General features: G+C 42.0%; 1 protein-coding gene and 1 pseudogene across 1 annotated transcript; both read left to right on the top strand.

The window, feature by feature from the left end:
- The first annotated feature begins 8177 nt into the window (after positions 1-8177).
- On the top strand, positions 8178-10240 carry LOC139584026 (muscarinic acetylcholine receptor M2-like; annotated as a pseudogene).
- Positions 10241-33695: 23455 nt separating this feature from the next.
- Positions 33696-50214, top strand: LOC139584518 (ammonium transporter Rh type C 1-like). The gene is made up of 11 exons (XM_071416480.1): positions 33696-33965; positions 42964-43156; positions 45212-45362; positions 46631-46778; positions 46871-47037; positions 47188-47325; positions 47526-47662; positions 47924-48048; positions 48317-48390; positions 48802-48869; positions 49559-50214. Exons 1-11 carry the CDS (start codon positions 33743-33745, stop codon positions 49596-49598), a joined length of 1464 nt encoding a protein of 487 aa, XP_071272581.1. The 5' UTR covers positions 33696-33742; the 3' UTR covers positions 49599-50214.
- The last annotated feature ends 14331 nt before the right edge of the window (positions 50215-64545 follow it).

The following is a 64545-nucleotide window of genomic DNA, read 5'->3' as shown; positions in this document are numbered from 1 at the left end:
CCTCATAATGACAAAGCAAAAACAGGTTTTTATAAATATTAACACATTTATAAAAATTGAAAACTGAAATATTACATTTACATAATTATTCAGACCCTTTACTGAGTACTTTGTTGAAGCACTTTTGGCAGTGATCACAGCATCGAGTCTTCTTGGGTGTGACGCTACAAGCTTGGCACACATGTATTCGGGGAGTTTCTCCCATTCTTCTCTGCAGACACTCTCAAGCTCTGTCAGGTTGGATGGGGAGCGTCGCAGCTCAGCTATTTTCAGATCTCTCCAGAGATGTTCGATCGGGTTCAAGTCCGGGCTCTGGCTGGGCCACTCAAGGACATTCAGAGACTTGTCCTGAAGCCACTCCTGCATTGTCTTGGCTGTGTGCTCAGGGTCGTTGTCCTGTTGGAAGGTGAACCGTTGCCCCAGTCTGAGGTATTGAGTGCTCTGGAGCAGGTTTTCATCAAGGATCTTTCTGTACTTTGCTCAGTTCATCTTTCCCTCAAGCCTGACTAGTTTCCCAGTCCCGGCCGCTGAAGAACACCCCCACAGCATGATGCTGCCACCACCATGCTTCACCGTAGGCATGGATCCAGGTTTCCTCCAGATGTGACGCTTGGCATTCAGGCCAAAGAGTTTAATCTTGGTTTCATCAGAGGTTCTCCCATCTCCACAGAGAAACTCTGGAGCTCTGTCAGAGTGACCATCGGGTTCTTGGTCACCTCCCTGACCAAGGCCCTTCTCCCCAATTGCTCAGTTTGGCCGGGCGGCCAGCTCTAGGAAGACTCTTGGTGGTTCCAAAATTCTTCCATTTAAGAATGATGGAGGCCACTGTGTTCCTGGGGATGTTCAATGCTGCAGACATTTTTTGGTACCCTTCCACAGATCTGTGCCTCGACATAATCCTGTCTCTGAGCTCTACAGACAATTCCTTCGACTTCATGGCATGGTTTATGCTCTGACATCCACTGTCAACTGTTGGAGCTTATATAGACAGGTTTGTGCCTTTCCAAATCATGTCCAATCAATTGAATTTACCACAGTTGGACTCCAACCAAGTTGTAGAAACATCTCAAGGATGATCAATGGAAACAGGATGCACCTGAGCTCAATTTCAAGTCTCATAGCAAAGGGTCTGAATACTTATGTAAATAAGGTATTTTTGTTTTGAATTTTTAATACATTTGCAAAAATAATCTAAAATCACCTTTCACTTTGTATTTATGGGGTATTGTGTGTAGATTGACGAGGGGGAAAAAATATTTGTATCCATTTTAGAATAAAGTTGTAACGTATCAAAATGTGGAAAAAGTCAAGGGCTCTGAATACTTTCCAAATGCACTGTACATGTACATTATTATTGCATAATGTTAACAATTTTTCTGACGTTGGTCTGACCCCTATCCCCACCCTTCATAGATGAAGGTGTTTGCCACTCAGGCAGCTAATTTATCCTTTGCTTAGCCCTGCCCCATAATTTTGGGCAACCAATTGCAGCGCTCCAATTGGATAGTGAATGTCGTCGAGTCCGACACCTCGGCCAGGCTCATGTTTAAATCACATGGACGCCAATGAGGGCTATGGCAAAAATGGAGACTTTTCTTCCAAAAAAGTACTGTTTAAACGGCTAATTCAAAATCAAATCAAATCAAATTCTATTTGTCACATGCGCCGACTACAACAGACCGTACAGTGAAATGCTTACTTACGAGCCCCTAATCAGTAATGCAGTTTCAGAAAAATATGGATAAGAATAAGAGATAAAAGTAAGAAGTAATTAAAGAGCAGCAGTAAAATAACAATAGCGAGATTATATACGGGGGTACCGATACAGAGTCAATGTGCGGGGGCACCGGTTAGTTGAGGTAGTATGTACATGTAGGTAGAGTTATTGAAGTGACTATGCATAGATGACAACAGAGAGTAGCAGGGGTGTAAAGAGGGGGTGGGGGAAGGGGGAGGCACTGCAAATAGTCTGGGTAGCCATTTGACTAGATGTTCAGGAGTCTTATGGCTTTGGGGTAGAAGCTGTTTAGAAGCATCTTGGACCTAGACTTGGCGCTCCGGTACCGCTTGTAGTGCGGTAGCAGAGAGAACAGCCTATGACTAGGGTGGCTGGAGTCTTTGACAATTTTTAGGGCTTTCCTCTGACACCGCCAGGTATAGAGGTCCTGGATGGCAGGAAGCTTGGACCCGGTGATGTACTGGGCCGTTCGTACCTCCCTCTGTAGTGCCTTGTGGTCGGAGGCCGAGCAGTTGCCATACCAGGCAGTGATGCAACCAGTCAGGATGCTCTCGATGGTGCAGCTGTAGAACCTTTTGAGGATCTGATGACCCATGCCAAATCTTTTCAGTCTCCTGAGGGGGAATAGGTTCTGTCGCGCCCTCTTCACGACTGTCTTGGTGTGCTTGGACCATGTTAGTTTGTTGGTGATATGGACACCAAGGAACTTGACGCTCTCAACCTGCTCAACTACAGCCCCGTCAATGATAATGGGGGCGTGCTCGGTCCTCCTTTTCCTGTAGTCCACAATCATCTCCTTTGTCTTGATCACGTTGTCCTTGCACCACACAGTCAGGTCTCTGACTGAGCAGGAAGGAAGCTTCTGTCAGCTACGATGTTGTCACGTATTATAATGGACTAGCTTATGGGCAATGATACTTACTCTCTCCTGAGGGACTTTCCAATTATTTTTTTATCAGGACAGATCAGGTAATCACATCTCTGTCTGAGTAATGTTTCAGTTGTTGTCACTTAACAGCTATTTCAGTGGTCTTCTTCCATTTTCAAAATGTAGTTGTGGTGTTTGTTTTTGTCATAGGGAAATGCTATACCTGGAAACCAAGGTATGTTATTTTTTACTGTCAGACAAAAGAAGGAGAGTGTTGGGGTTAGTGCACTCAGTCAGCTAGAGATTAGCCAAGACTGGATCAGAGAGAACTTAGGGTCTCTCTCTCTCTCAACCCCTGAATGCTCAGCTATGAAAAACCATCTGACATTTACTCCTGAGGTGTTGAACTGCTGCGATGTCTATAACTCTGCGCTACGGATCCCTTTTACGGGATCATTTTCATAAACAACCGCTGAATTGCAGGGCGCAAGATATTATAAAAAATATTTATAATCATGCAATCACAAGTGAAATATACCAAAACACAGCTTAGCTTGTTGTTAACCGCTCACGAGTCACCAACCCTGATCCGGTAGCACCCTCCAACTCACCCCACTGATTAGCACAGCTAGCATAGCGTCACAAGTAACTTGTAGCATCTAAATATCATTAAATCACAAGTCCAAGACACCGGATGAAAGATACAGGTCTTGTGAATAAAGCCACCATTTCAGATTTTTAAAATGTTTTACAGGGAAGACAGAATATGTAAATCTATTAGCTAACCACGTTAGCGAAGGACACGATATTTTTACCAGGCAGATTCGGCTAGGCGCCCACGTCCAGTTCACATGCACAACAGATATGATATAACATCGTAAATTGGGTCTTACTATGGCTGATCTTTCATCAGAATGTTGATCAAAGTGTCCTTTGTCAAGATGAGTCGTTGGTTCCGTTCAGAATTCTTCCTTGCCCACTCCATTTAGCACAGGTACCGGTCGAGTGGCACGAATTTCTCAAACGTAAATACAATCCGACAACGGTACATCGCAAAACTCCCGGAAAAATTCAAATAATCTGATTAAACTATATTGAAAAAACATACATTACGATGATATGGTCACATGTATCAAACAAAATTCGACACGGAGATAGTTTGCATACATAACGCCAGCAAAACAGTACACCAACGCAGCTCAAATTCGAGCATTCAGAAAAACCGGAAGTTGTCGGTCACGCCAAAGAAATGGGTCCTATTTCACGTCAGTCCCAGATAAACAAAGAATTTCTCCTCTGACGTCCTCTTGACAACCAGAGGAAGGCGAATGAGGTGTGTTACTGGTCATAGGGGGCACGACCATATATAGGCAGAGCTTTGAAGCCAGCATAACACATCTTAATTTTATGTTCTTGGTCATGGAAAGTGCTGTGGAATGACTTCTGTATCACTCAGAGACAAAATTGAAACGCTTTTAGAAACTAGGGATTGTTTTCTTTCCAATGGTATTATTTATATGCATATAGTAAGAGCAATAATTGAATAAGAGGCAGTTTAATCTGTAGAGCAAATTATGCTAATGCGAAAATATTACCCCCTGTATTCTCACCTATCATGTCAGATTTTGAAAATATGCTTTACAGCGAAAGAAATCCAAGCTTTTGTGAGTGTATCAATCAATGCTAGAACAGCTAGCCCCAAATTAGCATGGTCACGAAAGTCAGAAAAGCAATAAAATGAATCGCTTACCTTTGAAAATCTTTGGATGTTTGCACTCACGAGACTCCCAGTTATACAATAAATGTTCTGTTTGTTCGATAAATATTACTTTTATAACAAAAAATGTTATGTTCAGAAAACCAAAGCCTCGTTCCGTTCGACGAAAATTCCAAAAAGTATCCGTAATGGTCGTAGAAACATGTCAAATGTTTTTTATAATCAATCCTCAGGTTGTTTTTAACAAACATAATCGATAATAATTCAACCGGACCGTAACCTATTCAATAAGAGAGAAAAAGAAAATGGAGAGCTACCCCTCTTGCGCGCAGGAACTAATCAGAGGACACCTGACTAGTTTTGAAAAATCTCGCTCATTTTTCAAAATAAAAGCCTGAAACTATGTTTAAAGCCTGGTCACAGCCTGAGGAAGCCATTGGAAAAGGAATCTGGTTGATACCCCTTTAAATGGAAGAAAGACGGGCCAGGAAACACAGATTAAATTTTTTTTAAAATCACCTCCTGCGTTAGATTTTCTCAGGTTTTAGCCTGCAGAATCAGTTTTGTTGTACTCACAGGCAATATTTTGACTGTTTTGGAAACTTTGGAGTGTTTTCTATCCTAATCTGTAAATTATATGCATATTCTACGATCTGGACCTGAGAAATAGTCAGTTTACCTTGGGAACGTTATTTTAAAAAATTCAAAAAATCTGACCCCTAGCGTCTATAACCACCGTGGTTATTATTTGACACTGCTGGTCATCTACAGTATGAACATTTGAAGAGGACTGGCCACCCCTCGGAGCCTGGTTCCTCTCTAGGTTTCTTCCTAGATTCCTATCTTTGTAAGGAATTTTTCCTAGCCCCTGTGCTTCTGCATTGCTTACTCTTTGGGGTTTTAGGCTGGGTATCTGTATAAGACTTTGTGACAACTGATTTGATACATTCACCTCTGACGGTAAATAATGTACTTACATTCAATAATATTGCTCTGATTTGTCATCCTGAGGGTCCCAGAGATAAAATGTCCCATAGTTCTGTTTCATAAAATCAATTTTTATATTTAAATGTAGGAACTGGGTTCTACAGTTTGAAGCCCTGCTGTTTCTGGCTCCACACCCACCACGCCCGACCATCTAGATGTGTGAAAGTTAGTGTACAAGCCAATGATCCATCATGTATGACATTCCTGAGAGTGTGTAAACTTAAATTTTGTATTGCCATATTTTTTGTATGTTCTCTATAGTTATGTACTTGAAAATGTATCAATTGACCAATTTGGCACATTTGGGCAGACTTGATACAAAATATTGTCCAGTGTTGCAATGCTTCACTGGATCAATCTGAAACTTTGCACACACACAAAATCTAAATTGCGCCTAAACTGCAATATTATATTATGGCCTTTCTCTTGCATTTCAAAGATGATGAAACATTTCTTTTTATAGAAAATGCATGTTTTTTGTTTGTATTGTTTTTTTTACCAGATCCAGTTAGTTTTGGGTATGTCATTTTAGGTGAAAATTTAAAAAAAGGGTCTGATCCTTAAGAGGTTTTAACCCACTGTTACCCGGGTGCCGTGGATGTCGATTAAGGCAGCCCTCCACACCTCTCTGTTTCAGAAGGGTTAGGTTAAATGTGGAAGATACATTTCAGTTTGACAACTGACTAGGTATCACCCTTTTCCTAGGATGGAGGGGCAGATAGCCTACACACACATACTGGCAAAGATTTTCTGCAGGCAGACACTGGAATACGTTTCTGAATGACAGATGGAGGGCTTTGCATAGGTGCTTTGTTGTGTTTTTTTGTAGAACTGGAGAGAAAAAAATCCCGGAATGTAAAATAACATTATTAACCGGTTCCCATGCTTTTAAAATAGCAGTTCTGTTCCGGGACAGTATAGATAACTTTTATTCTCAGTTTTTATTCTTCTTTCAAAAAAAAGTATTTATTTTCTGGTTTTCAGTTCTGTTCCCTGAACCAGTTCCAACCTCTGCAGACAGAAGATTTGGTTCTGGGTTCCAAGTTTTGCCTGAGTCAAATTCCAATTTTACCTCAGAAACAATTCTGTGTTGAGGGCCAGGAAAGTGTTGAGGAAATGACTTCTACATGCCTATTGTCACGTTCTGACCTTAGTTTATTTTTTATGTCTTTGTGTTAGGTTGGTCAGGGCGTGAGTTGGGGTGGGCAGTCTATGTTCTTTTTTCTAGGTTGTTTGTTTTCTATGTGTTTGGCCTGGTGTGGTTCCCAGTCAGAGGCAGCTGTTTATCGTTGTCTCTGATTGGGAGCCATATTTAGGTAGCCTGTTTTCCATTGTGTGTTGTGGGTGGTTATTTTCCGTTTCAGTGTTTGCACCATACGGGACTGTTTCGGTTGTTTGTTTGTACTTTTGTTATTTTGTTCAGTCTTCTGTTGATTTATTAAATATCTCATTATGGACACTTACCACGCTGCACATTGGTCCGATCCTTGCTACTCCTCCTCAGACGAAGAGGAAATTCGTTACACCTATAGGATTAAGGGAAACAACTTGAAATTCTTAACTTGGCTTTAATACCCAGATTAGCTTTCTGCTTAAATGTCACCTTGTATGTTTCCAGGCAAACCAGGAAATGGAAACGATCTCTCTTAGAGGTGAGGATGACCTAATTATGTGTTGACACTTGACCTGTCAGGTCACATCCTATCCTAGTGAGTACATTCATGTCACCAAAGAGCCAGGAGGGTAAAAATACAGATAAAAATGCATTCATTGTCACGCCCTGATCTGTTTCACCTGTCCTTGTGATTGTCTCCACCCCTTCCAGGTGTCGCTTATTTTTCCTTGTGTATTTATCCCTGTGTGTCCTGTCTCTTTTGCCAGTTCGCCTTGTATGTTCAAGACAACCAGTGTGTTTTTTCCTGTGCTCCTGCTTTTTCTATTCTCTTTACTTGTCCTCCTGGTTTTGACCTTTGCCTGTTTTTCTCGACTCCATTCCCGCCTGCCTGACCATTCTGCCTGCCCTGACCTCGAGCTTGCGTGCCATTTTGTACCTCTGGAACTCTGAACTGGTTTTGACCTTTTGCCTGTCTTGTGTAGCTTGTTAATAAACATCTTGGACCTCCTGTGTCTGCATCTGGGTCTCGCCTTGTGCCCTTATATTCATAGCAAAGATGAGCCAAATACAGTACAAGTAGGCCATGGTATTGCAGAAGAGCATTAAAGTGATAGTTCACCTAAATTACAAAATGTATTTCTATATGTTTCCAAATCATCCCAACATGACTGAAATTGATTGTGTAGCTCGATGAAGTTACTTAAAGATTGAATCCTTATTTGGTGAAACTGCCAATTCTGTTTGGGATACAAAACAATAATCCTTCATACCTGTCCTAAAATGTCTAGGGTGATACTGCATATTGATTTGGGTAAATAGGACACTACTCTGTGTATTTCTAAACCCTGCAGCTATGGGAAAGGACCTGTATTTGCTCATCTAACCATTTTTTCCCACCTGAGTTAAGGAACACTGACTCACACAAACACACACCTGCTCTCTCCACTACCAGTCAGGAAGCTGGTGTTGTAAACTACAAAGGAACCGAGTACAGTATCATAAGGATTGTGAGGAATACAGAGAAAATGTGCACACACACACTGAAAGAGATGCACTCATGCTTTGACTTAATACATTTAGGGATACATTTTGGTTTCCTGGTCCAAGATTACGCCTTGTCCCGGACTAAAAAGAATGCTTAATGGAGAATCTCTTATGAAAAACATATTTCATCTTTGTCATTTCCAGGTGTATCATAATGTTCTGAGACTGGCAGAAGCATAATTGAAAATAAAAACCAAGACCAGACAATATGGAGATGCTCAACTTCACCAATTACTCCAACCTCAGCTCAGACAATGGAAGCAGTAGTCTCTTCTCTGGGAGTCCCTATAAGACGTTAGGGATTGTCCTCATCATCCTGGGGGCTGGGTCACTCAGTCTCGTCACCGTCATTGGCAACATCCTGGTTATGCTCTCCATAAAGGTTTGGAATAAAGATCCATCACTTAATTGTTTTCATTATTTATATGTGTATGATACAGGTTGTCTCTCCAATAGTTGAAAATGTCACCTTTTGATATTACAAAAACAGGAGGCAAATAGCCAATATCCATTACAACAAAAAAACTGGAAACCTGTTATTCTTTAGTGTTGTGATGCAAAGATATTGGCAAAACGCATGCCACATTTTAGGGTCAGGAGTTATTCCTGACCATGTGACCTGACCAGGAAAATCTGGGCTTTAGTCATAGCCTTGGTCAGATCGTACGGTCAGGAAAAACTCCTGGGTCTACACATATTATTGTATTATTTGACAGTACTCTATGTTCTAATATTCTCATGTACAGTATGCTCTTTCATGAAAGTCAGTGGGAACCTCCAGACTGTCAACACCTATTTCCTGTTCAGCCTGGCCTGTGCTGACCTCATCATTGGCCTGTGCTCCATGAACCTCTACACCATCTACATCGGGATTGGACACTGGCCCTTAGGCCCGGTTGTGTGCGACCTGTGGTTGGCCATTGATTACGTGTTCAGCAACGGCAGTGTTATGAACCTCCTCAACATCAGCTTCGACCGCTACTTCTGCATCACCAAGCCTCTCAACTATCCGGTGCGGAACCTTTATGGCAGGGATGATGATCGTAGTGACCTGGGTGATGTCCTTCTCCAAAGTGACAATGACGTTCAACACGGCCATCGCTGCTTTCTACCTGCCCGTGGCCATCAGGATCGGACTCTACTGGCGCATCTCCAGGTGCCATGAGGATGGGTGCAGGGCTGAGCCCAATGACTGCACTGTGACTGGGGAGTAGGAGGAGGAGGGTGGGGATGAAGAGTACAATGGCAGGAGGCCCTGCAGAGGGGAAGGGCCAGACAGAGAAAGCTCTACCACAACAGTCAGTAACCTTGCATCATCATCCAGTCAAAGAGAAGAGCCTGGCCTATCACAGAAGGTGCCAAACAGTGAGGCCAAACCCAGACAGACGTAGTGTTGCTCTCAAAACCAGGTCACAGGCTGTGGCCCCAAACTCTCCTGTATCAGAAGTAACACCCAGCCTGAAGGAGAAACATATACAATCACTCACAGCTACACAGACCACCCCTGCCGCAGAGAAACATAGCCTGGTGACACGGACACTGTTAAAGGTGACTGATATGAAATGTATGAAAATGTATCAACATGAAAAAATGCATGCATCCTGGTTAAACCTCTAACACTTTTCTGTCTCCAGGTGACCAGGAACTCCAAGCAGAGCCCCAAGAGAAAGACTAAGAGGAAGGGCCGTCCGTCCCGGGAGAAGATGACCTGCACCATCATGGCCATCCTGGTGGCGTTCGTGGCCATGTGGATACCCTACAATGTGATGGGGCTCATCAACACCTTCTGCTCCAGCTGAATCCCCAACTCGCTGTGGACCATCGGCTACTGGCTGTGCTATGTCAACCCATCAACCCAGCCTGTTACGCCCTGTGCAACACCACCTTCAAGAACACCTTCAGACAGCTGCTGCTTCGCCAGTACAGGAACATAAGCACAACACAATGAGGTCATGAGGACCAGGTGGTCAGGGTTTAGTGCAGAGAAGCTGCTGTCTTCATTCACTCAGGACTGTATAGTAAATGTCCTGAAAGTACTTATAGCTATCGTTTACATCTATCCAGTCATTTTAGATCTGCACAGGGGGCTGAAGGAGGGCAGAAGAAACACGGAAGATGGAAGAGGGGAGCACTTTTTGTGAATGAAAAACAACTGGTGTATCTATCTAAGGTGGAGTTGGTGGTGGTGGTTTTCTATGATTTGGTTCCAAATTAAAATGCTATGATCATGAAATGTTTGGTTCCAACATTGTGGCCAAACTCTGTTTACATAATGGCTATCTATAGTATGTATTGGGTATGTCTACTCTAAGGTATGTCTCGGGTGTGTCTGGGTGATTCTGTCTTACATCTTGTGATTGATTATTGTCCAGCGCTTGTTTGCTGTTTGTTACACAGGTGCAGTGGCAGACGTTTGTTCAGAGCTGTTTCTGCACTTTTCAGATACTAAAGGTTTGTTGGTAATGTGTTGCTACAGTACTATGACACATGGTTATAGATCTTCCCCTTTGTAAGTATAAATGAGGTTTCTGAGAAAGAACACCAAAAACAGGCTTTCTATGTGTTTGATGCCATTCATTTCGCTCCATTCCAGACATTATCATGATCCGTTCTCCCCTCAGCAGCCTCCACTGCTGTACAAATAGACCTGTAAATACACACTGAACAAAAATAGAAACGCAACATGTGAAGTGTTGGTCCCATGTTTAATGAGTGGAAATAAAAAATCCCAGCAATGTTCCATAACCACTAAAACCTTATTTCTCTAAAATGTGTGCACAAATTTGTTTATATCCCTGTTAGTGAGCATTGCTCCTTTGCCAAGATAATCCATCCAACTGACACGTGTGGCATATCAAGAAGCTGATTAAAACCTGTTTGGGATAGGGGGCAGCATTTTCACTTTTGGATGAATTGGTGCCCAAATTGAAGGGCCTCCTACTCTGTCCCAGATGATAATATATGCATATTATTACTATTGGATAGAAAACACTGAAGTTTCTAAAACTGTTTGAATTATGTCTGTGAGTATAACAGAACTCATATGGCAGGCAAACTTCCAAACAGGAAGTGAGAATTCTGAAAAGGGTCGATGTGAAAGTCATCGCCTATTCAATTCCCTGTAATTTATGGATCTGTTTGCACTTCATACGCCTTCCACTAGATGTCAACAGTCAGTAGAACGTGGAATGAAGCCTCTAGTGTGATGTGGGGCCGGATGGGAGGTGTTTCAGTCACTGGTCTGGCAGATTGCCAGTTCCTGGTCACGCGCGCTAGTCATGGAATGGCAATGTGTGCCATTACTTATACAGACATGAAGAAATGCTCCGGTTGGAACGTTATTGGATATATATGATAACAACATCCTGAAGATTGATTCTCTACCAGTTTATTCGACTTGTAATATAACTTTTTGAAGTTTTCGTCTGACGTTTGCCTTCACTTGCACCAGTGTTTGGACACGTGTACTACACATGCTAGCTAAAGTTGCTAATTTGACATAAGTAATGGACATTATCGAACAAAAAAAACGATTTATTGTGGAAATAGGATTCCTGGCATTGCATTCTGATGAAGATAATCAAAGGTAAGGGAATATTTATGAAGTAATTTCGTATTTCTGTTGACTCCAACATGGCGGAGAAATGTTATTTATATTTGAGCGCCGTCTCAGATTATTGCATGGTGTGCTTTTTACTAAAGTTTTTAAAAAGTCTGACACAGCGGTTGCATTAAGAACCAGTGTATCTTTAATTATATGTAAAACATGTATCTTTCATCAAAGTTTATGATGAGTATTTCTGGTATTTGACGTGGCTCTCTGTAATTACTCCGGATATTTTGGAGGCATTTCTGAACATGGCGCCAATGTAAACCGAGATTTGTGGATATAAATATGCCCATTATCGAACAAAACATAAATGTATTGTGTAACATGATGTAAAACATTTAAAAAATTGGACACGATGGGTAGATTAACAAGATGTTTATCTTTCATTTGCTGTATTGGACTTGTTAATGTGTGAAAGTTACATATTTCAAAAAATAAAAAAATAATTTTGCGCGCTGCCTTTTCAGCGGAATGTTGTGGGTGTTCCGCTAGCGGAACCCCTGGATTAGAAAGGTTAAACAGCATGATCATTACACAGGTGCACCTTGTGCTGGGGACAATGAAAGACCACTTTAAAATGTGCAGTTTTGTCACACAGCACAATGCCACAGATGCCTCAAGTTTTGAAAGGAGTGTGCAATTGGCATGCTGACTGCAGGAATGTCCACCAGAGCTGTTTCCAGAAAATGTGTGTCATGTTAATTTCTTTACCATAAGCCACCTCCGACGTCGTTTTAGAGAATTTGGCAGTACTACCAACTGGCCTCACAACCGCCGACCATGTATAACCACACCAGCCCAGGACCTCCATATCTGGCTCCTTCACCTGTGGGATTGTCTGAGGGGGGAGGAGTATTTCTGTCTGTGCTAAAGCCCTTTTGAAAAACTCATTCTGATTGGCTGGGCCTGGTTCCCCAGTGAGTGGGCCTGGCTACCAAGTAGGTGGGCATATACCCTCCAAGGCCCACCCTTGGCTGCACCCCTGCCCAGTCATATGAAATCCATAGATTAGGGCCTAATACATGTATTTCAATTGACTGATTTCCTAATATATATATATATAAGAACAAAGTTAAGAACAAATTCTTATTTACAATGACGGCCAAACCCAGGCGACGCTGGGCCAATTGTGCGCCGCCCTATGGGACTCCCAATCACGGCCGGATGAACTGTAACTCAGTAAAACCTTTGAAATTGTTGCATGTTGAGTTTATATTTTTGTTCAGTATACATATGTCTGTGAGTGAATGAGTGTGTGCACACCGCGCGTACTCTGCACATGTCTTTCTGTGGTTATGGGGGGATGGGTATACTATATACCAATAATACCACACCTGTCATCCCTGTAAATGTACAACGTAGCCTATTGTGATATAACTCCCTTTGTTCCACATTACCTATTAATGGACTGTCAAATTGTATGGGGGACATCAAGTGTAACACAGCTCTCCAAACACACACAAGCACATCCGCACGCACGCACGCACGCACGCACGCACGCACGCACGCACGCACGCACGCACGCACGCACGCACGCACGCACACACACACACACACACACCCTATGTGTTTTTGTTTATGTACTGTATGGTACTATGATACTGTGGGTGTCAGGATGAGTAGCAGGTTGTGGGAGCGCCAGTGGCTCATGTCTGTTATTCACTGTACTTGAATTCCGATGTCTGAACTCCTACCAGCTCCCCTTGCATGGATTGTTAAGGTGTTAGTGCCCTCTAGAGGTAAAATTGATGGGACACAACAACTTAGTGATACTTGCATGCCAGTTGGCTGTACTTTGAGATTTTGTATGTAATGAAAAGCACTATATAAAATAAATACATTATTATTAGTAATAGATGTACACGATACATAGTGTGAGTATTGTGGTATGGCCCGGGATATACTGCTTTGCTGCCAAAAACAAACGTGACTTCAACGTTGCGCTGTGCGAGCTAGGGGGGAGAACATCAGTATGTTGTGAATGTAGCCAGGGCCAGTGTTAATGTAGCCTATTCTGTCCATAATCATTAATATCAGGTTTACAGCCTAGTGGTTGACATGAGACATTTATTAAAGATGCAGTCTGGGATCTTTAAGCACAATAAATATGTAACATATTGTATGAATAGAATAAGTAACATATCATACGAATTGCAAATACATTTCATACGAAATGGATGACGTAGTACACAATTGGATGACATAGTAGTGTTTTGGCTCATGTGCACCACTTTCAAAACTACTGGCTGAAATTATCCAAAAGTTCTGGAGCATCACTTTAATTTGCTTGGTAAACCCAGGTTTGACTCAGGCTTTCCTATCCTCCAACTTCAGGCTAGATAACATACTTTCTTAAGGGGCATTTCTGATGTAAACAAACAGGAAGCAGGTGGCACTATATGGTGTCAGGACACAGTTTTTTTACGCCACTTCGACTTTGCTAACCCTAACCCTTTTCAACCGCCGTCTCCTAACTTGCTACGTTAATTCTTCTAACCTGCTGCGTACGTTCTCCTAACCTGCTTCAAAAATAGTCACTAACGCTGCATTCATAACAATTGGGAAACTAAAAAATACTACTTGTAAACTGGGAGCAACGAGTTGTGTGTTCAGGGGCTTTGAACTCGTTGAGAACACCGATTGGCTAATGGGAAACAAGCTGCATCAAGCATAAACTAAAAGTACAGCTATCATGCCCACAAACAAATTATTAATAGATTGTTTTTCATAAATAATATTTTGTTGTTGCATTTAACTGCCGAAAATGATGTTATAGTGGTCATTTCCTTAGTAGGTGATGTCAGATTTCATCACGTGGGAGAAGTTGGAGCTCAGAGATGATAGAACAGTTTCCCACTAGTAATTATCAGTTGGAGGGGTGTTCAAGTGGATTTTTTCCAGTCGTATGCTGGTACTTACGAATTTACGAGATGTTATGAACGCAGCATATGTATTTCTCTCTCTCTACTACACTGAACAAAAATGTAACGCAACATGTAACAATTTCAAAGATTTTACTGAGTTACAGTTCATTTAGGGAAATCGGTCAATTGAAATATATTCATTAGGCCCTAATCTATTGATACAGATATGCCTCTGTTGTTCACAGATACAGTACCTCAAAAAAAGAAATAGGGGCGTGGATCAGAAAAACATTCAGTGTCTGGTATGATCACCATTTGCCTCATGCAGCGCAACATCGCCTTCGCATACAGTTGATCAGGCTGTTGATTGTGGCCTGTGGAATGTTGTCCCATTCCTCTTCCCAGTATATCTGTGCATTCAAATCAATAAAATGCAATTGTGTTCGTTGTCCATAGCTTATGCCATACCATAACCCCACAACCCCCATGGGCACTCACAATGTTGAAATCAACACACCGCTTACCCACACAACGCCATACACACTGTCTGCCATCTGCCCGGTACAGTTGAAACCAGGATTAATCTGTGAAGAGCACACTTCTCCAGCATGCCAGTGGCCATCGAAGGTGAGCATTTGCCCCCTGAAGCTGACAATTTGTGCAGAAATTCTTTGGTTGTGAAAACCCATAGTTTCATCAGCTGTCCGGGTGGCTGGCCTCAGACGATCCCGCAGGTGAAGAAGCCGAATGTGGAGGTCCTGGACTGGCGTGGTTACACGTGGTCTGCGGTTGTGAGGCCGGTTGGACGTATTGCCAAATTCTCTAAAATGACGTCAGAGGTGGCTTATGGTGGAGAAATTAACATTCAGTTCTCTGTAAACAGCTCTGGTGGACATTCCTGCAGTCAGCATGCCAATTGCACGCTCCTTCAAAACTTAAGACATCTGTGGCATTGTGCTGTGTGACAAAACTGCACATTTTAAAGTGACCTTTTATTGCCCCCCAGCACAAGGTGCACCTGTGTAATGATCATGCGGTTTAATCAGCTTCTTGATATGCCACACCTGTCAGGTGGATGGATTATCTTGGCAAAAGAGAAATGCTCACTAACAGGGATGTAAACACATTTGTTCACAACATTTTAGAGAAATAAGCTTTTTGTACGTATGGAACATTTCTGGGATATTTTATTTTAGCTCATGAAATATCAAATCAAATTGTATTTGTCATATGCACCGAATACAACAGGTAGACCTTACAGTGAAATGTTTACTTACAAGCCCTTAACCAACAATGCAGTTTTAAGAAAAAAGTGTTAAGAAAGCATTTCCTCAAATAAACTGAAGTAAAAAACTTGAATAAATGCTTATTGGTAAGCCTATTTGGTCGTCATTTTCTCATGTTAACCCTAACATTTCACAAAGCTAAACACAGTGTTGCAAGGCTGCCATTTAGACTGCTGGCTGGCAGCAATAATGTAATTACTTGTGTATGTCAGACCATGAGACATCCTGAAAATTGGTCTTCTCACAAAAATGTCTGTAGCGTCTGAACGGTTTGGCCTACAAACTATTATGACCACTCTATGGAAAGGGTAGACTCTCAGGGAAATGTAGTGTTCTCCGTTTTGCTCTATGACCCCCACATGTGTCACAGGACTTGTTTGAAAGTAACCCATACAAACTAATGGAAGTTTGGAGGTACTGTAGTTTTGTGCTAACAAAAATAAGGTGTTAAATATGTGTCCAAAAAACCCCAAATAGTTCCTGAGCTTTCTTATGTCTCCTAGATATAGGGCAGACAGTAGAAAACCTAATTCCTTATGATAATTTTTTTGCCATTTATGAATGTGTGTTAAGATATTTTATCAAGGTTTAAGATAAATGATTAAATAATTCTACACAGAAACTTAACCATTAGGATTAGAGGTTATGTAGCATGGACATGGGAAGAAAGGAATGTATGTGTGTGTGTCTAAAGAAAACGAAGTGGATCATTAAACTATGTTTGAACCGACTAAGCTATAACTCTGTGGAGATAATGGAAGACAGTAAAAGCCCTCCAGGTTTTCCGTATCTGGGGGGGGGGGGGGGGGACTGGAACTGTCAGCTAAGTGGTAATAAACTGTGGTGAGACTTCAGGAGATAATCCAGATAAAGTGTGTATGTATGTGCGTTAGTAATAGAAGGGATAAAAATAACGGTTTTGTATATGCATGTCAGAGATCTCTCGAGAATAAACGCTATTGATTAATTTGGTGGCTGGTCTTTGTCTATTTTATGCAAATAAGGATCTTACAAATTCTTAGAAACGGACAGAGTGTTTGCTTTGTTATAATTAAATTGGTTAATGAACATATAGGAAACAAATTCCTTCATCAATGTGTTATTCAATGGATTTCTATGGGCTATAGTAGTAAAGGCCAAATTCAATATTTTATCAAATCATTATTAAAAAAAGAATTTTTTATGCTGCTCTGGCCGCGGCCCACCCTCTTTCTCTGCCAGTGATGGCCTTCGTTTCAGCATTCCGCATCTTCTACCATATACCTCTCACGTTCTGCCTCCGCTGGTGGTGCAACTGTTTTTTTGGTTGGCTGCTCTGGCCTCCCAGCTATCTTGCCTGCTCCATCTTCACAGCCTTTGGCTCCTCTCCTCGCCTCAGGTCTCACTGGTGTCATGAACCAGCTCGTAGCCCGTAACAAAGAGGGAAACAACGTGGAGTTATGGAATAACAAAAATACATTTATTAAATAAAGTAAACTATATACAATTAATAATGGTGTGTGTAGTCAGTAGTCAGTAGTCGGTAGTGTAACTGAGTGGATGCATTCATAGACGGTGATAATGAGGGGTGTTGAGAGGTGCCAAAACAAATGAAAACAAAGAAGCCTCAAAATGCCACAACCAAAAATAACAGTGTGTCTGCGTGGAGGGAGTCTCCTTATGTATGGGGGAAAGGTGTATTTATCCCTGGGACACACCCGAGCCCAGGTTTGTCCCATTTCGGTGACGACCCTCCCGACTCCGCCCACCGACATCCTATTAAGGGAAACAAGAGCAAAGAGGAAGAATTCCACAGACAGAGTGGGGTCGTCACACTGGCCCCATGTCCGGTGCTCTGGCAGTGGCTTACCCTCTTTCTCTGCCAGTGTTGACCTCTCTTTCCCTTAGGTCCCGCTGGCCCCGTGACTGCTGTCTCTTCCTCGCTTCACCAGTAGATCCTAAAAGGTATCACTGGCTCACCTTCTCTCTGCCAGTGACAACCTCTCTCCCCACCTCAGGTCCCTCCGGCCCCATCCTTGGCCTTCTCGTACTACAGAGACGTCATCAGCCTGGCCCACCCTTCTCGCTGCTAGAAGTTGGATGACTCCCATTCCATCGTTATGTATCTAGCCGTTCATTTTGGTGGCGCAACAGTCTACGAATGCCATTGCCTGCTTTTGTCTGTCACTGTCTCCAGGCTCCTACAGTGAAATGTCAGCACATACTGGAGCGCTCTCGACAGCTGTACGGTCGTTTCTTGGTCCACAGGTTGTCCATCCCACCCTGCCTGCATCCTGTCTGCCCCGACGCCAGTGGCCCCTGATGCATCCCCACACTGGCTATGCTTGCTGCTCCGCTACATTCCCTTCCTTCCTCTGGACAACGCAGCCTTTGCATCCTCCTCTGTTTTGAGAGAAAGCTGTCATCCCCCCATGCTTCAACGACCTGGTTACTACACGGAACAAAAATATAAATGCAACATGTAAAGTGTTTATCCCATGTTTCATAAGCTGAAATAAAAGATAACAAAAATGTTCCATACGCACAAAAAGCTTATTTCTCTCAAATTTTGTGCACAAATTTGTTTACATCCCTGTAAGTGAGCATTTCTCCTTTGCCAAGATAATCTATCCACCTGACAGGTGTGGCATATCAAGAAGCTGATTAATTAACTAATAACAGTCTAAGCCCTGTCCAAGCCAGGGGAGGGGGAGGGGGGGTTCTACTAAGCTATGTGGAATTGTTTTAAGGTCATACCAAGGATCATTTAGCTTTTTGATTTTGAATTTTTGGACCCCTTGAAGTATACATTTTTAAAATGTAAATTATATTTTCGGCCTTACTGCTATTAGCCCATACAATGACATTGAATAACAGATTCACTACATGGAACAATAGATAGTCGCCCAAAAAAATCTAAAGGAAGTTTGTTCTGAAGTGTCTGTACTATATCAAAGAGATACACTACATGACTAAAAGTATGTGGACACCTGCTCGTCAAACATCTCATTCCAAAATCATTGGCATTAATATGGAGTTGGTCCCCCCTTTGCTGCTATAACAGCCTCCACTCTTCTAGGAAGGCTTTCCACTAGATGTTGGAACATTGCTGCTCGGACTGTCTTCCATTCAGCCACAAGAGCATTAGTGAGGTTGTGCACTGATGTTAGGTGACTAGGCCTGGATCGCAGTCGGCGTTCCAATTCATCCCAAAGGTGTTTGATGGACTTGAGGTCAGGGCTTTGTGCAGGCCAGTCAAGTTCTTCCACACCGATCTCGACAAACCATTCCTGTATATGGACCTCGCTTTGTGCACAGGGGGCATTGTAATGCTGAAACAGGAAAGGGCCTTCCCCAAACTGTTGCCACGAATTTGGAAGCACAGAATAATCTGGAATGTAATTGTATGCTGTATCATTAAGATTTCCCTTAACTGGAAATAAGGGCCCTAGTCCAAAACATGAAAAACAGCCACAGACCATTATTCCTCTTCCACCAAACTTTACAGTTGGCACTGTGCATTGGGACAGGTAGCGTTCTCCTGACATCTGCCAAACCCAGATCCGTCAGTCGGACTGCCAGATGGTGAAGCGTGATTCATCACTCCAGAGAAAGTGTTTCCACTGCTCCAGAGTCCAATGGCGGTGAGCTTTACACCACTCAGTGGCGATTTTAGCATGTGGGGCAAAGAAAACAAAACATTTTTTAAATACATGCCAGCACTACACAACACAATACAACACTAAACAATATATTAATTGCACTATAACGGTGACAAACGGTCCCCACAAAGTGTTAGGGCCTACATAAAGCTGTCCCAACAGCAGAGTCCCAACAGCAGTCCCAACACCTTACCACTGCTACACCTGGCTATCAGCGGAGCCTTGTCTGGCAGCGAAACAGTTTATTCTGCCTCAGTTACTGCCTTTTTAAAAGACATAGCTGACATGGCTGACTTGCTTAAACAAATGTGGCTTCTACTGACAACTGAGATGTAAAAACTACGGCATAAGGGGACAACGAGCAGATAAGAGGCAATCTGTAATTTTGATTAAGACGTTAATGAGCGAGCTAGAATGGACGAAGTCAATATAACTGATTGTTCAGCACTTTTGAAATGTACAGCGACAGAATTCAGAACATGGGCCATTCTTACAGTATTCTCCCTGTACACCAAATCAAATCAAATCAAACTTTATTTGTCACATGCACCGAATACAAGTGTAGACCTTACCATGAAATGCTTACTTACAAGCCCTTAACCAACAGTGCAGTTCAAGAAAGAGTTAAGAAAAGATTTACCAAATAAACTAAAGTAAAAAATAATAAAAAGTAACACAATAAAATAACAATAACGAGTCTGTATACAGGGGGTACCGGTACCGAGTCAATGCGCGGGGTACATGTTAGTCGATGTAATTTGTACATGTAGGTAGGGGTGATGTGACTATGCATAGATAATAAACAGCGAGTAGCAGGAGTGTACAACACAAATGGAGGAGGTGTCAATGTAAATAGTCCGGTGGCCATTTTATAAATTATTCAGCAGTCTTATGGCTTGGGGGTAGAAGCTGTTGAGGAGCCTTTTGGTCCTAGACTTGGCGCTTTTATGGGCTTTCCTCTGACACCGCCTAGAATATAAGTCCTGGATGGCAGGAAGCTTAGTCCCAGTGATGTACTGGGCCGTACCCTCTGTAGCGCCTTACAGTCAGATGCCGAGCAGTTACCGTACCAGGCGGTGATGCAACTGGTCAGGATGCTCTCAATGGTGCAGCTGTATAACTTTTTGAGGATCTGGGGACCCATGACAAATCTTTTCAGTCTCCTGAGGGGGAAAAGGTGTTGTCGTGCCCTCTTCACGGCGGTCTTGGTGTGTTTTTACCATGATAGATTGTTGATGATGTGGACACCAAGGAACTTGAAACTCTCGACCCGCTCCACTACAGCCTCATTGATATTAATGGGGGCCTATTCGGCCCGCCTTTTCCTGTAGTCCACGATTAGCTCCTTTGTCTTGCTCACATTGAGGGAGAGGTGGTTGTCCTGGCACCACACTACCAGTTCTCTGACCTCCTCCCTATAGGCTGTCTCATCGTTGTCGGTGATCAGGCCTACCACTGTTGCGTCGTCAGCAAACTTAATGATGGTGTTGGAGTAGTGTTCGGCCACACAGTCATGGGTGAACACGGAGTACAGGAGGGGTATAAGTACACACCCCTGAGGGGCCCCAGTGTGGCAGACGTGTTGTTGCCTACCCTTATCACCTGGAGGAGGCCGGTCATGAAGTCCAGGATCCAGTTGCAGAGGGTGGTGTTTAGTCCCAGGGTCCTTAGCTAAGTGATGAGCTTCGTGGGAACTATGGTGTTGAACGCTGAGCTGTAGTCAATTAACAGCATTCTCACATAGGTGTTCTTTTTGTCCAGGTGGGAAAGGGCAGTGTGGAGTGCGATTGAGTCATCTGTGGATCTGGTCTGGCGGTATGCGAATTGGAGTGGGTTTAGGGTATCTGGGAGGATGATGTTGAATGTGAGCTTTCAAAGCACTTCATGGCTACCGACGTGAGTGCTACGTGGTGGTAATCATTTAGGCAGGTTACCTTTGCTTCCTTGGGCACAGGTACTATGGTGGTCTGCTTGAAACATGTAGGTATTACAGACTCCGACAGGGAGAGGTTGAAAATGTCAGTGAAGACACTTGCCAGTTGGTCCTCGCATGCTTTGAGTACACGTCCTGGTAATGCATCTGGTCCCGCAGCTTTGTGAATGTTGACCTGTTTAAAGGTCTTGCTCACATCGGCTCCCGAGAGCATTATCACACAGTCGTCCAGAACAGCTGGTGCTCTCGTGCATGCTTCTGTGTTGCTTGCTTCAAAGAGAATAAAAGGCATTTAGTTAATCTGGTAGGCTCGTGTCACTGGGCAGCTTGCGTCTGTGTTTCCCTTTGTACATCCGACGAGCGTCAGAGCCGGTGTAGTAGGATTCAATCTTAATCCTCTATTGACGCTTTGCTTGTTTGATGGTTCGTCTGAGGGCACAGCAGGATTTCTTATAAGCATCCGGATTAGTGTCACGCTCCTTGAAAGCGGCACCTCTAGCCTTTAGCTTGATGTGGATGTTGCCTGTAATCCATAGCTTCTGGTTGGGACATGTACGTACGGTCACTGTGGGGATGACGTCGTCGATGCACTTATTGATGAAGCCGATGACTGAGGTGGTATACTCCTCAATGTCATTGGATGAATCGCGTAACATATTCCAGTCTGTGCTAGCAAACAGTCCTGTAGCGTAGCATCCACGTCATCTGACCACTTCCATACTGAGCGAGTCACTGGTACCCCCTGCTTTAGTTTTAGCTTGTAAGCAGGAATCAGGAGGATAGAATTATGGTCAGATTTGCCAAATGGAGGGCATGTAATGCTTGTCGTCTGGAGGAGAAGAAGAGGACCAAGGTGCATGTTCATATTCTTTAATTAAATACGCAACAGTAAACAAAAACAACAAACACGACAAACGAACAGTCCAGAAAGGTGAAAACAAACACTAAACCGGAAACAACCACCCACCAACACAGGTGGGAACAGGCTACCTAAATATGATTCTCAATCAGAGACAATGAATGACAGCTGCCTCTGATTGAGAACCATATCAGGCCAAATACACCGAAATACAACACAAGGACAACATAGAACACCAGACATAGAATGCCCACCCAAACTCACGCCCTGACCAACCAAAACAGAGACATAAAAAGGATCTCTAAGGTCAGGACGTGACAGGGCAGGGGAGAGATATGTATGAATCTCTATGTGTGGAGTAAAGGTGCTCTAGAGTTTTTTTCCCTCTGGTTTTACATGTGACATGCTGGTAGAAATTAGGTCAAACGGATTTAAGTTCGCCTGCATGAAAGTCCCCGGCCACTAGTAGCGCCACTTCTGGATGAGAATTTTCTTGTTTGCTTATGGCCTTATAGAGTTGGTTAAGTGTGGTCTTAGTGCCAGCATCGGGTTGTGGTGGTAAATAGACAGCTACGAATAATATAGATGAGAACCCTCTTGGTAGATAGTGTGGTCTACAGCTTATCATAATGTACTCCACCTCAAGCGAGCAATACGTCGAGACTTCTTTAATATTAGACATCGCACACCAGCTGTTATTGACAAATAGACACACACCCCCACCCCTCATCTTACCAGACGTAGCTTCTCTGTCCTGCCGATGCATGGAAAATCCTGCCTGCTCTATGTTATACGTGTTGTTGTTTAGTCACGACTCAGTGAAACAAAAGATAATACAGTTTTTAATGTCCCGTTGGTAGGATAATCTTGATCGTAGGTCATTGATTTTATTTTTCAATGATTGCACGTCGGCCAATAGAACTGATGGCAGTAGGAGTTACTCGCTTGTCCATGAATTCTCAGAAGGCAGCCCGACCTCCGCCCCATTTTTCTCTGTCTTTTCTTCACGCAAATGATGGGGATCTGGGCCTGTTCCCGAGAAAGCAGTATATCCTTTGCGTCGGACTCGTCGGACTCATTAAAGGAAAAGCTTCTTCCAGCTCATTCGCTGTGCTGATGTCCAGAAGTTATGTCGGTCATAAGAGATGGTAGCAGCAACATTATGTACAAAATAAGTAAAAAAATGAGTTACAAACAAAGCAAAAAAACGAACAAAATAGCTCAGTTGGTTGGGAGCAGGAAAATCGTTAGCCATTTTCTCCGGTGTCATTCTATGAAAGGGGCTTATAAGCAGAATATTAAAGCTCTTACAAAATTCAATGATTACATACAGTTGAAGTCGGAAGTTTACATTCACCTTAGCCAAATACATTTAAACTCAGTTTTTAACAATTCCTGGCATTTAATCCTCGTAAAAAATCCCAGTCTTAGGTCAGTTAGGATTACCACTTTATTTTAAGAATGTGAAATGTCAGAATAATAGTAGAGAGAATGATTTATTTCAGCTTTTATTTATTTTATCACATTCCCAGTGGGTCAGAAGTTTACATACACTCAATTAGTATTTGGCAATATTGCCTTTAAATTGTTAAACTTGGATCAAACGTTTCGGGTAGCCTTCCACAAGCTTCCCACCATAAGTTTGGTGAATTTCGGCCCATTCCTCCTGACAGAGCTGGTGTAGCTGAGTCAGGTATGTAGGCCTCCTTGCTCGCACACACTTTTTCAGTGCTGCCCACAAATTGTCTATGGGATTGAGGTCAGGGCATTGTGATGGCCACTCCAATACCTTGACTTTGTTGTCCTTAAGTCATTTTGCCACAACTTTGGAAGTATGCTTGGGGTCATTGTCCATTTGGAAGACCCATTTGCGACCAAGCTTTAACTTCCTGACTGATGTCTTGAGATGTTGCTTCAATATATCCACATAATTGTCCTCCCTCATGATGCCATCTATTTTGTGAAGTGCACCAGTCCCTGCAGCAAAGAACCCCCACAACATGATGCTGCCACCCCCGTGCTTCCCGGTTTGGGATGGTGTTCTTCGGCTTGCAAGCCTCCCCCTTTTTCCTCTAAACATAACGATGGTCATTATGGCCAAACAGTTCTATTTTTGTTTCATCAGACCAGAGGACATTTCTCCAAAAAGTACAATCTTTGTCCCCATGTGCAGTTGCAAACGTTAGTCTGGCTTTTTTATGGAAGTTATGAAGCAGTTGCTTCTTCCTTGCTGAGCGGCCATTCAGGTTTTTTTTAAATATTTTTTTTATTTAACCTTTATTTAACCAGGTAGGCAAATTGAGAACACGTTCTCATTTACAATTGCGACCTGGCCAAGATAAAGCAAAGCAGTTCGACACATACAACAACACATAGTTACACATGGAGTAAAACAAACATATAGTCAATGATACAGTGAAAAAAAAATAAGTCTATATACAATGTGAGCAAGTGAGGTGAGATAAGGGAGGTGAAGGCAAACAAATATATGTATAAATAAATAAAAATATAAAAAGGCCATGGTGGCGAAGTAAATACAACACAGCAAGTAAAATAAAAACTAAAAACACTGGAATGGTTGGTTTGCAGTGGAAGAAAGCGCAAAGTAGAGACAGAAATAATGGGGTGCAAAGGAGCAAAATAAATAAATAAATACAGTAGGTAAAGAGGTAGTTGTTTGGGCTAAATTATAGATGGGCTATGTACAGGTGCAGTAATCTATGAGCTGCTCTGACAGCTGGTGCTTAAAGCTAGTGAGGGAGATAAGTGTTTCCAGTTTCAGAGATTTTTGTAGTTCGTTCCAGTCATTGGCAGCAGAGAACTGGAAGGAGAGGCGGCCAAAGGAAGAAGGTTATGTCGATATAGGACTCATTTCACTGTGGATATAGATACTTTTGTACCTGTTTCCTCCAGCATCTTCACATGGTCCTTTGCTGTTGTTCTGGGATTGATTTGCACTTTTCGCACCAAAGTACGTTCATCTCTAGGAGACAGAATGCGTCTCCTTCCTGAGTGGTATGACGGCTGCGTGGTCCCATGGTGTTTATACTTGCGTACTATTTTTTGTACAGATGAACGTGGTACCTTCAGACGTTTGTAAATTGCTCCAACGGATGAACCAGACTTGTGGAGGTCTACAATTTTTTCTTCTGAGGTCTTGGCTGATTTCTTTTGATTTTCCCATTATGTCAAGCAAAGAGGCACTGAGTTTGAAGGTAGGCCTTGAAATACATCGACAGGTACAACTCCAATTGACTCAAATGATGTCAATTAGCCTATCAGAAGCTTCTAAAGCCATGACATACTTTTCTGGAATTTTCCAAGCTGGTTAAAGGCACAGTCAACTTAGTGTATGTAAACTTCTGACACACTGGAATTGTGATACAGTGAATTATAAGTGAAATAATCTGTCTGTAAACAATTGTTGGAAAAATTACTTGTGTCATGTACAAAGTAGATGTCCTAACCGACTTGCCAAAACTAGTTTGTTAACAAGAAATTTGTGGAGTGGTTGAAAAACGAGTTTTAATGACTCCAACCTAAGTGTATCTAAAATTCCGACTTCAACTGTTTTTAGTCACCTCATTCAAGTACTTGGGAGTATGGCTAGACGGTGCACTGTCCTTCTCTCAGCACATATCAAAGCTGCAGGCTAAAGTTAAATCTAGACTTGGTTTCCTCTATCGTAATCGCTCCTCTTTCACCCAGCTGCCAAACTAACCCTGATTCAGATGACCATCCTACCCATACTAGATTACGGAGACATGATTTATAGATCGGCAGGTAAGGGTGATCTCGAGCGGCTAGATGTTCTTAGCATTCAGCCATCTGATTTTCCACCAATGCTCCTTATAGGACACATCACTGCACTCTATACTCCTCTGTAAACTGGTCATCTCTGTATACCCGTCGCAAGACACACTGGTTGATGCTTATTTTTAAAACCCTCTTTGGCCTCACTCCCCACTATCTGAGATAATTACTGCAGCCCTCATTCCCACCTTACAACACCCGTTCTGCCAGTCACATTCTGTTAAAGGTCCCTAAAGCACACACATCCCTGGGTTGCTCCTCTTTTCAGTTCGCTGCAGCTAGCGACTGGAACGGGCTGCAACAAACACTCAAACTGGATAGTTTTATCTCAATCTCTTTGTTCAAAGACTCAATCATGGACACTCTTACTGACAGTTGTGGCTGCTTTGCGTGATGTACTGGTGTCTTTACCTTCTTGCCCTTTTTACTGTTGTCTGTGCCCAATAATGTTTGTACCATGTTTTGTGCTGCTACCGTGTTGTTCTGCTACCATGTTGTTGTCATGTTGTGTTGCTATCATGCTGTTTTGTCATGTGTTGCTGCCTTGCTATGTTTTTGTCTTAGGTCTCTCTTTATGTAGTGTTGTGTTGTCTCTCTTGTCGTGATGTGTTTTGACCTACATTCATATTTTATTATTAATAGTTTTTTAAATCCCAGCCCCTGTCCCTGCAGGAGGCCTTTTGCCTTTTGGTAGGCCATCATTGTAAATAGTATTTTTTTCTTAACTGACTTGTTTAGTTAAATAAAGGTTAAATGAAATAAATAAAATAAAAATGACTCTAAAACAGGCTATAGGCTACATGTGCACCACCAAGTCAGAACAGTAGGCGAAATTAAGAGGGGAAAGGGGACTAAATTATTAGGGTGAGGCACATGGGCTACTAACAGCTTACTACACAACATACACTTAGTATTACTTTCTTAGCTACAATATACATATCTCCCTGGCATATTACATCATTTATGCAGCAGCATACAAGACATTTTTGGACTTCCCTTTGTTGTGTTCTGAGAATACGAAATATACTTATTCATGTCAATGCGGGAGAGAGTGTAATGTATAACGTTTACATTATATCAGGGACCTAAAACCTTGTGGCGCGGCGGGAAATTTTCTTTGTGTGCAAATTTTGTCATCAAACTTTGTCATTTAAGTTTGGCATTCTCTGCATTTATGGTCGTTTCAAGACAATTGGGACCTCAGAAAAAAACAAGGTTGAATCATGATGACGTAAATGATCTTCAGTTCGTAGCTCTAGAAAGAGGCCTAAGTTCCTGACTTGCAATTCTGAGTTGGATGACTGTTCAAAATGTATTTTCCAAGTTGGGGCTTGTTTTTTTCAGAGTTCCCAGTTGTCTTGAACTCGCTGGTGTCAGATTTCCCAGTACTGAGTTTCCAGTTGTTTTGAGCGCGTCAGAAGTCAAGCTGGATTGACAGCATGGCCAATATTGAATGTTTATCATTTTAAGCTTGGAAAAGAGACCCTTGAACCCAGACTTGGGACCACACACCCACTCCACTGAATAGCAGGCTAGTGATTGCTTTGCAATGCATGCACTTAGCCACTGATATCTTCCAAACCATTCATTGTTGAATTTGCGATTTCCAACTTGTTGTGTAATGTTTATGTCCAATGGCTGAAGAACACCAATACGTTTTATCTATAATTTCTCTTAACTATTTATCTTCATATGACAAGGATTAAAAAGGATTTGACAGTAGACTGTCAACTTGATTCATGATGATGACTGCTAGCTTGCTAGCTACGATTTTGAAAGTATGATTTTGACATGATCAGTCCAATCAAAGCTACTGTAGATATAATTTGATTTGACGTAATTTTATAGGTGGCCATGACCTTGAGCCTTCTTGGATAATCACTTCTAATGTAACTCTATGGCAGCACCCAAAGGACTTGAATTTTCAAACTCTACCCTTAGATTTGGCAGTGACATAGTGTCCCCATGAGTGACAGAACACTGATCCAATCCAGTATGGTGTGGAGCGACATGGAGGACGTGGTCATTAAGGCTCTGATTGCTGCCCACCTGACCCTGAAGCAGAACTACCTCACAGGCTTCCCCAGCCAGCTGGGGCCCAGATCCTGCTTTGAGATCCTGGGCTTTGACGTCCTGCTGGATGCCAAGCTCAAGCCCTGGCTCCTGGAGGTGGGTGGTGTTATTCCACTTCTGACACCAATTGTGGGTTTGTTAGGGAAGACACAAGAGTCATGAGTACGGTTAAGCCATGCCGTACTATCATCTGCCGGTCCTCACGAGGATAAATTGTGCTTATGCTAAGGAGAATTACTGTGCACTATTTTCAAGATCAATCTCTATTTCTAATCAATTAATTGACTCAGGTAAGAATTGAGCAAAGCCTGTTTCTTCTAAACTGGTTCAAATCACTACTCTATGCTGCCCCAACACACTCCACTCCCTGCAGGTAAACCACTCCCCCAGCTTCGCCACAGACTCCCAGCTGGACTGGGAGGTGAAAGAGGCCCTGCTGACCGACGCTCTGACCTTGCTAAACCTGGGGGCCATCGATCACAGGAGGATTCTGGAGGATGACAAACGCATGACCAAGGAACGTCTCCTGCAGAAGCACCAGCCCTGCCCCAAGGCACGGTTATTTCACCGCCTCATTCAACCAGTATGACTGAAGTGATGTTTTTGATTAACATTCTGAATCCTAATGTGTAAATGTGACTCGGACGTGTGTGTAAATGATTGAAAATGCAAGATTGTGGAACAAGTTGAGGTTTTGGATCTCAGATTAGAATTCTGCATAATATAATTGATTTGATCTTTGGTATGTGTTTTCACCAAAAGGGGGCAGCCTTGTATCACGTATTCAACTGGGACCAAACCATTATACCGTCCTAACCAAAGACTGGCTGAACTGTATCATTAATCTCACAGGAGGAAGGAGTTGCTCAACAGCCAGGCATCATGGATGGCTGAGCTGGAGAGGCATGAGCAGGAGCACTGTGGTGCCTTCCTCAGAATCTACCCCAGAGATGACTCCAACAAGAGTTCCTCCAGCAGTCTGGGCCACTCTGCCAGGAGACCTTGGGCTCCAAAGCCAGGGAAGAATGTGCCAGGTAGGCCTCTGAGTAAAGGGACACACCAATGTAGAGAGAGGAATGAGACAATGTAGGCATTGTACTGGTATCCTTGTAGTGGACGAAGACAATAAAGACATATATATTAGCATAGTGACTCTCTCCCGATTTTTTTAATTTTTTAATTTCACCTTTATTTAACCAGGTAGGTTAGTTGAGAACAAGTTCTCATTTACAACTGCGACCTGGCCAAGATAAAGCAAAGCAGTTCAACACATACAACAACACAGAGTTACACATGGAATAAACAAACATACAGTCAATAATACAGTAGAAAAAGTCTACATATAGTGTGTGCAAATGAGGTAAGATAAGGGAGGTAAGGCAATAAATAGGCCATGGTGGCGAAGTAATTACAATATACCAATTAAACACTGGAGTGATAGATGTGCAGAAGATGAATATGCACCATCCCTCTATTCTTTGTGTGTCACTCTATTCCCTCTATTCTTTGTGTGAAGTTTTGTTCTTTAGCCTGATTTGTTCCATATGCATCTGCTGTAGCCAACTTCTATAATAAGCAGAAAGAAGACACTTGGACTATTTGTAGTCTGTCTGTCTGTCTGTCAGGAAGATGTTGAGGGAGATATAGATGAAGGAGGAGCTGGTCGGGCGCATGCGTTTGCCGTGGAAACGGTGGAGCCGTGGCAAGGATCGAGGCCGGCAGTGGGAGTCGCTGGGTGAGAGAGGCAGCCGCCACAGAACAGTTGCCAAACATGAGGTGCGTCCTGAAGTAGAATGAAGCAACTCCCTTTGAGTTAGCATCAGTAATAGCATTTGTTAACATTAGTTAGTGTTAGCAGTTAATGAATGATGTGTAATTACCTTTTCCTTGGTCCACACAGGGCCAGGTTGTGGTATGGGACTCGAGCCGGCCGGGGCTGATCATGGAGGATGAGGAGCTGGAGCGTCAGCGGGGCCTGGAGCAGAGGGAGAGCCTGCTCATAGCCCTGGGAGTGGTGGACATGGTCTACAGCTTCCTGCAGTCCGGGGTCACCAGCAGCCACAGCGTGTTCAAGAGGTTCCCCTTCCCCCACTGCCATAGAGGGATATGTACGGACAAGTCCAAGTACCAGAGATACTGTAGTTGGTGCAGACCGTGAACTGGGTGTTTTGGTTTGACTCCTGATCAGAAGTCATCTTTGCACTACTTAGGAAGTCAATACATGGAATGCTAGTAGAATTAGTTATCAAATCTACATACAATTGAATATATGTGTGAACTGTATGTCGCATTGGATAATATATCAACAAAATTACCATATTGTGCTTTTCCTCTCTGGTCAGTAAACTGTCCCATCCCATCAGAAAGGCAATACTGGCCTCTCCTCTTCTGGGCCTAGCTGGTAAATCAGGCCACCTCCAGCCCCTGTTCGGGGGGCTCTCCCTCCCCTACTCAGCCAGGCAGGAGGCAGTGCTGTGTGGCTATGCTAAACCCTACCACAGATGCCCATGCTGGACCAAAATCCCCAAGGCCAGATTACTGTCTATACGGGTGATCAAACTTGGCCAGCCTGCATATGTAGAGAGAAGTTGCCACAGCCGTGAACTGCTGCGTAAGATTACTCACATAATAATAATAGTATATAGTAATTTAGCAAACTGTCTTACCCAAAGAGACCTACAGTTGACATCTACCAGTGAGACATTGTTTGGTGGGAGTGGATTGGGTGGTGAATTTTACTCTGTCATTTTTGGACAAATAATTTGAAAGATATCAAACATAAAGTGAATGACTATGTATTGACTACAGTTGGAAGGGATTTACATTTGGTCACATTTACTGTGTCTTCTCACCCAGCTAGTTGTGCTGGAAGCTGGCACAACCGGACTGCGCTGCCTGGGGCTGTGAGGCATGATGCACAGGTATTACAGCTTGGAGATGCAGGGGCACTGTTCTCTGACCCACTGTCTGTCCTGTCTGGGGGGCCTACAAGGCAGGGTGGGGGTGGGCCCAATGCCTGTCAGCTCCACCTCCAGCACAGAACAGAACCTCCCTTACCTGGGGCCAGGGTTGGACGAAACTGGAGGGCCACTTCAAAAGGTACCCTCCTCCCCTCACTGAACTCATTGTGCACTAACTAGATGACAGGCTGACAGGTGTGTTCTGTTTTGTTATCCATATATAAAATACTATCTAAGCCTGGTTAGGCTGTACATAAGCCATGGAAGGAGCTTATGGGGCTTTGTTAAGCAAGAACAACAGACTCACCCTACATACGCACACACACCCCTTAGTGATAGTAGTATAACAATTTAGTTAGGGTTCAACATGTATCAAACACAGGAGATTAAAAAGATGTTGAATCATTTTTGTATTTTTCTTGTCTTGTCCTACCGGTTTGACTGACTGAGAAGAGTTCAACTCAGGTTGTTACAGGATGTGACCTGCCTCCAGAACGGTTAACTAAGTAAATCCTATCTTGCATCTTTCTAATACCTCAGGGGGACCGAAAGCACATTATTTACACTTAACGCATTACAGGACCAAGGCCTGGGAGAGAGAGATGCATCATCTCCTATCACAAATAGAAGAGTATATCTTTCTATGCTTATGGTACATATGCTGAAATATACAGGTAACTTCAAAAATCAAGGAACCACCAACATAAAGTGTCATAGATTCTACAAGTGTCTGGAACCTAATTGGAGGGATGCGACACCATTGTTCCACAAGAAAAAACATTATTTGGTGTTTTGTTGATGGTGGTGGAAACCGCTGTCTCAGGCGCCGCTCCAGAATCTACCATAAGTGTTCAACTGTGTTGAGATCTGGTGACTGAGACGGCCATGGCATATGGTTTACATCGTTTTCATGCTCATCAAACCATTCAAGTACCAGGACATTTTAGCCTAAAACCTGGTTGCCTTTGCCAGGAGACTGACACTTGGCCGCAAGTGGCTCTTCCAGCAAGACAATAACCCCAAGCACAAATCAAAATCCACAGCAACAACAAAAAATTGGACCACAAAATCAGCATTTTGCAATGGACATCTCAGTCTCTGTGATTTTAATTGAAGAGAGCAGTCCATAAACGCAGATGAAAGATAACAAGGATCTGGAAAGATTCTTTATGGAAGAATGGTTTTAAGATCCCTCACAATGTGTTCTTCAATCTCATAAAAGATTTTAGAAAAAGGCTCAGTGTCATTATCCTCTCCGGAGGAGGGTGCTGGAGTATTTAAAACAGGAGTGCCAATAATTTTGACCACAATTTATTTGTATTACTTGTTAAACAAAATCTCTTTCTCTGAGCAAATGTATTAGTATAGTAGCGATCCTCGCTATATGAGCCACATTACAATTCCCACCAAGCTGATTAACCCTATTTGCACGATGCCTTTCAAACAAGCGACCTGCGTTTGCTTCCCTGCCCCACTGTTTGTTACATTGGTGTCAGAAGTGGGATGGCGGGTGTGAGGCCATCGGACTGAGTAGTCGAGTCATGGGGACGTGCCTTCCCATTCGGAGGAGGCAGTGTAGCGATCCTCGCTGTATGAACCACATTACAATTCCCACCAAGTGGGTTATCCCTATTGGCGCGATGCGTAGGGTGTTTGCCTTTCGCCTCGCTGGTCGCTACAGCATATTTGGCATACAATATAGCTCAGCATTTGTATTATATATTTTATACAGTCTTTTTTGCTCATCTTTATCAAGGTTGCCAGTCATTTTGCACCTGACTGTATACAATGTGAGACTCACGTATTTGACAGGCTTTTATGTGTAGTGGAATCTTACAGCTTGCTCAAGTTTCTCCTATTTCAGTTTCTTCCAACACTTCATCAGTTTGTAAGGCGCAGGAGGTTGGTGACCGCTTAATTGGGAAGGACACGCTCGTGGTAATGGCTGGAGCGGAATAATTGGAATGGTATGAAATACATAAACACATGTTTTATGCTATTGTAAACACTTAAAATAAAAATATTATGGTCAGGGAGTTCAGGATTATTTTATGTGTATGTAGGACATATGTGTATGGTGTGCAGACCTGCAGAAGTGCAGGCTAGGCTCCTGCCTGACTGCCCCGGTGTCATTGCCCCCACTTTGTTCTAATGACAGCAAACAAATTCTAATGACAGCAACAAATATTACCTGGTCACCCAGGGGCAAGGGGGAATTGTGATGTGTGCAGTGGGCCCTATGTTATTTAATGTAATTCTATTTTATTCTATTCTACATCATCTTCAATTGCTTTTCCTTATACTGTATGACAAACTGACAAAACTGTGTAGAATCACTGATGTGAAAGAACTGTGTAGTTGAGAGTCATGGATATATTATGGCCTATGGTGAGAGTATTGTCATAGCAACATTATTAAAATCTGTCCAATCTTTTCCTTACTGATTATGTAGGAGAGGAGACTAGAACAGGACTCTTAGTGTGTATACATTTTATGCAGTCTATTGTGATGACTTGAAAATAATCTACAAGATCACGTGAGAAATTTAATTCAATGCTACTTCGGGAGGGCAGGAGGTGACTCAGAAGATTCCAAGCGAAGCAGACACACCCCTGCCAACACCCTACGGGGCCACCTAGAACTTCTGTCATCGCTTACACTCTACTGTATATAATATCTGCCGTCTTTCTCCATTAGGCACCAAAGGCAACTGGACCATTGTCACGATAACACAATGGGTTGTATACAAAGCTTCAGGCAATGCTGTGACCGGCCGAAAAATACCAATGTCCGAATTAGTCTTCCAGCAGTGTGTTTCGTATGGCAAATTGCCATGATCATCTTATTCGGCATTTTTATCCGTTATAACGAGGAATCGGATGCACATTGGATAGAGCATAAAACTTCTAATAACATATCCAGTAACATTGAGAACGACTTCTATTTCAGATATCCAAGTAAGTGACCCAAAATGACCTGCTCTTTTGCTTTTCAATTTTGATTTATGTTTTCTTTTTATATTGGTTTATTATTTTGATTTTATTTCACCAACCAAACATTTCTGAAATAAAATAATTCTATATATTCTCAACAAAACTTTGCCAATTTGGTTGTTTTATTTAGAAACGTAGGCTATTAGGGTAGTCCTTTTCCACAAATTATCACTTTTTATTGTCACATTAAGAAAATTATTGAACACATAAGCTTATGAGAGCTGATGCTTCGCAATTCCATATGCTTATTTGTACTTGCATGGCAATGACCAGAACTTGAACATTATAGTTGAACATTGCATAAAATGATTAAATTAAACTTTTGTTCAGCAATAACATGTCATGTAATAGTTGTGAAAAATATAGATTATAATAGGTCTATTACCCAAGAGGTAGAATTTTTTGGTATTTTCCAGGAATGTCATACTAACTTTCAATGATCTGCCACATATACACACAGGTGTACAATATATTTCCAGTGGGCTTGTCCCTCCTTCCTAAAGTTCATTATCTCCCACACCCTCTCACAACAGGTGCATCTGCAGACTCCAGGATGCTTATATCATATGAAATGGCTAGAATTACAAGATTAATAATGAACATCAAGGCGGTGCGTGTGTGTGTTACATGTGTGTGTTGTCTGTGCATGGGTGTATGTGTGTTGTTTAGCTTCAGTTCAATTCGTTGTATAGAATCTTATTTCACCTGTTATAGAATTATGAGGGTGTGGTTGAATTTAGCTCAGTACAGGTGTGGGTGTCAGTCCTAACGCAGGACCATCTCTTATAGGGTGTTGGATGTCAGGTGATAAATGATTTTGCTGTCACAGTCTGTTGTATAGAGACCAATCAAGCATGAGATCGAGGAGTAGGTCATTTGATCTCTGAAGTCAGTATGTGAACAATCTGAACAAGGCAGGGAATTTTCTTCAAGGGCCATATTGTTTGTCTGGTACAAATAGATGCTGTATTTGTTAACCTGATATTATATAAGAGTGGGTAACATGTAGGATTTTAATTTGATCACCCTGTTGCAGGGGAACTTTCCTGAAATGCAGGACATTTAAAACTTGCAGTGTATTTAAGAAGAACAAAAATTATTGTTACATACACCAGATAGGTGCAGTGAAATGGTTGTTGACAGGGTTAGCCATAGTAGTACAGCGCCCCTGGAGCAAATTAGGGTTAAATGCCTTGCTCAAGTACACATCAATTTTTCTCCTTGTCGTCTCATGTATTTGAGCCAGCAACCTTTTGGTAACTGCTAGGCTACATTTCCACTTGTAATTTTGACTTGATTTTCCCTTACAAAAAATGTATCAAACCCTACAAAAAGGTCAATTTGATTATAATCCACATAATTCACATTTTCTGTTGCTGCAGGATTATTTTCCTGCTCTAGCAAACTACCTCAAATTAAGATCCTACATCTGTGGTAGTATATTAGACTGTTGTGTACACTTTTTATTTGAGTAACTAATGTTTCACAGTGCGAATGCGACCTGTAGTCCTCTGGAATGCACCAGACAGTTATGGCTGCTCATCTTGAAAATGATACTGGCTTGTTAATGCTAGTATTTATTCATACTGGTGTGTCCTGTGGATGTAGCCAAGAGTAATTTCTGTTGGCCATATGATTATTTTCGGGCGGCATGTATCCTAGTGGTTAGAGCGTTGGGCCAGTAACCGAAAGGTTGCCAGATCGAATCCCTGAGCTGACAATGTAAAAATCTGTTGTTCTGCCCCTGAACAAGTCAGTTAACCCACTGTTCCAAGGCCATCATTGTAAATAATAATGTGTTCTTAACTGACTTGCCTAGTTAAATAAAGGTTAAATAAAAATAAATACATTCACTTGGATGATGACTGAATTTTGAAGTCAGTGAAGGCTGGTGCATGCTCAGTCCCCTCCTGTACTCTCTGTTCACTCATGACTGCATGGCCAGGCACGACTCCAACACCATCATTAAATTTGCCGATGACACAACAGACAACGATGAGACAGCCTAAAGGGAGGACAACAACCTCTCCCTCAACGTGATCAAGACAAAGGAGATGATTGTGAACTACATGAAAAAGAGGACAGAGCACGTTCCCATTCTCATCGACGGGGCTGCAGTTGCGCAGGTTGAGAGCTTCAAGTTCCTTGGTGTCCACATCACCAACAAACTATCATGGTCCTAACACCAAGACAGTCGTGAAGAGGGCACGACAAAACCTATTCCCCCTCAGGAGACTGAAAAGATTTGGCATGGGTCCTCAGACCCTCAAAAGGTTCTACAGCTGCACCATCGAGAGCATCCTGACTGGTTGCATCACTGCCTGGTATGGCAACTGCTCGGCCTCCGACACTACAGAGGGTAGTGCGAACGGCCCAGTACATCACTGGGGCCAAGCTTTCTGCCATCCAGGACCTCTATACCAGGCGGTGTCAGAGGAAAGCCCTAAAAATTGTCAAAGACTCCAGCTACCCTAGTCATAGACTGTTCTCTCTGCTCTATTTGCACTGCCCCCCTCACCCCCTCTTTATACCACTGCTACTCTCTGTTGTCATCTATGCATAGTCACTTTAATAACTCTACCTACATATACATACTTCCTCAAATAACCGGTGCCCCCGCACATTGACTCTATATCTGTACCCCCCTGTATAGTCTCGCTATTGTTATTTCACTGCTGCTCTTTAATTGCTTGTTACTTTTATCTCTTATTCTTATCTGTATTTTTTTAAACTGCATTGTTGGTTAGGGGCTCGTAAGTAAGCATTTCACTGTAAGGTCTACACCTGTTGTATTCGGCGCATGTGACTAATATAATTTGATTTGATTTTAATTTGTTTTCTTGTAAAAAATGTCAAATTGAGTATTTGCGTCTACCAAGTTCACAGTAATGTTTTGGATCCCTTTTTACCTGTACATTATTTATACATACTGTATATGTTTATGTATGGCCTCCGTACATCACCTTCTATGTTTTAGTCTGTATATTGTGTCTATGCCCTTGAGAATGGTCATGTTTTCCTTTTGAACATTGTAGAACTGCAATGTGAGTATCCCAAGATGCTTAATCTTGAGTTTCGGTATGGTACGTTCTAGTTGAGCCCTCGATGATTTTGCATGAGGGATGTACACATTGTAAATATGGGGCTTCCAGTATGGACAGAAACCAAAACTTCATTGTAAACAGCTTTCTACTCGTACTATGGGTATCTATGAGGTTATTTGTGTATACTGTATCTACACAGTTAGTAAAACAGAGATGTCCTTGAACCATGTTTGCATAATTTTCACTCTTGACCTTTCCATTATCCCCCATGTCACCCTCACTCTCTCACACGCCATGTTGTGAAACAGGGTTTTTTGAAAGACCGGACAATCACAATTATTTTTCTTAATAATAACAGCATTAGAAATATATACAGTACCAGTCAAAGGTTTGGACACATCAACTCATTCAAGGGTTTTTCTTTATTTTTACTATTTTCTACATTGTAGAATAATAGTTTAGACATCAAAACTATGAAATAACACATCCAGTAACCAAAAATATGTTAAACAAATCAAAATATATTTTATATTTGAGTAGCCACCCTTTGCCTTGATGACAGCTTTGCACACTCTTGGCATTCTCTCAACCAGCTTCATGAGGTAGTCACCTGGAATGCATTTCAATTAACAGGAGTGCTTTGTTAAAAGTTTATTTGTGGAATTTCTTTCCTTCTTAATGCGTTTGAGCCAATCAGTTGTGTTGTGACAAGGTAGGGGTGGTATACAGAAGATAGCCTTATTTGGTAAAATACCAAGTCCATATTATGGCAAGAATAGCTCAAATGACCAAAGAGAAACGACAGTCCATCATTACTTTAAGACATGAAGGTCAGTCAATGCTGAACATTTCAAGAACTTCAAGTGCAGTCGCAAAAAAACATCAAGCACTATGATGAAACTGGCTCTCATGAGGACCGCCACAGGAAAGGAAGACCCAGAGTTACCTCTGCTGCAGAGAATAAGTTCATTAGAGTTAACTCCACCTCAGATTGCAGCCCAAATAAATGCTTCACAGATTTCAAGTTACAGACACATGTCAACATCAACTATTCAGATGAGACTGCGTGAATCAGTCCTTCATGGTTGCATTGCTGAAAAGAAACCACTACTAAAGGACACCAATAAGAAGAAACGTACTTGGGCCAAGAAACACGAGTAATGGACATTAGACCGGTGGAAATCTGTCCTTTTGTCTGATGAGTCCAAACCGCTGTATCTTTGTGATACGCAGAGTAGGTAAATGGATTATCTCTGCATGTGTGGTTCACACCGTGAAGCATGGAGGAGGAGGTGTGATGGTGTGGGGGTGCTTTGCTGGTGACACTGTCTGTGATTTATTTAGAATTCAAGGCACACTTAACCAGCATGGCTACCACAGCATTCTGCAGCGAAACGCCATCCCATCCGGTTTGCGCTTAGTGGGACTATCATTTGTTTTCAACAGGACAATGACCCAACACACCTCCAGCCTGTGTAAGGGCTATTTGACCAAGAAGGAGAGTGATGGAGTGCTGCATCAGATGACCTGGCCTCCACAATCACCCAAACTCAACCCAATTGAGATGGTTAAGGATGAGTTGGACCGCAGAGTTAATGAAAAGCAGCCAACAAGTACTTAGCATATGTGGGAACTCCTGATTTGTTTAACAGTTTTTTTGGTTACTACATGATTCCATATGTGTTATTTTCATAGTATTTCATTATTCTACAATGTAGTAGGTGTGTCCAAACTTTTTACTGGTACTGTATATAGACCAAAGTATCAGCTATCACACCATGTAAAGGAACAACCTCCTAATAAAAAATGTTTTTTCATGAAATACTCCTACTGTAACTGGATTTATGTCAACTCCATCAGAGGAATTTCGTTTTTACATTTATTGTTCAACAAGTGTTTAAAGGCCTTGATTGTTTCATTCTAACATTAGATTATTCAAATATGAAATACAAATCTCCAAACATATTTTTGTTTTGTTTTACTTTGGCATGTTTTTCTAGATTCAGAACGTAAAACAAGATGTATTAAGGAAATATGATCCTTTATGTCTAGTACAGCAAATACTTCAATAGTGTAAACATATATTGGTTAACATGGTTAACATATTTTTCTGAATATTACCAAAACAAATTGATGTTAAGGGGGTTAGCAATCTGTGACAAAGCTGACAAGCCACTGACGGAGTTGACAATAGATACAGTTGAAGTTGGAAGATTACATACACCTTAGCCAAATACACTTAAACTCAGTGTTTCAAAATTCCTGACATTTAATCCTAGTAAAAATTCCCTGTGAGAAGTTAGGATCACCACTTTACTTTAAGAATGTGAAATGTCAGAATAATAGTAGAGAGAATGATTTATTTCACCTTTTATTTTTATCACATTCCCAGTGGCTCAGCTTTTCTCACATTCCCAGTGGGTCAGAAGTTTAGATACACTCAATTAGTATTTGGTAGCATTGCCTTTAAATTGTTTAACTTGGGTCAAACGTTTCGGGTGGCCTTCCACAAGCTTCCCACAATAAGTTGGGTGAATTTTAGCCCATTCCTCCTGACAGAGCTGGTGTAACTGAGTCAGGTATGTAGGCCTCCTTGCTCGCACACACTTTTTCAGTGCTGCCCACAAATTGTCTATGGGATTGAGGTCAGGGCATTGTGATGGCCACTCCAATACCTTGACTTTGTTGTCCTTAAGCCATTTTGCCACAACTTTGGAAGTATGCTTGGGGTCATTGTCCATTTGGAAGACCCATTTGCGACCAAGCTTTAACTTCCTGACTGATGTCTTGAGATGTTGCTTCAATATATCCACATAATTGTCCTCCCTCATGATGCAATTTCTATTGTGAAGTGCACCAGTCCCTCCTGCAGCAAAGCACCCCCACAACATGATGCTGCCACCCCCGTGCTTCCCGGTTGGGATGGTGTTCTTTGGCTTGCAAGCCTCCCCCTTTTTACTCCAAACATAACGATGGTCATTATGGCCAAACAGTTCTATTTTTGTTTCATCAGACCAGAGGACATTTCTCCAAAAATTGCGATCTTTGTCCCCATGTGCAGTTGCAAACCGTAGTCTGGCTTTTTTATGGCGGTTTTGGAGCAGTTACTTCTTCCTTGCTGAGTGGCCTTTCAGGTTATGTCGATATAGGACTCGTTTCACTGTGGATATAGATACTTTTGTACCTGTTTCCTCCAGCATCTTCACAAGGTCCTTTGCTGTTGTTCTGGGATTGATTTGCACTTTTCGCAACAAATAATCTCTAGGAGACAGAACGCGTCTCCTTCCTGAGCAGTATGATGACTGCTTGGTCCCATGGTGTTTATACTTGCATACTATTGTTTGTACAGATGAACGTGGTACCTTCAGGCGTTTGGAAATTGCTTCCAAGGAAAACCAGACTTGTGGAGGTCCACAATTTTTTTCCTGAGGTCTTGGCTGATTTCTTTTTTACAGTGAATTATAAGTGAAATAATCTATTTGTAAACAATTGTTGGAAAAATGACTTGTGTCATGCACAAAGTAGATGTCCTAACCGACTTGCCAAAGGTATAGTGTGTTAACAAGAAATTTGTGGATTGGTTGAAAAACTAGTTTTAATGACTCCAACATAAGTGTATGTAAACTTCTAACTTCAACTGTACTCAAAACAGACATATTCTTGTCTCTAAAAATAAAAGTTAATTACACATATTTGTAAAACATGGACATTTGTTTATTTAACTTTCCCCAAGAAAAAATAACTATTCTACTGGATCTTTCAGCACTCTGACAGAGTGTATTGTTTTATAAAGTTGACAAATTGCATATTTTTCTTCTTTATTCAAGTGGTATACTACATAGCAATTTTGTTTTCCTCAGTTGCTTTATGACTGTAAAACCTAATTAAAATGAACATGTTTGAACCAAAAATCTTATTCTATTTGACTATATAAGGGAGATGGAGTTGACAGGTTACAGTTGTGACCATGGTGATTGCAATAATGTTTGTTTAAATCTCTCAGAAGTAGAGAACTTTTCAGACCATGAGTGGTCTTGTTGCACTATATTTAATCAGCAGGTGAAGAAGGGAAATCATATGAGAGTGTAAATTTACTCATCAGACATTTTACTACATAGTTTCCACAGAGGATGGATAGCCTACATATAAACTCAGCATAAAAAGAAACGTCATCTCACTGTCAACTGCGTTTATTTTCAGCAAACATAACATGTGTAAATATGTGTATGAACATAGCAAGATTCAACAACTGAGACATAAACTGAACAAGTACCACAGAAATTGAATAATGTGTCTCTGAACAAAGGGGGGGTCAAAATCAAAAGTAACAGTCAGTATCTGGTGAAGCCACCAGCTGCATTAAGTACTGCAGTGCATCTCCTCCTCATGGACTGCACCAGATTTGCCAGTCCTTGCTGTGAGATGTTACCCCACTCTTCCACCAAGGCACCTGCAAGTTCCCGGACATTTCTAGGGGGAATAGCCCTAGCCCTCACCCTCCGATTCAACAGGTCCCAGAAGTGCTTATTGGGATTGAGATCCGGGTTCTTCGCTGGCCATGGCAGAACACTGACATTCCTGTCTTGCAGGAAATCACGCGCATAACGAGCAGTATGGCTGGTGGCATTGTCATGCTGGAGGGTCATGTCAGGATGTGCCTGCAGGAAGGGTACCAAATGAGGGAGGAGGATGTCTTCTCTGTAATGCACAGCGTTGAGATTGCCTGCAATGACAACAACCTCTGTCTGATGATGCTGTGACACACCGCCCCAGACCATGACGGATCCTCCACCTCCGATCAATCCCGCTTCAGAGTACAGGCCTCGGTGTAACGCTCATTCCTTCAACGATAAACGCGAATCCGACCATCACCCCTGGAGAGACAAAACCGCGACTCGTCAGTGAAGAAGACTTTTTGCCAGTCCTGTCTGGTCCATCGACAGTGGGTTTGTGCCCATAGGCGACATTGTTGCTGGTGATGTCTGGTGAGGACCTGCCTTACAACAGGCCTACAAGCCCTCAGTCCAGCCTCGATCAGCCTATTGCAGACAGTCTGAGCACTGATGGAGTGATTGTGCATTCCTGGTGTAACTCAGGCAGTTGTTGTTGCCATCTTGTACCTGTCCCACAGGTGTGATGTTCAGATGTACCGATCCTGTGCAGGTGTTGTTACACGTGGTCGGCCACTGCAAGGACAATCAGCTGTCTGTCCTGTAGCACTGTCTTAGGCATCTCACAGTAGTGACATTGCAATTTATTGCCCTGGCCACATCTGCAGTCCTAATGCCACATTCACACAGATGAGCAGGGACCCAAGGCATCTTCCTTTTGGTGTTTTTCAGAGTCAGTAGGAAGGCCTCTTTAGTGTCCTAAGTTTTCATAACTGTGACCTTCATTTTTTTTAACTAGGCATGTCAGTTTATAACAAATTCTTATTTTCAATGATATCCTAGGAACAGTGGGTTAACTGCCTTGTTCAGGGTCAGAATGACAGATTTTTACCTTGTCAGCTCAGGGATTCGATAGTCCAACACTAACCACTAGGCTACCTGCCACCCTTGTTGCCTATCGTCTGTAAGCTGTTAGTGTCTTAATGACCGTTCCACAGGTGCATGTTCAATAATTGTTTATGGTTCATTGAACAAGCATAGGAAACAGTGTTTAAATCTTTTACAATGAAGATCTGTGAAGTTATTTGGATTTTTACGAATTATCTTTGAAAGACAGGGTCCTGAAAAAGGGACGTTTCTTTTTTTGCTGAGTTTAGTTTCCATGTCTAATTCATTCTCTTTGTAGAACTAGGATTAATATGTAACTGATTACAATTGACCCTCTCATTTCCCTAAGTGTTGATCTGCACCTTATACCCTTCCCTACCTCTCCCCCACCCACCACGCCTCGCCCTCTTTTTCCCCCAGGTTTCCAGGATGTCCATGTGATGATCTTTGTGGGCTTCGGTTTCCTCATGACCTTCCTGAAGCGCTACAGCTTCGGTGCCGTTGGCTTCAACTTCCTCATCGCCGGCTTCGGCCTTCAGTGGGCACTTCTGATGCAGGGATGGTTCCACTCTCTGGACCCAATGGACGGCAAGATCAAGATCGGCGTGGAGAGGTTAGAGTCCATCGGTTTTGGTCTAACAGCGTTAAACTTGTATCTTTGGATCTTCTGTCTTTTGTGACTAATGAGATTAGTGAATGCTGGTGTCATATTTGATAGGTGAAAGTGATGTCACCACAGTGGTCACCTGGAAAGACGAAAGTGAATATTGTATGGATTTATATAAAAAAGCTTCTAACATAAACAAACTCAACCCATCCAACAAAGCCCTTCTGGCTGACCATTCACTGACTATAATTGGACAGATACTTTACATATTATGTATAACCTTATGAATGAGTCCTATGTGAATGAGTCAGTCATGCAAAACATATGCCTACATCATTGAAATCAATCTATAGAATAACATGTGTGGATGGAAATGAATCCTGTATGCGTGCATGGTGGGAGTGCCAGAGAGAACCTATCGTGATGCCAGAGAAGTGGAGGAACCGGTCTGCATTTGAAAATCCCTTATGTATCACCTGTTACTGTTGATCCTCCTGGCTTGTGAGATATACTGTCTGTGGACACAATAATGTGAGGGCAAACAAAAACACAGTACTACATGTAATCACGCATATATGATACTGTTGAAGTATTGTATCAACAGATAATACTCCATGTGTGGGTGCATGTCTGTGTGACGTGTGTGCGTATAAGCAAACGTGTGTGTGTGTGTGTGTGTGTGTGTGTGTGTGTGTGTGTGTGTGTGTGTGTGTGTGTGTGTGTGTGTGTGTGTGTGTGTGTGTGTGTGTGTGTGTGTGTGTGTGTGTGTGTGTGTGTGTGTGTGTGTGTGTTTAGGGGGGTTATGTGAGATCATAGAAATACTGTGCGTAGAGGGGGTGCAGCTCTGTGTGTGGTTTAATTTGTAACAAACTACTGAAGGATACAAATCGACCAAGTCAATATACTGTATCATAATGTTGGACTGGCAATTTAATAACAAGGTTCTTAAATTATTATTAAACTATTGGCCTTTGAGGATGAAGTCATTGTCATTATTTTCTGTGACCATTTTAAAGGGACAATGACATGGTCATGCTACACTTTTAAAACATAGACTCACCAATATCCCGTTATTATTTGGGATACTTTAGTATTCTGTTTTTGAGTTGATGCATATTAACATCATATCCCGTTTACAATAACCATGAAAAGCTTGTATCCCGGTTATGAGAAACCCGGATAAGATGCCTGGGATATGCTGATCTTAGACGGGATACTGTGGAATGTCAACACTTTATTCCCTTTACTGTTGTTTTTCGTGGTCTGCGCAAGCTCAGTTTAGCATGTCATGGTTGTTGTGTTATGATGTTTTCATCTGATTGTCAAACCAATCACATAAAAAAGTATGCTATACCTGCACAGTTCCATCCACCATAATAATTCCATAATAATGTATTTTGCTGATACTCCTTACTGGACCATATAGCCAACCGGTTAAGGCTACTTTCACCTCAAATTTATATATGTTTCTGCTTATAATTTCCGACATTTGGTAGGCCATATTATAATTTCTGGCATTTGGTAGGCCATTTGTTTGTTAACTATAGTTAGATACATGCAGCTTCTCTTCTATCATAACTTGTTGCCCCAGAAGACTAAATAAAATGTTCACGAGAATAATTTCATACATCGACAGAATGAATGCATTATTAATCAAGATAATTAACACTGGTAATGTATATTTGTTGTATAATTTCACTGCAAGAAATGCATAATTCTGCAGGAGTTAATATTATATTATTTTACATGTGAGAGGTTATAGGCCCACAGTCAGTGTCCACATTTAAGTTACTATTCCATTTAACCCATATGAACTTCAATTAGGAATATTATGTTTATTTCTGGAGACAGGGATACTCGTGAGCAGGATATCAAAGGTGCATGTAAACAGTTTATCCCAAATAAGCCGTTAAGTGGGATATGAGCTACTTTCCGGGAACACTGTGCACATGTAAATGTAGTCAGTGACCAAATTACAAAATACAGCACAAACATATCTGGAACCAGGCTGACACTGACCCAGTAAACATTCTAATCTTACCCTGGTTCTGTCCTTCTCAGCATGATCAATGCAGACTTCTGTGTAGCCAGCTGCCTGATAGCGTACGGGGCGGTGCTAGGCAAGGTGAGCCCAGTCCAGTTGATGGTGATGACGCTGTTTGGAGTCACTCTGTATGCTGTGGAGGAGTATATCATCCTCAGCCTCATACATGTAAGTCTTTAGTAAATAATAAAGGCTTTAATATTAAGTCCTGCATAAAACCTGCATACATGGTTCTCAAGAATGGCACACAGTGATGCTGTGTCATGGTACGTGCTTGTTTGATTGATTGAATGCATTTACCTTTACAATAAAACTTAATGGAATAGATGCAGATATCTATACTGAACAAAACTATAAATGCAACATGCAACAATTTCAAAGATTTTAGGTGAGCAGTTCATAAAAGGAAATCAATTAAATTAAATATATTATTTAGGCCCTAATCTATGGATTTCACATGACTGTGAATACAGATATGCATTTGTTGGTGATAACTTTTTTTATTAAAGTAGGGGCGTGGATCAGAAAACCAGTCAGTATCTGGTGTGACATCATGCAGCGTGATGTATCTCCTTTGCAAAGAGTTCATCAGGCTATTGATTGTGGCCTGTGGAATGTTGTCCCACTCTTTTAATGGCTGTGCGAAGTTGCTGGATATTGGCGGGAACTGGAACACACTGTCATACACGTCGATCCAGAGCATCCCAAACATGCTCAATGGGTGACATGTCTGGTGAGTATGCAGGCCATGGAAGAACTGGGACCTTTAAAGCTTCCAGGAATTGTGTACAGATCTGTGCATTATCATGCTGAAACATCAGGTGATTGCGGCGGATGAATGGCATGACAATGGGCCTCAGGACGTCACGGTGTCTCTGTGCATTCAAATTGCCATCGATAAAATGCAATTGTGTTCGTTGTCCATAGCTTATGCCTGCCCATACCATAACCCCACCGTCACCATGGGGAACTCTGTTCACAACCCTGACATCAGCAAACCGCTTTCCAACATGGTGCCATACACGTGGTCTGCGGTTGTGAGGTCGGTTGGACGTACTGCAAAATTCTCTAAAACAATGCTGGAGGCTGCTTATGGTAGAGAAATGTATATTCAATTGTATTCAATATTCTGGCAACAGCACTGGTGGACATTCCTGCAGTCATGCTGACTAAAGGAATGCTACACCTGTGTAATGATCATGCTGTTGAATCAACTTTTAGATATGCCACACCTGTAAGGTAGAACAAATGCTCACTAACAGGGATGCAAACAAATTTGTGGACAAAATTTGAGAGAAATAAGCTTTTTGTGCGCATTAACATTTTCTAGGACCAACATTTTCTGGGACCAACACTTTACATGTTGCATTTATATTTTTGTTCAGAGTACATACGAATAAGGTGGCTGGTTTACTGGATATCATTCTACGTTATAGGCCAGGGATGCTGGTGGCTCCATGGTGATCCACACATTCGGGGCTTATTATGGTCTGTCCATCTCGTGGATGCTGTACCGGCCCAACCTGGACCAGAGCAAGCATCGGATTGGCTCTGTCTATAATTCAGACGTCTTTGCCATGATCGGTGAGGCTGAACTATAATGGTTGACACTTTTCACATTTGCCATACTCGTATTGGTGAAACTGTATCAAAATTGATCCATTCCTGCCCCATAGGAACCCTGTTCCTGTGGATGTTCTGGCCTAGTTTTAACTCGGCCATCTCGGACCACGGTGATGGGCAGCATCGAGCAGCCATCAACACCTACCTGTCCCTGGCCGCCACTGTCCTCACCGCCATAGCCATCTCCAGTCTCTCCCAGAAGACCGGCAAGCTGGACATGGTAATGTAATGGACCCACATGGTGTGTCAGATCAGTCCCAGATCTGTTTGTGCTGTCCTGCCAACTCCTATGATCATACCTACTAACTTTTTATCATGTACTGCATCTCTACTCAAGCTATTGGCCAACTCTTTTGTTTCTGTGTTCCAGGTTCACATCCAGAACGCCACACTGGCCGGGGGCGTTGCCGTGGGAACGGCAGCGGAGTTCATGCTAATGCCTTATGGGTCTCTGATTGTAGGGTTCTGCTGTGGCATCGTCTCCACCCTGGGCTACATTTATATCACGGTAACGTAGAATATGGAGTCACATCAGTTTTATTCATGAGTTTTCTGTCTGCAACATTTCACTAAATGTGCTTACTGAATGCAGTGAAGGAGTATAGTGGCTATTCGCTAGTATAATTGGGACTAGTTAGTGGCTTATGACTAGGCTACTCCTATTTGATTAGTGGTCATATAGCTAGCTATGTGTCTTTGTCCCCTCAGCCATTCATGGAGAAATATCTGAAGATCCATGACACGTGTGGCATCCACAACCTCCACGCCATGCCTGGGGTCATAGGGGGCATCGTGGGCGCCATCACTGCTGCAGCCGCCAGTGAAGGCGTCTATGGCGAGGAGGGGTGAGTTCACAGGTTACAACTGTATGCCCAACGAATGGCCTGTTATTATTTCAGTCTGCCCCAGTTTTAGGCCTAATTGGCAGCTTTAAGGTGATGAACTCATCTGATGTAATTATTATACACATGCAGTAGTGGCACAGAAGATGGGCAACAAGAATACTGCGACAATGAAAAGAATGTCTGCTCAGTTGTTGCCGCTTCTAAATGTGATATTTTCCTTAGACTTACTGATATAGAGTAACAATGTTGTTTTTTAAATAGGTTGAGAAACACGTTTGACTTTAAGGGGGAATGGCAAGATATGAAGCCGACCCAGCAGGGAGGACACCAGGCAGCAGGGCTCTGTGTTGCCCTCTGCTTTGGAATCGGAGGAGGAATCATTGTTGGTGAGAGTGGTGTCCCGATTAGGTTGTGTTTGTGTGTGTGTGTGTGTGCGTGTGTGCGTGTGTGCGTGTGTGCGTGTGTGCGCGTGTGTGCGTGTGCGTGTGTGTGTGTGTGTGTGTGTGTTTTCATGAGAACATGTTACAAGATAGCTGCTAAGTTACTGTGGTATTGTAGTATTGTTTGGCTGGGGTGGTGTATCTGAATAATTTCTACATGTACTCAGTCGTGTACTCAATGTTGGTGAGATGAGGATGTTGTGTTTGTCCCCAGGCTGTATCCTGAGGTTACCGATCTGGGGGGATGCTCCTGATAACAGCTGCTTTGATGATGAGATCTACTGGGAGGTGAGATACTGAACTAAACCATTAGTCTAAATAGCACGAAGACCGTGAAGCCATGTTGGAGCTATTTTTCTGAAGGTGATTTCTTAGTTTTTCAGTAATATTGTACACCTTTTATTTTAACTGATTTATGTCATTGTTAAAGGAAAGTGTATGTTTTAGTCACCCCTGTCACCTAAAAAACAGTGATTCCCTCATACTGTCACGTCCTACATGGAATGGCCAATACCAGTATTTAGCTTGTCTCCAGTCCAATAAGGGTTGCTTATTGTTATATCTAAATGCGCTTTGGTTTGAAGAGGCTGAGGAAGGAAATGGCAGTGGAAACTATGTTTACCTCTTCTTTTACATGATATTGGAAGTTCTAAAAAAAAAAAAATGTTATATGATGATGATGATGATTTCTGCCCCCAGTTACCTGAGGATGAAGAGAACAATCCACCTACCGTGGAGTACAGTAACCACATGCGGAACAAGGCCGTGTAAGTAGCAGATTTGTGCAACTGTGTGATTATGGAGGTTGGATTGTAAGGTTTTTGTTTCTTACACCTCATGGTACAGTATGAGAACTGCTTTGGTTCTCATAAGATGTGTTATGTCAAGTATCATCAAGATGGCAGCAGACCACTGCTATATACAGCGTATAGCCTCCGATAGTGCAAACAATCTATGTTTGGGCCCACACAATACTGTGAATATTGCCTCAAATAAGTGGAGACAGCATGGCACCATCGCCTCCTTTGAAATGCTGTGGGTGTGCCCAGTGACCTACCCAGATAGGGGTGTTCCATAGCTCTGCACGGGTGCTTTCTGAAAGTGACCTTGAAGTTACACAGTAGCTGTTGGGCTTGGCCTGAAAATGACAATGATACTGCTTTTAGAATAAGGGATTTAGGAGGTATCTGTCTATTTGATGTAAAACAATATAGAAAATAACAGGAAACAACTTTTTATTCCATTTCAGTGAAGCAATTTTAAAAATAGAAAGAGTGTACTGGGAATTTATGAATAAACTGTTTGGCTGAGGCCTTGATATGATGAAACCACGTTGGAGAAGATGTGCAGCCTATATATTTACTTTCATTTGATGGTTGATGTTTAAATATGTGTTTAGGGGCTGTATCAGTTTCACACAAAGGTTGTAACCTTAATGTAACCTTGTCATTTACAGAACAGAATCTAATATATCTTTGGAACGGAGACAGAACTGACGCTAGAGCCTGATGTCATCTCCCCCCTACACTTTCAACTAATGGTCCTATCCTACACTGACTCCTGCTGGACAGAAACCAGTCCTCTCCTCTTCACCACTCTTTATACTGTTCTGTTCATGGAATTCATAGAAACACTGATACTTGTTATCTTTAATGAAATCACATTGGAAAATAATAAAATAGCTAGATAAAAATGATGGTGGCATGTTTTATCACCAGTCAGGCATATGTCAAATCACAAGCAGACCCTTAATCATTCATATTAACTGTAAAATAGGCTACTGTATGTGACTGTACACAATGTCTTTATACAGCCCACACCTCCGGTGATGCTGGTGCTCGAATAATTATTGCAGTTATCAGAATTCTTGGAGATTCTGTCCTTTTTGACAGGTATACCGTATGCCATGTTTTGTTTGTTTGTTTATGTTTTTTTTAGGTCCTGTTGCTGGGGTGTTTCATAGGGGGGGCCAAGGGGACACCAAGAACCGTTCATGGGTGGCAATGGGAAATCAGCAAATTGGCTTAAACTATGATGTATTGAATAACTATTTCAAATGGTAATTTTTGTCTGCCCTAATCTATTTAAATAAAACAATAATTCACAAAAAAACTTTACTTGTCTTTTTCTACTAGCACTGACTTTGCTGATAATTACTTTATAATTATATATTTTTTTTAAACCTAAACCTTCCAACTCTGCACTTCATTCAACTGACAGCTTGGATCCACTATCCACGATGGGTGTGATGAAACAACGGAAGCCCCATTCATTTTCAACGGAGGGAAAAAAAGTGGTCAGATGGACCGCTGGGCAATGCGAGCATGCATGGGCAAGGGAGTGTGAACAGGGTGGGATTTAAGTCGGGGAAAGTTTAACTTTATGCAAATACTTTGCGATATATTTTGACCAATCAAAGCTCAGTATAGTTTCCAGCCACTACTGGATTGGCTGTTGATTCTAGCACTACCTAGCACGTTTGCTAGCACACAAATGAGGGCGAAGCTAGCATGGCTATTTGAATTATCATTGTATTATGGATCACGGCCATGAGAGAGAAGTCACACTGTTCACTACAGCTGTTCAATCCTCTCTCCAGAGTCCTAAAGCCAGCCAGCCAAGCAACAGCCTTCAAGCCTGCTCTAAGGCGTCCACATGGTCCTAAGCCCGCCCGCGAATGGTCTAACAGTGTTACACTATACTAAACAAAAATATAAATGCAACATGCAACAATTACAAATATTTTACTGATTTACAGTTCTTATAAGGAAATCAGTCAATTTAAACAAATGCATCAGGCCCGAATATATGGATTTCACATGACTAGGAATACAGATATGCAGCACAGATACCTTTAAAAAGGGACGTAGGGACGTGGATCAGAAAACCAGTCAGTATCTGTTGTGACCACCATTTGCCTCATGCAGTGCAACGCATTTCCTTTGCATAGAGTTGATCAGGCTGTTGATTGTGGCCTGTGGAATCTTGTCCCACTCCTCTTCAATGGCTGTGTGAAGTTGTTGGATATTGCTGGGAATTGGAACACGCTGCCGTACACGCCGATGCAATTGTGTTAGTTGTCCGTAGCTTATGTCTGCCCATACCATAACACCACCGGCCCCATGGGGCACTCTGTTCACAACGTTGACATCAGCAAACCGCTTGCCCACACGACGCCATACAAGTGCTCTGCGGTTTTGAAGCCAGTTGGACGTACTGCCAAATTCTCTAAAACGATGACTTATGGTAGAGAAATTAACATTCAATGGTCTGGCAACAGCTCTGGTGGACATTCCTGCAGTCAGCATGCCAATTGCACGCTTCCTCAAATCTGTGGCAATGTGTTGTTTGACAAAACTGCACATTTTAGAGTGGCCGTTTTTTGTCCCCACCAAAAGGTGCACCTGTGTAATGATCATGCTGTTTAATCAGCTTCTTGATATGTCACACCTGTTAGGTGAATGGATTATCTTGGCAGAGGAGAAATGCTCACTAACAGGGACGTAAACAAATTTGTGCACTACATTTGAGAGAAATAAGCTTTTTGTGCTAATGGAACATACACATGCTTATTGCTCACATGGAGCAATCCAAACAAAAGACAACAAACTACAAGCACGTATATCATACCAACGGGAAATTAAAAACTGTAATATCTTATGCTTATGTTATGCTTCTAGATCCGACAGTGCTGCAGTATGTAACAGGTAATATCTAACAATTCCACAACAAAACCTAATATCTCACAAATTCCACAACAAAACCTAATACACACAATCTAGTAAAGAAATGGGATAAGAATATATAAATATAAAATATATGGATGAGCAGTGACAGAGCGGCTAAGATGCAATAGATAGTATAGAATAGATAGTGTAGGATACAGTATACAGTATATACAAATTAAATAAGTAATGCGAGATGGCATTATTAAAGTGACTAGTGTTCCATTTATTAAAGTGGCCAATGATATCAAGTCTGTAGGTAGGCAGCCGCCTCTCTGTGCTAGTGATGGCTGTTTAACAATCTGATGGCCTTGAGATAGAAGCTGTTTTTCAATCTCTCTGTCCCAGCTTTGATGCACCTGTACTGACCTCGCCTTCTAGATGGAAGCGGGGTGAATAGGTAGTGGCTCGGGTGGTTATTGTCCTTGATGATATTTTTTGCCTTCCTGTGACATCAGGTGTTGTAGATGTCCTGGAAGGCAGGTAGTGTTCCCCTGGTGATGCGTTGTGCAGAACGCACCACCCTCTGGAGAGCGGAGTTGTGCAGTTGCCGTACCAGGCGTTGATACAGCCCGACAGGATGCTCTCGATTATGCACCTGTAAAAGTTAGTGAGGGTTTTCGGTGACAAGCCCTCACCTCCTCCCTGAAGAGGCGCTGTTGCACCTTCTTCACCACATTGTCTCTGTGTGGGTGGACCATTTCAGTTTGTCCGTGATGTGTATGCTGAGGAACTTAAAACTTTCCACCTTCTCCGCTACTGTCCCGTCGACGTGGATAGGGGGCGGCTCCCTCTGCTGTTTCCTGAAGTCCACGATCATCTCCTTTGTTTTGTTGACGTTGAGTGAGAGGTTCTTTTCCTGACACCACACTCTGAGGGCCCTCACCTCCTCCCTGTAGGCTGTCTCGTCGTTGTTGGTAATCAAGCCCACTACTGTTGTGTCATCTGTAAACTTGATGATTGAGTTGGAGGCATGCATGGCCATGCAGTCATGGGTGAACAGGGAGTACAGGAGGGGGCTGAGAACACACACTTGTGGGGCCTCAGTGTTGAGGATCAGCGGAGTGGAGATGTTGTTTCTTACCTTCACCACCTGGGGGTGGAGGGTACTATGGTGTTGAATGCTGAGCTGTAGTCAATGAACAGCATTCTTACATAAGTATTCCTTTTGTCCAGATGGGATAGGGCAGTGTGCAGTGTGATGGCGATTGCATTGTCTGTGAACCTATTGGGGCAGTAAGCAAATTGAAGTGGGTCTAGGGTGACAGGTAGGGTGTAGGTGGTATGATCCTCAGCTAGTCTCTCAAAGCACTTCATGATGACAGAAGTGAGTGCTACGGGGCGCTAGTAATTTACTTCAGTCACCTTGGCTTTCTTGGGAACAGGATGGCCGTAAACACAGCAGCCAGCTGGTCTGCACATGCTCTGAGGATGCGGCTAGGGATACCATCTGGGCCGGCAGCCTTGCGAGGGTTAACACGTTTAAATGTTTTACTCACGCTGTCCATGGAGAAGGCGAGCCCACAGTCTTTGGTACCAAGCCGCGTTGGTGGTACTGTATTGTCCTCAAAGCACGCAAAGAAGTTGTTTAATTTGTCTGGAAGCAAGACTTCGAAGTCCGCGACAGGGCTGGTTTTCTTTTTGTAATCCGTGATTTTCTGTAGACCCTGCCACATATGTCTCGTGTTTGAACCGTTGAATTGCGACTTCATTTTGTCTCTACACTGATACTTTGCTTGTTTGATTGCCTTACGGAGGGAATAACTACACTGTTTGTATTCGGCCATATTCCCAGTTGCCTTGCAATGACTAAATGCGGTGGTACGTGCTTTCAGTTTTCCGCGAATGCTGCCATCAATCCACAGTTTCTGGTTTGGGAAGGTTTCAATAGTCACAGTAGGTACAACATCTCCTATACACTTCCTTGTAAACTCGCTCACCGAGTAAGCGTATACGTCAATGTTGCTCTCTGAGGCTACCCGGAACATATCCCATTCCACACGATCGAAGCAATCTTGAAGTGTGGAATCCGATTGGTCAGACCAGTGCTGGATAGACCTAAGCACGGGTGCTTCCTGTTTTAGTTTCTGCCTACAAGATGGAGTCATGGTCAGATTTTCCAAAAGGAGGGCGGGGAAGGGCCTTGTATGCATCACAGAAGTCAGAGTAGCAATGGTCGAGCGTGTTACTCGCTCGTGTACTGCAATTGATATGCTGATAGAACTTAGGTAGCCTTGTTCTCAAATTAGCTTTGTTAAAATCCCCAGCTACAATAAATGCAGCCTCAGGATATATGGTTTCCAGTTTGCATAAAGTCTAGTGAAGTTCCTTAAATGGCCGTCTTGGTATCCGCTTGCGGGGGGATATACACGGCTGTGACGATAACCAAGGAGAGTTCTCTTGGGAGATAATACGATCGGCATTGGATTGTGAGGAATTCTAGTTCAGGTGAACAAAAAGACTTAAGTTCCTGTATGTTGTTATAATTACACCATGAGTCGCTAATCATGAAACACACACTTCCGCCCTTCTTCTTAACGGAGAGATGTTTATTCCTGTCGGCGCAATGCACTGAAAATCCCATTGGCTGTACTGACTCCGACAGCATATCCCAAGCTAACCATGTTTCCGTGAAAGAGTATGTTACAATCCTGGATATCTCTTTGGAAAGAATCTCTTGCCCTGATTTCATAGACTTTGTTAACAAGGGACTGGACATTAGCGAGTAATATACTCGGAAGCGGTGGGTGGTATGCGCGCATCCGAAGCCTCACTAGAAGACCACTCCGGCACCCTCTCCTCCAGCGGAGTTGTTTTTGGGTCAGCCTCTGGAATCAGTTCAAATGCCCTGAATTGTTCAGACAAAGGATCCGCTTCGGGAAAGTCGTATTCCTGGTCATTGTGCTGGTTGTGCTGGTAAGTTGACGTCTCTGATATCGAATAGTCCTTCCCGGCTGTACGTAATAACACTTAAGGTTTTCTGGGCTAACAATGTAAGAAAAAATATATTAAAAAACAAAATACTGCACTGTTTCCTAAGTACTAGAAGCGAAACTGCCATCTCTATCGGCGCCATTTTTCAGTATCCTCACGTTTGCCGATGACACAACAGTGGTAGGCCTGATCACCGACAATGACGAGACAGCCTATAGGGAGGAGGTCAGAGACCTGACCGTGTGTAGCCAGGACAACAACCTCTCCCTCAACGTGATCAAGACAAAGGAGATGACTGTGGACTACAGGAAAAGGAGGACCGAGCACGCCCCCATTCTCATGGACAGGGCTGTAGTGGAGCAGACTGAGAGCTTCAAGTTCCTTGGTATCCACATCACCAACAAACTATCATGGTCCAAACATACCAAGACAGTCGTGAAGAGGAAACGACAATGCCTATTCCCCCTCAGGAGACTGAAAAGATTTGGCATGTGTCCTCAGATCCTCAAAAAGTTATATAGCTGCACCATTGAGAGCATCCTGACTGGTTGCATCACTGCCTGGTATGGCAACTGCTCGGCCTCCGACCGCAAGGCACTAGAGGGTAGTGTGTGTGGCCCAGTACATCACTGGGGCCAAGCTTCCTGCCATCCAGAACCTCTATACCAGGCGGTGTCAGAGGAATGCCTTAAAAATTGAGGACCAGTCCAGTCACCCTAGTCATAGACTGTTCTCTGCTACCGCAAGGCATGCAGTACCGGAGCTCCAAGTCTAGGTCAAAGAGGCATCTAAACAGCTTCGACCCCCAAGCCATAAGACTCCTGAACATCTAATCAAATGGCTACCCGGACTATTTGGATTGCCCCCCCCCCCCTTTTACGCTGCTGCTACTCTCTGTTATTACCTATGCATAATCACCTTAATAGCTTTACCTACATGCACATATTACTTCAATTACCTCGACTAACCGGTGCCCCCACACATTGAGTCTGTACCGGTATCCCCTGTATATTGCCTCGCTATTGTTATTTTACTGCTGCTCTTTAATTATTTGTTACTTTTATTTTTTTATTTTTTGTTGGTATTTTTCTTTGTTGTAATCCGCGCATGTGACGAATACAATTTGATTTAATTTGATTTGAATGATGGTTATGAAATGAACCCAAGCTTGTTTCTCACAAGTGTAGAAGGTTGTGAACTCTGCAAAAAAAATTCCACTCCGAGAATGTTAAATGACTAATTAATACATGAATTAACAGAAATTAATGTAGCCAAATGACGAGGATTAACGATACATTTATTAGGCATACTGGTGACATAGGCCATATAATGGGGAATTTATCAAATAAAAAAATAAAATCCTGGGCAAACAATTCACACAATGAAACATTGAATGTGCAAGAATTGGAGAGAGACATCTGAGTGCTTTCTGGAGAGCTGAGTGCCCAGCCAGGTCACCCGTGATACAAGTCAGTATTAGACGGCCATCCATGTCTGAGGATGTCGGGAGATGATGTGGAAACTGGCCACTAGGGGCCACAGTGGGCACTTTTTCCATCAAGTAGGTTTTGGTTTTGCTAGGGCATTGTTGATGGGGATGGTGGATGGACATAAGTATCTGCCGCTGACACAAAAAGTTGCATGTTTGAATTATTTTCTCAAACCTTAAACCTTACTTTACCCATTCAGAGTTAATACCTAACCTTAAGATTTTTGGAGTTAATACTTCAACTTAACCTTAAACACTTCAAAATTTGACTTTTGTAGTAACTTCGAAATTTGACATTGGAGAATCATAGATGAACATCTAATTCTGCCATGAGACTGGAGAGAGACACCCCATACCTTCGCCACACACCCCTCCCCTTCTTCTCAACATTTTAAATGATATTCAAGACAAATTATCGCACATATTTTAGATGCATTTCACTAGCAGCCGCAACTCAATAATCAGCTAGGCCTATTGCCATGCAGGCTGCCCAAATTGCAGACTTACCAAATAGACATAGGTCTACTCACTTGAGTTTTAAAACAATCCACAGCTATTAAAAAAACAGGAAAATAAGCGAATGATTCTTTGTGGCTAAGTCATGCTCTCTGGTGAAGTATTTTGCATGATTTTATTTAGTAATTATATAATTTTGGAAAAACATCAATTTACTTTTGGGGATGGCAGCATCCGAACAGAGCACCGTGCACCCGCCAACGTTCCTTTCCAATTCGCGAGGGGCTGAAACCAGGGATCTGTATATCATGACAAGATGCTCATGTCTCCGCCCTAAAAATTTGATTTTTGGAGAGAGTGAGCCCTCTCGTTTGTCTCTTCCTCTCTGCTGAAACTAGCGAGTGAAACAGCGCCCCTCTGTCTTACTAGATGTAGCCCATGTATCTAATGATGTCTGAACAGAAATATTATAACATGCTATACTATTTTTTTCCCAGACAGAATCAGATATATGGTCTACACATACTGAGACAGGGGGGGGCTATTTCGCTCACTCAAATGCGTCTTTCTGTTGGTGCCTGTCTTGGTCAAATAAATTATCAATATTTCAATATTTTATTTGGAAGCGTAAGAAGGTATGGTAGGCATACACTGCGTATAGCACAGTGGTCTGCTGCCATATGAGGATATTTTACATAACACGTCTTATGAGGCTTAAGCAGGGCCAGCGTTATGATCAGGTCTTGGGGGGCCTGGTGTAGCATAAGAAATGCCTTTGTCCTCATAAGATGTAAAATATTCTGATGGCTTCAAACCACTGCAGCGCATGCCCACCGCTAGTGCAAACAATCCATGTTTGGGTCCACACAATACTGTGAATATTGCCTCAAATAAGTGGAAATAGCATGGCACCATCACCTCTTACCTTGTTCTTTCAGAGTTTTTGAGATGCTGAATTGGAAAGGCACGTGTGTTGGAAAGTTGAATTGGAAAGTTCATCTGTCCTGTGTTGATAGGGGTGTTCCATAGTTCTGGATGGGTGCTTTCTGACAGTGACCTTGAAGTTGAAAATGACTATGATACTGCTTTTAGAATAGGGGATTTTCATGACAGTGTCTGGGAGGTAAAAAGCATTTGCCATTTGTGAGAGGAGGATTTTGTCTATTTAGGAGGTATTTGTCTTTTTGATGTTTAACAATATAGAAAAAGAACTGGAACCAACTTTTTATTCCATTTAAGTGAAGCAATTTTAAAAATAGAAAGAGTGTACTGGGAAGTTATGAATAAACTGTCTGGCTGAGGCCTTGACATGATGAAACCACGTTGGAGAAGATGTGCAGCCTGTATATTTACTTGAATTCGATGGTTGACGTTTAAATGTGTGTTTAGGGGTTTCAGGTATCAGTGTGTATCAGTTTCACACATAAAAGTTGTAACTTTGATCTAACCTTTGTCTTTCACAGAACGGAATCAAATTTCTCTGTGGAACAGTCAGAACTGACGCTAGAGCCTGATGTCATCTCCCCCCTACACTTTCAACTAATGGTCCTATCCTACACTGACTCCTGCTGGACAGAAAACTGGCCTCTCCTCTTCACCACTCTTTATGCTGTTCAGTTCATGGAGTTTATAGTTAATTTGTACTACTTTAGATGGAATCACAACAAGATCTTCCTAAGAAACACTGACACTTGTTATCTTTGTTTAATGAAATCACATTTTATTTCTGGTTCATTCTAATATGTACGTTATAAAGCATTTAATTAAATCTACCCATTTGAACAACTTCATCACTAGAAGTGTTTCATGAGACTATTATTGTAGTCTAGTAGGTCTAATGTGTAGCCTACTATGTTATTTTCAAACCACTCCAAACAAGAAGTTCCCTCCCAGGAAAAATAAAGTTATTCTATCTATGATTTCATTTTGCATGTCTGCTGCTTTGTTGAAAACAATGAGAACTTTTACATTGAGAATGTGAAGACAAGTCTATGTCACTCAGTTGTGTATTTGAATGATTCTTATGTTTAAAAAACTGTGATTTGTTTTAAACAATGTAAGTTATATACCACAAATATGGATATTTGTACTGTTACGGAACTGACTAGACCGCCTACTGTTAACACTTTACATTCTAAGTCTAGGGGTTCTAGGCTTGCCTAATGGTTCTGTAACCTGAATGAATTTGTGAATAAATGTGAGAAGTAAGCGTAGGCAACCAGTTGTTGAATGTTCATGTGCCCAGGGAGACAGCAACCTTATTTTAGGTCCAGGGCCAGCTCTGTCTTGACTCCTTTGGGTCCGCGAGCCCAAGCGGATTATTACATTCATATGGTGAAGGAAACAAATACTGTATACTGTACACAAATAGGAAACTACAAACAGGCATGCCCAAACTAAAGATTCACAACCAAAACTAACTGTTACAGAACCGACTAGTTTCCGATCTGAGGGAATGGTCTTGATGGCATCTGCTTTGATGATGAGATCTACTGGGATGTGAGACTGTACTAAACCAGACTAAATGCATTAATATCATGAAGACTGCAAAGTCATTTTGGAACTATCTTTCTGAAGGTAATTCCTTAGCTTTTTTTAGTTGGGAGAATTTAAATAAAAATAATTGTACACCTTTTGTTTTAATTGATGTATGTCATTGTTAAATGGAAGTGTATGTTTTAGTCACCCCTGTCACCTAAACAATAGGGTTTCCCTCATACTGTCACGTCCTACATGGAATGGTCAATACCAGTATTTAGCTATTAACTTGTCTCCAGTCCAATAAGGGTTGCTTATTGTTATGTCTAAATAGTCTTTGGTTTGAAGAGGCTGAGGAAGGAAATGGCAGTGGAAACTATGTTTACCTCTTCTTTTACATGATATTGGAAGTTCAAATAAAAATGTTTCTATGATGATGATGATGATGATTTCTGCCCCCAGTTACCTGAGGATGAAGAGAACAATCCACCTACCGTGGAGTACAGTAACCACATGCATAGCAATACTGTGTAAGTAGCAGATTTGGGCAACAGTGTGATTATGGAGGTTGGATTGTAAGGTTTTTGTTTCTTACACCTCATGGTACAGCATGAGATCTGCTTTGGTTCTCATAAAATGTGTTATGTCAAGTATCATCAAGATGGCAGCAGACCACTGCTATATACAGCGTATAGCCTCCGATAGTGCAAACAATCTATGTTTGGGCCCACACAATACTGTGAATATTGCCTCAAATGTGTGGAGACAGCATGGCACCATCACCCTTACCTTGTTCTTTCTGAGTTTTTTAAATGCTGAATTGGAAAAGTGTGTATGTGTTCGTGTGTGGTGTGTAGTGACGTACTGCACTGCACGCACAGGGAAAAAAAGCAAATTTGAGGAAAAGAGCACATTTCCTGCAATTCTACACATTTTTCTATGGCTTACGACGTGTTCATATACTATCTTTTAGGGTGGGGGAAAAAGCTTGTGGACCCCCCGAACTGCGGGGGGGGTGTGGTACGCCAAATGTGTGTGTGTGTTGGATAGGCTACGTGTTCTGTCTTTAAGTTAATCTGTTCTGTGTTGATAGGGGTGTTCCATAGCTCTGGACGGGTGCTTTCTTAAAGTCACCTTGAAGTTATAGAAAATGCATTTGATGTGTGTGAGAGGAGGATTTTGTCTATTTAGGAGGTATCTGTCTATTTGATGTAAAACAATATAGAAAAAGAACAGGAACCAACTTTCAATTCCATTTAAGTGAATCAATTTGAAAATAGAAAGAGTGTACTCGTCAGAATATTTTAATTAATAAACTGTCTGGCTGAGGCCTTGATATGATGAAACCATGTTGGAGAAGATATGTAGCCTAGATATTTACTTGAATTCGATGGTTGACGTTTAAATATGTGTTTAGTTTCACACGTAAAGGTTGTAACCTTAATGTAACCTTTGTCTTTCACAGAACGGAATCTAATTCCTCTGTGGAACAGTCAGAACAGACTCATCTCCAACCTACACTTTCAACTGATGAGCCTATCCTACATTGACATCTGCTGGACAGAAACCAGTTCTCTCTTCCTCATTACCATATACTGTTCTGTTCATGGAATTTATAGTACATTTTTAGTACTTAATTTAATGAAATCACATTGTAACCACATGTAACCTGTTTGTTCTAAATATGTTATTTCGGGTTCATTCTAATCTCTACGTTATGAAGCATTTTATTAAATCTACCCATTTGTTCAACATAGTCACTAAAGTGTTTGATGAGACTATTATTGTAGTCTAGTAGGTCTAATGTGTAACCTACTACGTTATTTTTAAACCACTCCAAACAAGAAGTTTGTTCACTTAGACCACTGCGCTGGGTGGCGCAGTGGTCTAAGGCACTGCATCGCAGTGCTAGCTGCGCCACCAGAGTCTCTGGGTTCACTCCCAGGCTGGACTGGGTTCGCGCCCAGGCTCTGTTGCAGCCGGCCGCAACCGGGAGATCCGTGGGGCGACGCACAATTGGCATAGCGTCGTCCGGGTTAGGGAGGGTTTGGCCGGTAGGGAGGGTTTGGCCGGTAGGGATATCCTTGTCTCAGTATGTAAAAAATGTAACAAAATGTATGCACTCTACTGTAAGTCGCTCTGGATAAGAGCGTCTGCTCTTGGCCGGTAGGGATATCCTTGTCTCAGTATGTAAAAAAAAAAAAATGTAATAAAATGTATGCACTCTACTGTAAGTCGCTCTGGATAAGAGCGTCTGCTAAATGACTAAAATGTCAATGTAAATGTAAGTTCCCTCCCAGGAAAAATAAAGTTTTTCTATCTATGATTTCATTTTGCATGTCTGCTGCTTTGTTTATTTTTCAGTGTTATATTTCTAGTGTTGACTCAGGGGTTAAATTAACACTGTAACGAGTTAAATTAACACTCAGTGGTGTAAAATAACCCTAGTGTTAATGTTATTAACCAGAGTTGAACCAAAACCACGCCCATCATTATCATATTTCCCAACATGCTCTATTAAGGGTTGATTTTTTGAATTGTTTGTTTCAGTATCTATGTATTTGCATGTACATTGATTGACTAATTCATCTTATGCTACTCAAATATAAATAACATACATTTTTATAAACTATTCCAATCTGTTACTTGGATTTATTGCACCCTTTACTGAAATGGTTGTTCCAGATTACATGCATTAGGTAATCTCATATCTTTGTCTTCATAACCCTATCAGTCATTCTGAATGCCGGTTGCAGGTGAATTAAAATATCAAATGCTGAATATCCCTACTCTGGCTGGATTCCAGTAAGAATTACACATCACTTTGCAAACAGGCATAATGTGACTTGCAAGCCTGATGTGGCCTGTAAACTATGCATTTGAGGCCACTGTATTTGGGTAAAACTAGTAGTGATGTTAAATTTCATACCGGAGCAGTTAACTTCAAAGCAGTGCAACGATGCCTGTAACATTTTAATCAGAAGCACGTGATCAATGACTTCCAAAGCTTTGTTTTGTCAAACAACCACCTGATTGGTTTGGCAATGGTTTCACTAGAAGACAAAAAGGCAATCCTGACCTCATCAAAAATAATTTGTCTGTTCTACATTCTTTTGACCGGCAGGTGCCACTAGTTTACACTATGTTGATCAAAGCCTTGAGTAATCAACCTATTTTCGACACAATTGGCTAGAAAGCCTCAACGATTAAGGAAGATTAGTCTCCCCATCACTAAAAACTAGGCCATCAAAAGAAGGCCTTATGAAGTATCTATTGTCTTAAAGAACACAATTTCAATGGCAACATAGTCACTTAAAATCTCACCGAATAAAAGCCACAGGACTGAACACAAAACGAAAACAAACAACATCTCTGTCAATAGCAAACACATTCATGGGTAGTACTGGTAACTCTAAAATTCACTCAAAAGGCACCCTGGGAAATATACAAATAAGGCTTAAAGCCATATAGCAGGGCTATTCAATTCCCCTCCTGGAGGGCTGAGCCATTTCAGGTTTTGGATTTTTGTATGGATCTTTAAAAAAAATCCTGTTTTTTTCAGAGATCCTAAAATGGTTCCCCTACCAACCTGTAGCACTCATATATAATCATGAAGTGCTTTGAAAGGCTGGTCATTGCAACACATCAACTTCATCAGGCCATCCAGGCCATCATGAAGTACATAAAGGTGTACCACAGGGGTCGATTTTGGGACCTGTTCTCTTCACTACTTACATAAATACTATTGGTCAATCTGTTAAAAATGTTAAATTTAATCTATATGCGGATGATAGTATTATGTAAGCTATTGCCCCGACTGTTGATCTGGCTGTGTCAAAACTATAGATTTTATAGCTATGCAGCAATCCCTTGCTGATTTAAAACTTGCAATTAATACAGGCAAAATGAAATATATGTTGTTTTTAAACTCTCACAAGAATGTTTCAGATGAACTACATGTTCACTCATTAGATGGTTCTCCAATCAAACAAGTTCCCACATATAAATACTTAGGCATTTGGATTGATATGGATTTGACGTTTAAAAAACATATAGATGAACTGGTTAAGAAGCTTAGATTTAAAGTTGCCTTTTTCTACAGAAACAGATTGTGCATTTCTCTAAGCAGTAGGAAGCAGATTATTCAGTCAACCTTTTCATCTGTTCTTGATTATGGTGATATTATTTATTATAGAGCAGCTGCTACTACTCTTAAACCTTCGGATGCTATCTACCATAGTGACCTTTGTTTTGTTACAGTTCACAGTTTTGATACTCATCACTGCATCCTGTGTCAGAAGGTTGGCTGGACTTCGCTAAAGACCTGTCGATCTCTACATTACTCCCTTTTCATTTACAAGGCCCTACTTCATAAACTTCTGTCTTATCTAACTTTGCTGTTGAAGTAGACACCTGAGTTGCCTAACCCGTTCACAGGATTGGTTAACTCTTCTGTTTCCTAGAATCTCCACTGAGCTAGGTAAATCTGCTTTTAGTTTGAATGTACCGTAATGCTGGAAGAAAATTCAAAATACATTTCATCTTAAAGTTCTGGTGCCGTTTGGGCAATTTAGAGTATTGATTGGGGACTTATTTGTGGAGGAATGTAAACTGTTTTTCTGGGTGACTTGTGATGTTTTCAGATGACTGTGTTTGTGTGTGTGTGTATGTATATGTATATACAGCACCAGTCAAAAGTTTGGACACGCCTACTCATTCAAAGGTTTTTCTTTATTTTGACTATTTTCTACAATGTAGAATGATAGTGAAGACATCACAACTGTGAAATAACACATATAATCATGTAGTAACCAAAAAAGTGTTTAATAAATCAAAATATATTTTAGATTTTAGATTCTTCAAAGTAGCCACCCTTTGCCTTGATGACAGCTTTGCACATGCTTGGCATTCTCTCAACTAGATTTACCTGGAATGGTTTTCCAACAGTCTTAAAGGAGTTCCCACATATACTGAGCACTTGTTGGCTGCTTTTGTTTCACTCTGTGGTCCAACTCCTCCCAAAACATCTCAAATAGGTTGAGGTCAGGTGATTGTGGAGGCCAGGTCATCTGATGCAGCACTCTATCACTCTCCTTCTTGGTCAAATAGCCCTTACACAGCCTGGAGGTGTGTTGGGTCATTATCATGTTGAAAAACAAAATAATATCCCACAAAGCACAAACCAAATGCGATGGCGTATCGCTGCAGAATGCTGTGGTAGCCATACTGGTTAAGTGTGCCTTGAATTCTAAATAAATCACTGACCGTGTCACCAGCAAAGCACCCCCACACCTCCTCATCCATGCATCACGGTGGGAACCACACATGCAGAGATCATCCGTTCACCTACTCTGCGTCTCA

The sequence above is a fragment of the Salvelinus alpinus genome, chromosome 9, assembly GCF_045679555.1.
Source record: "Salvelinus alpinus chromosome 9, SLU_Salpinus.1, whole genome shotgun sequence".
Taxonomy (NCBI): Eukaryota; Metazoa; Chordata; class Actinopteri; order Salmoniformes; family Salmonidae; genus Salvelinus; species Salvelinus alpinus.
This window is presented reverse-complemented; position numbering and strand designations above follow the sequence as displayed.

What these genes read in the sequence shown, in the direction of transcription:
- LOC139584518 (XM_071416480.1), top strand. Translation starts at nt 33,743, where the DNA reads ATGGGTTGTATACAAAGCTTCAGGCAATGCTGTGACCGGCCGAAAAAT. An exon ending in CTTCTATTTCAGATATCCAA is followed by an intron (nt 33,966 to 42,963) that starts GTAAGTGACCCA and finishes TTTTTCCCCCAG; the next exon opens with GTTTCCAGGATGTCCATGTG. An exon ending in TCATCCTCAGCCTCATACAT is followed by an intron (nt 45,363 to 46,630) that starts GTAAGTCTTTAG and finishes TCTACGTTATAG; the next exon opens with GCCAGGGATGCTGGTGGCTC.